Genomic DNA, 72,089 nt, shown 5'->3' with positions numbered 1-72,089 from the left:
GGAGAAGCAGGATCTAAAGGAATGCACAATATAATACCCGCAAAGAGCTATTTTTGAAAAGCACTTGTGCTTTATTTTTGAAAATCACTTTTACCTACAAAGAACTATTTCTGAAAAGCACTTGTGCTTGACAAAGAGCTATTTTTTAACAGCACTTGTGCTTTGTCAATAAAGGTTTGTAGAAAAGCAAGCTTTTTAATACATATAAATATGGATGAATGGTACAAGGGTCACACTCATTCAGGGGAGGTTCAACCCAATCTTGTCTCTCGAAAACTCAAAAGTACTTGTGCTTTATTTTTAGAGTTATTTTTTTGAAAAGCAAGCTTTTTAATACATATAAATATGGATGAGTGGTAAAGGGTCACACTCATTCAAGGAAGGTTCAACCCAATCTTGTCTCTTGAAAACTCAAAAGTACTTGTGCTTTATTTTTGGAGTTATCTTTTTGAAAAGCAAGCTTTTTAATATATATAAATATGGGTGAATGGTACAAGGGTCACACTCATTCAAGGGAGGTTCAACCCAATCTTGTCTTTACAGTGATCTCTTTCTTAAAACCATAAAAGTCTTCCAAAATATCTCATAGTAGTCCAACACATATTTCACTCGTAAAATTAACACATAATCTGCCACTCAATCATTGTCGCCTTCATCCAAAAAAATATTTAAAAAGCTCTCAAAAACTCTAAGCCTTGCTATTTCAAAGCTTTAGCTTTGTTATTTGCAAGCTATATTTTATAATGTTTCACGCTTTTAACTTTCAAGGCTCTTCTAATTCAAAGCTTTAAAAGCTTGTTATATACAAGCTCCACAAGCTATATTTTACACCTTCCAAGCTTTCAAAGCTCTATAAGCTTCAAAAATCTAAATTACATTAAAACTCTTTAAAGTATTAGAAGGCTTCCCAACTATCCAAATTACTAAAAGTAAATTAAGCATCAAGGGTTACAAGCAAGAGGAGAATTAAGGTTTGCTTTTTGTAGATTTCATCAAGGCTTAACTTTTCTACCAGTTAATCATTAGGATGACGAATTCTCTCTCAAGCAAGAGGGTAATTCTAAACATGAAGGTATTTATGCTAATCCACGTATGCCTAAACCTATTGAAAAAAAAGTTTCGCCTCTTATGGTTCTAAAAATGAAGGATAAAGAAGTAACCTATGGTAAAATTAGCTCCTGGATTTTATGGACCTTTCAACATTTTAGATGAAGAAGAAAATCTTGTGCCTAAGTCTATCATTGACCATGAGACCATCACTACACACACAAATAACACTTATGTTAAATATCTTATGACTTTCAAGGATCATCCTCTATTGAAAATATCAAATGGATGCCACAAATGTTTTTCCATTCTTACCAAAATCTCGTCCACTAATACCGTCCATGCAATTGAGGTCAATTGCAACCCAAGCAAGACTAGGGAATGTTAGTCATAATCTGTATATGCGGATGTCCATTATTTTATTTTAGGATATTTTATTTTGGACACCTTTTATTCATATCAGCTATTAGGATTAATTTGTTTAATCAATTATGTGCGTTGGTATGATGTCTACCACGTAACAACAGTTTGTCACGTTTATGATCCAAGGTAGTAATAATGACTTATTGGATAGAAATAATATCTTTTGAAAAAAAATAGTTTTTTGTTATTACCTCTTTTAACATATTGACTTTTAGTTGCACCCTACATCAGCTTCTAACTATTGCAACTTGTGAGATGAAGAGAAGTAAAAGACTTCCCAAGTATTATTTTGGGAGTGCATAAGTAATGTCATGGTGACACACGGATTTGAAAAGCCAGACTTCATGCTCTTCCATTGACTGCATGTATCTTTTCATACCAAAAGAAAGCCGTGGGATTTTGGTGAGCCAAAGCTGAAAAAGAATCCTTTGAAGCACTAAAGTTTTATGCTAACAAAGTACCATTATTGATTATTCCATATTTGTCAAAACCATTCATGGTAGAGTGTGATGCTTTAGGAGATTGCATTGGAGAAGTCTTGAACCAAGAGGGCCATGTTGTGGCCTATGAGAGTCGAAGACTTCAAGGAGCCGAAAAGACCGCACCCACATACGATAAAGAATTGATGGCTATCATTCATACCTTGAAGATTTGGAAGCACTAATGCTACCTCGCTTTACCACGTCCCTAGATAGCCACACCTCTCCCTCACCCACCTGAGCCTGGCCCCCCCATTTCTCCAACTTCCACTTGAGTATGGTTAGAGATGCCATTAACAAGATGCATAATGGGAGAGAATAGGATCATGATGGGCTTCTTTTGCTGAGCATTTCTCCCATGCCTGGGATGTGTTAGCTCCACTTTTGGTTCATATGTTTAACATGGTAGTATGTGAGGGTTTTTTCAATAGTTGGTTCTCAAATACCATTGTGCGCTTTCTGAAGGTGAGTGACCCCATGGACCGTGGAAACTATAGGACTATTATGATTGGTCACACATTGGCCCCAAGATTTATGGATCGATCTTGGAGCATGAGCTCAAGAGTTGGGCCAAGGAGCAGAGCACCAGCCATGAGTCCCCTTGACATCAGGGGTGCTTGGGCTTTCTTCAGACCTTGGCAGCATGGCTTTGACCTAGCAGCGGCCGAGCAGGGAGAGCGCCTTTTCCATGTTACAGTTTGCTTCCCTGGACTCCGCCGGGAATATCTTCCGCTCCTCTCTAGGCTAGGAGCATTGGTGGGTTCGGTACTAGAGATTGGCCCCACAGCAGCTTTAGTGGTGTGGCCAGAGCAGCTGGGCTACCTTCGATCAGAGTTTTGGTGTCTGACATCTCCTCCCTTCCGAAGGTCATTCAGCTACCTAGGATAGGGGGGGATGGATTGATCAGAGAGTGGAGTTCTCGGGGCTCCCGAACCAGTGCTTCATTTGCAGGCAGGTCGGGCAGGCCTGCCCTCGCAGGAGACCTCGATCCTCACCATAGCAGCAGGCCCCTGATGGCCCGCCCACAGATGCGGCTCGGCAGGCAGCCTCCGGGACACCTGCTCAGGCCACAGAGACCTCAGAGTGGCAGCCTGGATAGGGGCGCCGTCGAGGGAGACAGCCACAGCAGCACGCCCAGAGACCGCTGCAGAGCAGCAGCCACAGTCTCAGCATCACTGGGTTCCCGTGAGGAACAGCTTTGCTCCCCTCTAGGATGAGACCCCTGCGACGACTGAGGACCAGGAGATGCCAGCACCCCCTCCTTCACCCCCCACCCCCGTCCCCCCCACCGCCTCGCTTCCACCTTCGCCTCCTCCCGTCCCCGCTCCGGTTTTGGCAGCGGCTCCCTCTCCACCCCCCTCGCCCCCCCTCCTCCCCCCTCGCCCGCCTCACCTCCCCGGGAGGCCCTGGAAGTCCCTTGGCGTTCACATGCAGTCCGGGGGGCGCTGAGCACCGACCTTGCTCGAGCACCACAGAGGAGACTTACCATCGATTCGGGCTTCACGGATATCATCTATCCGCAGTCGGCTGAGTCGCCTCAGCACTAGACAGCGCTCGGAGGCTTTTGATTACGCCTTCACAAGGCTTTTTGGAGCAGAGGGCCCCCATGAGCCAGCACCCATCAGAGTTCATGTAGTAATTCCTCCGGCCTGCAGGGAGGAGGCACTTGATTCAACGGTGGCCTTCTCGTTCCCTCTATGTGGCCCATGCGACCGGGAGTGGTGGACTCTGGAGCTCGCTCTTAGCACTTTGAAGACTCAGGCAGTTGAGTTTTCTCATCATGTGAGCGATCTGGAGGTGACAGATGTGATAGGCCGACTATGGGAGTTGGCTCATTTTTTTCTTGGATCTTGGGAGTGTGGATGCCTCAGGGATTCGTCATTTGGTCGTTCGCATAGTGGCAGACTTAGCACGCGACCCTGGATATGTATGTATACATGAGGTTGCTCTGTCTGAGCGGGAGGCAGTCGCCATGGGACACAGCCACCGGCGCCTGATCCGTGATTCTTGCAGTACACCGGGTGGGTAGATTCGCAGCCGCTCGGATGGGGACTATTCTCCATCCAAACCGCTTACGAAGGCCCGACGTACGGCTGAGACAGCATCCACCTCAACAGGTCATCCATGAGGATCATCTCATGGAATGCACAGGGCCTTGGCGGAGCACATTATATACGCTATCCTGGTTGCTTGAGGCAGGAGCTTCAGAGATGCTTGGTTGGTGGCAGCATTGATATTTTGATGATGCAGGAGCACCACTTGGGTGAGAGCAGGATTCGGAGATATGGTTCGGTGATGCCTGGTAGATGGGACACCTTTTGGTCTGCAGGGTTTGGTCTTTTGGGTGGACAGGGAGGAGTATGCATGGTCATTGTAGATGTATGGCGGCAGACCATTGTGGATCGAGGGATCATTGTGCCTGGTAGAGCACAGTATGTCATTCTGAGGATGCATGATGAGCTAGTGGGCGTGCTCAACGTCTATGCGCCCAACCATGCTAGTGCCAGAGCAGAGTTTTGGACCCAGGTTACGAATGCATTGCCAAAGGCCGCACATTGGTGTGTCGGGGGTGACTTCAACATGCTTGAGGACCCGGCTGATAGGGTGGGAGGCAGTCATGTTACAGTGCACGGCACGGAGCTTGCTGCTTGGGAGCGATTTTGCATGTCACTGAGGATCACTGATCCATGGCAGCATGGGGCCTTCTCCCGCTCTCAGGACAGTCTTAGTTTCTCTCGGTCGGATCGCCGGCAGGGAGGGACTAATCTATCACGGATTGATCGCTTTTATGTGGGCGACTGGTTAGGGGAGCGAGGGGGCTCCGTTGGCATTCTTGCTGGCACCTCATTTTCAGATCATGTGCCAGTTATTTTGACACTTGAGGAGAGGACATGGGAGCCCAGCTTGCAGTTGAGGATCCCAGAGAGGGTACTTACAAATCCTAGTCTCGCCGAGGACATTGAGAGGATCTGGCATGATAGTCAGTGATCTGCCCAAGATGCAGCAGGCCAGTGTGCCAAGGGACTCATAGAGCTTAGCTCTTTTCTGCACGCTGCAGCTTTGACACGGCTAGGAGAGATTCGCGAGCGGGAGCAGCGGCGGCTGAGACGCAGCCTTGCTTCGCTTCAGCGCCTTTAGGAGAGCAGCAGCCTGCATGTGAGTGGGTGGCGTCCCAGCTGAGCCAGGCACGCTAGGAGGTTAGAGAGGCAGAGGAGCAGAGACATGAGTTTTACTATCGTCGCCAGGCCTCTCACTGGACGCAGCTTGGGGATAGAGTGACTGGGGGGTTTTTTGAGATTACTGGACCCCGCCATGCTCAAGCAGGAGTCCGTCAGCTTGGGAGGCCGGATGGGTCTGTAGCTACCGAGCCCGGGGAGATCAGAGCCATTGCCACTGGGTTCTATAGAGACCTGCTTTCACAGCGGAGCCAGCCCACTGAGGCTCGGGATGCTTGCAGACAAACGGTGTGGGCCCATGTGCAGAGGAGGGTCACAGATCGTATGCGTACAGTCCTTGGTGCGCCTCTTTCAGAGGTTGAGCTTGCTGAGGCCTTGAGGGTCCTGCCGCGCCATAGTTGCCCAGGGGAGGACAGGCTGACGCTTGCCTTTTTTATGCGCTATTGGGACCTTTTGGGGCCAGGCCTCCGTAGGGGCTTTCAGTATGTTTTGGACACTGGGGTGATGCCAAAGAGCTTTTCAGAGGGCTTGATCTTTCTTATCCCCAAGGGGGAGGGAGTATCAGATGATATTCGGCATTGGAGACCTATTACGATCCTCAATACTGTCTACAAGGTCTTAGCAAAGGCCTTGAGTTTGAGGACCTTCCTGGGGGAGTTGATTCATGCTACCCAAACAGGATTCGTCAAGGAGCATAGTATCCTTGACAACATTTTCACCTTCTGGGAGGCGACGGCCCGAGCTAGATTTCTTGGTGAGGACTTGGTCGTGATGCTTCTCGATTTTGAGAAGGCATACGATAGAGTCGATTGGGGTTTCTTAGAGGGCACTATGCTTCGCCTGGGCTTTGAGCTAGGTTGGATTAGAGGGGTGGCGGCTCTGTATTCCACAGCTCGCAGCCAGGTGTTGATTGCAGGAGGACGGGGGCTGAGTTTTGGGCTGACCAGATCAGTCCGTCAGGGGTGTCCCCTCGCCCCTTTTCTTTTTCTCTTCTTTGTGGAGGCTATGAGCATGTATTTGACGGCAGAGGAGGTTGGTTTGAGAGGACTCCAGCTCCCAGTTCGGGGGGAGGACCTGCTCGATGCTGAGTTTGCTGACGACACGGGCTTATTTTTGCATGGCCAGGAGGCCAATCTTCTTCGGGCAGAGCAGTCGCTCCAGGTTTTTAGTGCAGCTTCAGGAGCATTGATCAATTGGCACAATACAGTGGCCTTTTGGATCAGTAGCGCTCCCACTCCGGCATGGAGCCCGGACCCCAGTTTTAGATGGATTCCTCCTGGCACAACAATGCGGTATTTTGGATGCCAGATTGGACTAGATTTGTCACCTGAGTAGTAGATTGCCCCGCTTCTTCTGAGCATTCGGAAGAAGCTTTTGTATTGGAGTACAGCTCAACTATCCTTGGCCGGGAGGGTGGTGGTGAATCAGGTGCTGTTAGCGACCATGTGGTACATTACGTCTTGCTGGATCTTCTCGAGCTCTTGCATCAGCCAGGTACAGAGGCTGATCAGGAACTTTCTTTGGTCTGGGCGGGACGGTCAGCTAGCTCGGGCAAAGGTTGCATGGGCAGTTATTACACTTCCGCTGGCTCAGGGAGGCTTGGGCATTATAGATCCAGTCGATCAGAGTAGAGCCTTATTGGGGAAGCTTATTGTTCGGGGGCTCCTTCCAGGCGCTGAGCCTTGGAAAGAGCTTCTCTTGCAGCGGCTGCAGGCTTGGGCTCCCCCAGCACGGGGCACTTGGGCACCACAGATTCGATGGATCTTCATAGAGATGAGGAGGACAGGTCAGTAGAGGATGGGAGGACAGATTTGCCTTGAGCATCCTGAGAGCTTGGGAGCTGCTGAGACCGGGGCTCTCTCAGCGACCTTGTGTTGAGGAGCGGGCCAGACAGCCGCTCATCTGGAGCCCAGCGGCTCGCACAGAGCAGGGTCATATGCTGGGTTCTCGGCCTCGTCTAGCCTGGGGACCATTGGCGGCAGGCCCAGCACGTAGCTTTGGAGACTGGCAGGCCTTCTGCAGTCTACCAGGGGAGATCTAGGTGGAGAGGCTGAGTCACTTCAGAGGGGGGTTGATTATGAGGGATGACATTCAGGAGGCACTCACAAAGGAGTGGTTCACGCCTATCGAGCTAGTGGCCCCACGGTGGATGGGAGCCTTTACACAGTTGGAGATCCTGATTGCTGTCAGAGCTTGCACTGAGGATGGCAGATGCCTCTACTATGAGGTTCAGGATGAGGGCAGACTTCAGAGAGTGGAGGTGGAGTCGCCTTTGGTTGCAGAGTGCACCTTTCAGAGGATACGGGTAGCGGCCGCTGCTTCTCGAAAGTGGCATATTGACCCAGACCTTGCAGATGTGCTCCTGGATTGGCGCATATGGGCATATGCAGCGCGACCCTTGGCCCGACTACAGTGGGACCCTGGTGAGTACGAGTGGCATGATCATTATGCATCCCTTGAGGCCACAGAGATTACCTTTTTTCAGTATATTGTTCGGTTGGGACGGCATATTTTGACGGTGAGGAGGATGGTCTCTCCAGCTACAGTGGGGCACTGGTGGCTACAGGGACTCTCACAGGAGTTTCTGGAGGATTTTTGGGCCCGGCTCTGGGCTAGTCGATAGGCCCGCAGGATCTCGACTTTCCAGTGACTCTCACAGGAGTTTCTGGAGGATTTTTGGGCCCGGCTCTGGGCTAGTCGATAGGCCCGCAGGATCTCGACTTTCCAGTGGCTCGTCGCCCCACAGGGGCTCAGCAGTTGGCACCTGGCTTGTCTACAGTGGTCTTCCGGCGGCCTGCGTCCGATGCGGCCGCCCTATGGAGACACAGAGACATTGCCTTTGGGACTGCCCTCAGGCGCAGCAGATTTGGCTACGGATGCTGCGTATTCTGGCCCCCCTCTCTCCAGAGGGTACGTATACGTGGGGTGCCGCTGCTTGGTCGACTTCGTCAGGGCCTGCTATGGGCTATGAGACGGAGCAGGACAGCCAGGCCATCAGATTCATTAGGGGCCAGCCTCGCCTTGTTCCTTCACCGGATTTCTCGTCCGCCAGCTGGACACAGGAGAGGGATCTACGATGGGAGCTCCTCAGCACCATCACCATATGGTTCACCTGGAAGGCCCGGTGTTTCAGGTCCTTTGAGGGGAGACTGGAGCCACCAGTAGAGTTTGTTCGGGGGATTCGGCAGGAGTTGATCCACACCTTGCGGGGACAGTACGACCGCATTCGCGATGAGGCGATCTTGCGATGCCAGGCCTTTCACACCACCTGGCGCAACGGCCCCTTCTATACCCTTGACGCGGGGTCCCACCACTGGCACTACAGGCCACCTGTTTGGCTTTTCCCCCCTCCTATTGTATGATATAGCCATTCAGTTCTTTGAACTGATACTTGTACTTTTCAGCACCTAGGGAGAGTCTCCCTGGCTGCCCTGCTTTGTTCACTGCTCTGTTTTTTCTTGTGAGCAAGAGAGGATCTTTTGTAGCCCTTACGGGCATTTTTTATAACTAATGAAAGGATCTTTTCTCGGATCTTGTGTATATAGAGCAGAGTTACATGCCTCTCTCTCTCATTCTCTTGTGCTGTCTATTTTCTGCACTGTGTTTGCTCTTGTGTTTCCAGACTTTTTCATCATCTCCGCTGCGTATTCTGACATGGTATCATAGCCCTAGGCTCTTGATAGTTCTTGGGAGTTGTGTAAGCAAGAGGGGGACTGTTGGGTTGCTAATTGGTGGATTGTTCGAGACTATTCGGGAAGAGGAGAAGCAAGAGGACGGCAGGTTGATTTGCTGGATAGCCACTTGCAGGTTAAGTTCTTCTTTGTTCCCACCCATCCACCCTTTTTCAGTTACTTCCCCGCAATGGCAAATCTACTTGAGATGGCTTAGAGACATGTGAAGATCCCAACACTCCCCACGTTCCCGGTGGACCGTCAGTTGGACGGGAATAACTACTGCATATGGAAGGTTATGATGGAGTCTGTTCTCGAGTCATACGACCTTGCTGATTTCATCGTTGTTGGGATTCCACGGCCGAAGGTAGAGGAAGGGGAGTTACAATTAAGGACTAGGAGGCACAGGTACAGTTGTGGGATCGTGTCAACGCCGCCAGGGTCCACTCATTTATCTCCCTCAACTGCACACCGCAGGTAATCAATCATATAAAGCATATGACACTGGCCAGAGGTACATGGCAGCATTTGGCTTCTCTTTATAACAAGGCATCGCCCATGAAGAGGATTTCCTTGGAAGTACGAATGCGGTTTATGAACCCTGCAAAGTCATCGACAATGCAGGAGCATATTGACAAGTTGCAAGCTCTTCAGCAGAGCAGGAAGTTCTTCAGGCTGGGAAGGAGATATCATCAGAGGATATGGCCATAATGTTACTGTTGCATTTGCCCTCTCAGTACTCAGCATTTTACTCGTCTTTGATTACCAGTGGGGCAGGCTCAGCACCATCATGTGGGAGGAGCTTATGCCCATGGTCTTGGACCAAGGCGGAGGTTCAGAGGCCTTAACTGGCCAACGGTCGAAAGGCCGTAACAAGGGCAAAGGGAAGGCTTCATCGGAGAAGTCTTCTGAGAAGTGCGACGCTGAACGCGAGAAACTCAAGGCAAAGAGGACCTATAATAATTGTGGCGAGAAAGGCCACTATTGGAGGCGGTGTCCCAAGCGGAACACCGAGAAGGGTGAAGAATCCTCGGCAGCAATCGTGAAGACTCCAGCATTTGTGCACCTCGAGGTGATGGACACCGATGTTTCATTTTCTTCAAGCAAGGAGGAGGTTGGAGGACTCGCCACTACGGATACTCGGGAGTGAATTCTAGACAGTGGTGCTTCCAGGCACATGACTCCTTCCCATTTGGCTTTACAAGATCTCTGCAGGTATTCTGGTCACATTCTTACTGGGGATACATCCACTATCCCAGTTCACAGTGAGGGCAGGTTGGAGATAGTTCCCGATGGTAGAGGGGGAAGCATTCCTCCCAAGTGTTGTATGTTCTATCACTTGGTTTTCATCTATTGTCAGTGCATCAAGTTTGCAAGACTGGCGTACAGGTGGAGTTTGATAAGCATTTTGTTACTCTTCGGGACAAGGCAACAGGCCAGGTAGTTTGGGAAGGCGGAGTGGAGAATGGAGTTTACAAACTTTCAGCGCTCTCTCTCCCAAGTCCTCAGTTTTGTGATGAGTGGCAGTCTGGTAATGGCCACTTAAGTGTGGATACGCTGCAGGTGTGTGCAGGCTTTTCGGGACCAGATGGAGGATAGCTTGCTAGTTGATGGCAGCAGTTGGCAGGAACTTTCCAGTACATATGTTGGTAGTTCTTGTGTTTGTCAATCAGTGAAAACTTTATAGGTAACTTATGCTATGATGTCTCGTAGTATTCGGGACAAAGAAACTCCTGTAGATGAGAAAGTTCTTTCCACGGGGACCTATTGGAAGGCCAGGCAAGTGATTACTTGCAAAAGGAGGTGGATGTTGCACATTCTCCAGGCTTTGTGGTTCCGGTTTTAGAGGGGGTGGTTTATAGGTTTCCGAAGGCCTTGAGTGGTCTTCAGCAGGTTTCCAGGACTTGGCATCCCACCATAACAGGTGTTGATCCTTGTGAGCAGTATGGTACCTCTTTGACTCGGAAGCAGAATGGTTCATTGATTTGGTTGATGGATACCAAATTGGACAGGAGCTTCCTGATGAGGCTGTTGAGCTCATGGTTGCAGATGACTCTTTGGGAGGCAAGATTGCGTATCTTGTGGTTTTTGCAGCATGCGAAGGATCTTGGTCTCTTTTACACAGGAGGGGGATTGATGGATGGAGTCCAACTCCATGGTTGGAGTGACTAAGATTGGGGAGGAGATCTACTTCAGGCTCAAGAGCAGTTTTATGGAGCAGTAAGAGGCAGTCATCTTTTGCCTTGTCGTCGACAGAGGCAGAGTACTGGACTGCTTGTGGTGCTGCTTGTGAGATGGTGAGGTTGGAGAGGTTGCATGGCAGGATTGGGCTTCCATTGGAGGAACCCACGGTCATCCAGAGGCACTTTGTTCGTGAAAAGATCGTGTTGCTGATGACATCTTGCTAGAGTTCTATTCGACGGAGGACAGTACAGTAGACCTCTTCACGAAGTCGCTATCTCAAGCTTTGCTCAGGCGGCACTCCAGCTCACTGTGGTTGGTTTCACAGCCCCACAGGAGCTGAGAGGGGGAGTTAGAAGTCATCTCCTGTCTTTACTGATACACCAAGGCCTCTATTGTGGGTGTGCCCGCCCTTTGTAGGTGTTTTCTCATTTTTCCTCACTCCCCGTATTTTTCCTCCATTTTTCTTATTTTTTCTATGGCTTGGGTGGCAGTCCTGTGGTGGCAGGAAGACCCTTATCTTGGCCGACTACACCTGTGTGATTGCTGGTGCTGGCCGACTTTGTGTGACAGGTCGTGGACACCTTGATGCTTGCCGACTCAGCACACCTGGCCGACTGGGTGTTTATGCTGGTCGTGGAGATTAAGACTCCTCTCAGCTGTCCTAGAGCAGGCCGACTGCTGTTTGGGGACCATATAAAATGGCCCCACTTCCCCTTGCCACTTTGTATCTTGTATTTTTTGAGATCTTGTGTATATAGAGCAGAGTACGTAGCCCGCCTTTTTCTCAAGCATTGGTACTCCATTTGTGGCTTGCTTGGCACCATTACATCAGACAAGCATTCCAAGTTCACCTCGCATTTTTGGAGGGCATTATTCGAGAACTTTGGGACCAAGTTACAATTGTCTAGTGCATTTCATCCAGAGACAGACGGCCAAACAGAAATCTATAACTAGTTAGCCTTTGATGTTCTCGAGTCATTCTATCATGACTAGCAGTCTAAATGGGAACATTATCTTCCATAGGTCCAAGTCATCTTGAATGATACTCATTCATCCAGTGTTGGACGTACTCCGTATGAGATAGCCTTTGGTCGCCGTTTCTCTCCTCTTTTGACGAGAATGGTGTCTCCATCTCTTGAGGGTAACAAAACGACGGAAGCATTTTTCGATATCATTGAGTCAGTTAAAGACCGCTTGACCAAAGCCGAGGAAGCTTATAGCAGACAGGCAAATAAGTCTAGATGAGATGTCCACTTCAAGGAAGGGGATTAGATCTATCTGCGCATCATGAAACAAAGATTGAAACAAGTGGGCAAACATTGTCCCAAGCTTTCTTTCCGTAGCTTTGGACCCTTTCCTATAGTTAAAAAGATAAGAGATGTCTCCATGAAATTCAAGTTGCCTAACAGTTGGACGATGCATGATGTTTTCCATGTTTCTTGGCTAAAACCATATATTGGACCAAAAGTTTTTGATGTTTCAAATGAACAGCAGCTAGACGTGGTAGACGAATCAGAGATCAGTGAGCCTCCAACAGACCCTTCTTCATCGTTGGAAGCATGGTTCCAATCGAAGACTCTGTCAGTTCTATACGAAGTTCCGAGATCAAGGTACCCACGAAGCAATTTGGCTAGACGAAGAGTTCTTTCAAGAGTAACCCCAGTTATTGGTGGACTACTTGAAAGCTATGAACTTGTCGCCAAGCTAAGTAGGAGGAAATGCACTCTGCACTGTAGTGCATGGTGACAAGATAGCTCATCATCAGTGCAACACTGTACAACAGTAGAACCCTTTAGGATTTGATATTTGTCGTACGCCATGACTCCATTGTAATCCTCAATCCATGATATGTCAGGCACGAGCTACGTAGGTCATTCCTCAACCTTAGAGAGTCAGTCGGTCGGTCAAGTCCCTTAACCCACTTGGAGAGAATCATTCATGCATATATAGATTCAGTAGAAGCCTTAGGGTTTGCATCAGATCATGGTTGCATATTGCATATCATTCATCCCATATACACATAGACCACCTAGACCATTGCAGAAGCCTTGGAATATCATCCAATATTTTTACCATTTTTTACAGCATGTTTCCAACATTTATTACCATTATTCCACTATTTATCAAGTCGTGTAGCTTTATTTAGCCAGTCGGCCAGCTTCACAGTCGTGTAGCTTTATTTAGCCAGTCGGCCAGCTTCACAGCTAGCCGACCAGCAGCTAAAGTGCATATTGTTAGACATCATCCGCTTCTTGCTGGCTTCCTGTTTGGTGTCCTATTATAGCCTCTAGGGCTGACCATGTTAGTTAGAGGGGTTGGTCACCCATCACATATATTTTACCATATTATTCCCCATTTTATGGAGTCTTGGGTATTTTCCCCAATCGTGGAGGATTTTACCTCTAGTCGGCTGCCTACACATGGGCATATATATAGCTGGCTTGCGTCCCTCATTTCTCACTACTTGCTTAGCATTGTTTGCTATAGTCCCTCACATACGAGGTTTTCTCCCCTCTTACTCGGGACATGTATTCCTTTGGATGATGATATTGAGAGCAGGTTCTCAACTGTGTTTCCTCTCCATCTCTCTCTCACTCTCTCCTGTGTTTCCACTTTCCCTTCTTCTGCTCCACATTCTATCATGGCATCAGAGCGCCAGTGATCTTCAGTGTTGGATGCTCCCTCCTCTCCCTCTTGCGTTTTTGCGTTTTCAGCAAGGTGGACAGATCTGCGTTTTTCTCAGCATTGCTGCTGGTCGCCTGCCTCTTCCAGGCGTTTCCTCTCAGCAGCCCGTGGTCATCCATAGCCACTTTGACCTCCTGAGACTTCCTTCACACCTGTTTTATGCATTGTTTTCGGGGCAACAGCACCTAGTGTGTTGTGTTTTTCTACAGGTGGCTGTCTATAGCAGTTTGCAGCAGTTCTCAACATTCATACCCCCCCCTTAGTGCTGGTTGCTTGTTTTGTACAAGCCAGCAACAACAGCATATTTGCAGTGTTTTTTTCTTCTACAGGTTTAAGATGCTGATTTGCTGATCTGAGGCTTGGGTGTACCTATTTCTTCTTAAACAAATCTTGCTGGTAGCTCTACCTTCTTCTGGGCTTCATCTGTTGGACCCGAAGGTACCTTCTCTTAGCGTTTTTTCTCATAGGAGGTGTGGACACTGGTTGGCCTGAATTTTTAGGTTTGTAGCCCTTGTTTGGCTGTGTTTTCTTCTCCAGTGGCCACATATCACTTTGCAGAGGGGGTTTCTTGCTTGGATTGTGGCTTTGGAGGCAGTTTGGTACTTGAGGAGGATTCTGAATTTCTGATTTCTGTCAACGTTTTGATGATTTTGGAGTATCTATACCTGTGTTTTGTTCCTGGCCTACACGGTTTCCCGGTTTCTTCATGTTCCTTGCCTTCTATTGGCGGTGGAGTGCTGTTTTTTGCTAGATAGCAGTGTTTTGGCTGCGTTTTACTTCCCACAAGAGTTTTCTACACTCAGGGGGTCCCATCTCCAGCTACTTCACTTGAGGATCACTTTCAAGAGCTGTTTTGTTTCTATGGAGACTTTCTTCTGTGACAGGAGTTTACACACTTTGGAGGAGAGCAGTGATCTTTTCAGAGATCTTGAGCACAGTTTATTGTGTCCAAGCCTCTGTTCTTTGCAGTGTTTGCAGAACAAGAAGAGTGTTTTGCCCTTGAGGTGTGATCCTTTCACATGCATCATTTATTTGTTGCTGATTCTGAGAATCTGATTCTACTTATGGAACACTCTTCTGCTATCTGTGATGCTTGTGAGCACACAAGGTGAGAGACTGAAAATCTTCTTCTTCTTCACTCAACACTCAACACACCATATACAAAGATAAGAGTACACTCCATATGAAAGGTACTCAACCAAATACATACTAGGGTTCTCTATAGTGTGAACCCAACTAAATGAGCTGGTGCTATAAGTCCCTAGAATGGCTGTCACACAGCTTGTCATCCCACAGGCCGCATATCACCCATGATCTCACCAACCATGCCAGTTATCCCCCAAGCGGGTCATTAGTGTCCACCACCTCACTAGATGAGCTCGATATCTCAACACTTTTCCTCTTGCGTTTTTGCATTTTCAGCAAGGTGGACAGATCTGCCTCTTTCTCAGCATTGCTGCTGGTCGCCTACCTCTTCCAAGCATTTCTTCTCAGCAGCTCGTGGTCATCCATAGCCGGTTTGACCTCCTGAGACTTCCTTCACACCTCTTTTATGCATTGTTTTCAGGGCAGCAGCACTTAGTGTGTTGCGTTTTTCTATAGGTGGCTATCTACAGCAGTTCTCAGCATTCATACCCTCCCTGTAGTGCTGGTCGCCTATTTTGTACAAGCCAGCAACAGCATATTTGTTGCATTTTTTTCTTCTACAGGTTTCTGATGCTGATTTGCTGATCTGAGACTTGGGTGTATCTATTTCTTATGCGTTTCCAGATTCAGCCCTTTCTACTGCCCCGAATACCTCCGCATTTTTAGATTTGCAGCCATGGTTGTTGTGTTTTTCTGAACAAATCTTGCTAGTAGCTCTACCTTCTTCTGGGCTTCATCTACCCAAAGGTACCTTCTCTTCAACGTTTTTTCTCATAGGAGGTGTGGACACTGGTTGGCCTGAATTTTCAGGTTTGTAGCCCTTGTTTGGCTGTGTTTTCTTCTCCAGTGGACACAGATCACTTTGCAGAGGGGGTTTCTTGCTTGGATTGTGTCTTTGGAGGCAGTTTGGTACTTGAGGAGGATTTTGAATTTCTGATTTCAGTCAGTGTTTTGCTAATTTTGGAGCATCTATACCTGCGTTTTGTTCCTGGCCTACACGGTTTCCCGGTTTCTTCATGTTCCTTACCTTTTGTTGGCACGGTGGAGTGCTATTTTTTGCTAGATAGCAGTGTTTTGGCAACGTTTTGCTTCCCACGGGAGTTTTCTACACTCAGGGGGGGCCCATCTCCAGCTACTTCACTTGAGGATCAGTTTCAGGAGCTATTCTGTTTCTGTGGAGACTTTCTTTTGTGACAGGAGTTTACAGTTTTTGGTGGAGCAGTGATCTTTTCAGAGATCCTGAGCGGAGTTTATTGTGTCCGAGCCTGTGTTCTTTGCAGTGTTTGCAGAACAAGAAGGGTGTTTTGCCCTTGAGGTGTGATCCTTTCACATGGATCATTTATTTGTTGTTGCTGATTCTTGGGATCTGATTCTACTTATGGAACAGTCTTCTGCTATCTGTGATGCTTGTGAGGACTTTGTTATCACTGCAGTTTATATTCCTGCTTCCCTTCCTCATTGTGATGAGTCTACCTCTGCCTCTCTTTGTGATGCTTCTGAGGATGCCCCTCCCCCTGCTAGTTCTGCAGGTTTGTTGTTTTGGAGGATGGACTTTTGGACCCAATGGGATGCTTTGGATCTGTGGTTGCTAACCATGCCTGGGCCACAGTGGTACTTCCAGAGTTTTTTGGATTTGGATCAGAATTAGGTTGGGCTTGTACCAGTCCGACGATATCTTTTTTCATAGGGAAATGAGGAGTCCTTTCATCTTGTGATGACCACCTCAGTGGCGTGTACTTATGTACAGCATTGGGCAACTCATGGTACTGAGTTTGGGCAGATGGACCCCATCTTTTCTACAGTCTTTACATCTTGCGATGCCGACCTTTTCAAAGGATGCTTTTGTATAGCATTTGGCTACTCTTGATACAGAGTTGGAGCAGATTGACTCTATTTCTTTTGAGGGTTCCAGTGAGGAGCAGTTTGCTTCTCCCAGGATTGATTATATACAGGATCTGATCTTGGTTGGTTATGAGGTTTTTCATACCTTCTCCAGGCTAGATACACGACATTCGACTTCGGGGAGTGTTCTTACACTTGGATTTGGAACCATTATTTGGTGCAACATGTCGCAGCCTACATGGTTGTTTTGCTATTACTATGGGCTTTTTCACCACAACACATGATGGTGCCATGACTATGGGATTTGTCACCACATCACCGCGGCGAGTGAGAAAGCGATTAATCCTTTGAGCATCACCTTCTAGGATTTTACCAGTTTGCTATCTCTTGCTTGAGACTAGCACATGTGGTGCAGCACTCGTCGTCATACCAACCATTCTAGGACATGGTACCCATCCGAGACTTAGCATTGGAGCAAGGGATGTATGGAAAGCTAGCTAGCTATGGCTACAGAATGTATGGTGTCGGTGAGTTGGGAGGTGAGGGTGGCAAGGGGAATTGATGGGTCCATATCTGTCAAACCACGATCAATGTTGTTGGCATATATATGGTCAGATTTGTGTGTGAAGTGGAATTTGGTATAGTTGGAGGTGGGTGGCAGTGGCAATGGGCTAGATGGTGTACAAGCAATGGAGGAGAGGTAGGTGTGGTCAGCTCCAAGAGGGCATGTGGAGATGGTAAACTCGGAGACGAGTGAAGCAAGCTCAGGGGGGTCCCATAATATAATCAACCGCGCTCGATCCTCCACAATATGGAAAGCTTGTGAGTCCGCCGGATAGGGGCCACTGCACCATCCCATTATAAATATTGAGACCATGCCGAGAAACCAACTCCACGAGGTGCCTCCCATATCTAGTGATAGCTCCAAGGTCCTGAAAAGCCCGTTGCAATCCTGTGCCCTCTTGGTCAAATAGATGTAGTTTGATAGGGTCCTTAAAGTTATATAACTAAGACTACTCACTCTTGGTCCTAGCGTTGAAGTCCCCAATGAGGAGAACTTCACCTAGTCCCAACATGCTTAGCTCTCATCAGACAACGATGCATAAGGGGACTCCTTCCTCTCCTCTACTTTTGTGGTTAGGCTGTCCTAAATATCTTGTATAGCATATCGCGAAGTATCTAGTGCGAAGTTGCAACCGCCACGTGTGTATCTGGTGGGTGTTTGTTATAGCCTAACCATAGTTGCTATCATACATCGAACGACACAGTCGTACGGTACAGTACCATACCACACAATCCGAAACAACAAATTTTTTTCCCCCAGTTTTTTATCGTTGATTTTTTGACTCTTTCTTGTAATTTGTAAATTGTAGGTGAATGTGGATGCATTCAAGTTGACAGAGGACACTCTTGAGAGTGTCCATAAAGAGGAGGATGAGAGGATCTATGCAGAGATCTATAGAGAGCTTGAGGCGATTGATCGACGACTTACTCGCACTCGTCGTGGGCGTGCAACTAGTGCAAAGGAGTACTTTTGTTTGTAACTTGTTTTTAATGGAATTTTGGCCTGTAACAACCTTTGAGCTCTCTATCCTTTCAAATTCATAATCTATAAATTTATAAGTGTTTTTAAAAAAAACCATACTTTTCTGTATTGCATTCCAAAATTTCATACGGTACAATAAATTCCCATATGGTACCGTACCGTACCGTACGACCGTACGCCAACACCTATGAGCCTAGCCCACATGTATCTACATCCTCATCCCACCTGACTATGCTGATCATACCCTGAAGCTGCGACCTAAATAGGACTGCTACTCCTCCTAACCCCCGTACTCCTCCTGTCCTGCGGGTATGCCTGCAGTAAGCAAACTCCCACTGGTATCCGGCGACATGAGGCAATCCCCTCTCCGAGCTCTGGTGTGTGTCCCCATATAGAAGACGATATCTCTCCGAGCTCTGGTGTGTGTCCCCATATAGAAGACGATATCTCGTCCACATCTGACCCCCGAGTCCCATTACAAATCCAGACGGCCATCTTGATGCGCGTAGTCTCATAGACCCCACGCCCCTATTTAGGGCTGGGGCACCTCTCCGTAATAATGATTCTCCCATCTCAGTATACTGCCCATTTCCTAAACCTGTCGTATACTTATGTACAAGAAAAGATTACAACTGAATGTTTCCCACGTACACCTAAACGCTGCTGTTAGAACAAATAATCAGCCCAAACTTGCTGCACATTAACTCCAATCAACTTGTAGTTGTGTGTTTCTCTGACTGAGCTCCAGAATGCATGAGATATAAAAATAATCCCAACAACCCTATTCGAGGGGTCTGCGAAGCTGGTCTGCCTGCAGGGCTGGATGGCCAACTCCCACAAAACCTGAAAGAAAATTTCCACCATCATGTTCACACATAAAACAGCCAGGGGGCCAGCCCATACTTGGTTGGGCGCCAAAATCAGCTGTCCAGGCCCCCCAAAACACAGCCCCAAAATGCTGTACAATAGGTCACCTTTTTGGAAAGGTGTTGCCTCTACTTTCATCGTTTTGCAGAAGTGTCTACTCTCTCTACATTAATCCCTCCCTAAGGGAACTCAACCACCTTTATCTCATCGTTTTGACTCTTGCCAAACCACACTTTGCTCTTTTAAGGTCCCGCCTGCCTGCTGTACGGCCATCTGCACACCCTCCCGCTGGTCCTCTATGCTGCTGTTTGGTAGCTGTCATTGAGCTGTACAATCTGTTTGAAGCTGCCCACCAAGAGCTATGCATCATGATTTGCAGCTGTCTGTCTACTAGGACCCACTCCTCTTGGTTGTTTTGTCCTGCTGCTGCTGCCCAGGAGTGCCCAGAGGCTGTCCAAGGCCTGCAGGGGACAAAGTTGGCAGTGGTTTTAACCTTTGTTCAAGCACAAGAGACAAAAGAAAAGCCCACACAATCACTAGAAAGGCCTAATTTAATAGTGTAAAAGACAACCAGTTTGGATGCCTTCGGCTGCTAGGTGGGTCTTTTGGCTACCTTATGAGCCCTTGAGGTGAGATTTGGGAAAGAATCTTCATCCACAACCATTAATAGTTTGGAAACTGTCTTTTTGACTCTTTTCATTTGCTTATTGTATTTGGCAACATGGCGATTGAATCACCCACAAGCTTGTATTACAAAATCCTCCTTTCACAATTAAAAATTTTTCATAAAAAATTTAGGAGTTCCACACTCTTTAGGAGATTCAAGTCCCAAAAGACGGCAAAAATGGTCAACATGCACGGATACTGAAAAAGTGCAAAGAGGTGCTGACTCCACATGGTACATGTGTTGCATTGTTGAATGACAGTGCCCACATCCCACTAACAGGAATGCTGATGATGAGCACAAGTGAGACCAAGCCCACTCACACAATTCAAGCGAGTCGGGTAGCTTCCTACTAATATCATTGACATTATGAATTTGGGTATGAAGAACCTTTGTACTCAAATCTCCGTGCATAAACCTCTGCATCACTTCTTTTGGAGGCAAGAGCCGTAGCAAAGAAAAGCAAAGCACCTCAAAACAGTCCTTTAAACAACAGTAAACGAACATGAGACCACCATTTTACCTTCAAAAGGAGAGGGAGAGAAGAGAGAATGGGGGAGAGAAGCGAGAGAGAGAGAGAGTTCGAAAAGAAGGTAATCGGTTTTGCTGGCCAAGAGACTGAGGATTTCCAATATTGCAGTAAATTATCTATATTCAATTTTAAAAAGTAGGTTTATCACCAGCTTTGCTTTTCGCAAAAACTTGAAAATTCAAAAATAAGAGCAAGTCAATAAGCTTGTCCATTTGCCACCAAAACACGTAGAGGCATGACACATTCGCACACGCACGTGTGAACATATTAAAAAAAATGTTTTGGCAGCACAAATCCAACACCATACCTCATCAAATGGAAGAGAGGATGGATTTGTTTGAAGTGTATGTTGCAATCGCTCTGTTCTAAAGACATAAATGTGAATTAAGGGGCAAACTGCAGCCTTCATCTCATATTTTAGTTATATCTTTGGTATCTACAATCCGAAAAGTCTTCCACATACCCACGCTCCCAAGAAACACCATCCTCAAAGAAGAGTGTTTTCATTCTCTCTACATGGGGTTCATGATGACAAGTGAAGGACCCTCAATGTGGTTTTCTTTTTAATCTTAAAGACCATGTTGAATAAAGCTACATGTTCTGATGGTACATACAAAGGAACTTTGAAAAGAACCTCTGCATGTGCAACAATCTCTCCACGAACAGCATATTCACATGTGCAATAACCTGTAGAAAAAACCACCATGTCAGCTACAAGCTCATCCTCGTTTAAAAATATAAGCATCACACAATCCTGCTGGCTGGAGCCAGTGGGCATGATGTTGCCAGCCTATCAACTAATTAAATAAATTACACCCTCAATATTTTAATTTAAAAAAAAAGAATACATGACACAATCCGAAAAGTACATATTATAGAGCTATTCATTAAGAGCCACCTGCTTATAGCTCACTCCAGTATTATAGCTTCTTGAACCTAGGTCATGCACGTTATGTATATCCTAAAACCACTTCGTTTGCTCCACTAGCCCTAATTAGATAGCTTAAGCCTGCATCATTAGACCCACTTCTAATAAAGTATCTTAAAATTACATCATTAGACCCGCTAATCCAAGCAAACCGCCGGGGCCTGTGCATACCCAGCTCACATATACCGTTGTCTACAAACAAGCAAGCACTCTTTTTTTTAATGACTTCCAAGATATATTTTGCTCTGTTGTTGATATAATCAATTGCAAGCAACCCATTCCTAGATGCAGGGACTGGTTGAACCTAAAGAATTTAGCACCCACTGATTTCGAAAAAGAGTTCAAATCACTTCATTTGCTCCATTGAATGCACCCACTAGTTCAAGCAATACCGACTACCCAATACAAATTGCAAGGAGGTGACAGTGTTTGAACTCATGAATCATCTCTGGGGTGGTCCACAAACATGTCCACAAGATGCTCTTCTTCTAATAGTGCTCAAGGGTGGGGAAATGAGCTATCTCATACATGATTAGCCTCATTGATTTGAGACAAATAGCTTAAATCACTTCATTTCCTTAATCCTACATCATACGCCCCCAAGCAATTCAAACTACCCCATAGCTAAGGCTTGGTACTGATCTGAAATAAATAACTTAAACCACTTCATTTACCCCCTTAAACCAATATCATAAGCCCCCACTAGTTCAAGCAATGCAAGGCACATCATGGCATGTGTAGCTAGAGAGAAGACGATGAAAAGGGGTTCCTTGTTGTTGATGGTGTCGATGGTGATGGGGGGAGACCATGCAGGTGAAGAGGAGAGGGGTCTGCTGCTGATGAGCCCCTTTTGGGCATTTCCTGCTTGGGTGGTTGGAGCCATTGGTGGAGGAGGGCGGGAGGCTAAAGCCCTTGTGTTGGCGAGGGCACGCTTAAGAGTATGGGCTGATCGCCTCATTGGATCCGAATGTGTGCACTTCCTCGATATATATAAATGAAGGGAGGGGAGAACTCTCTCTCTCTCTCTCTCTCTCTCTCTCTCTCTCTCCTCTGCTCCTGTAATCAACCCACTTCCTGATTGTAGAAGTAAACCCCAATCTAAGCGCAACCCACTTCTTCAAAATGCAGATTAACACAATCTGAGCAAAAATCTATCTCTTTCGCACTCTAGCTCTGCATGTGGGTTGGCGGGGCGGGGGGTCTCCTCTCTCTATCTAACTGATCTAAGCCAAATCCAATTGGGCATATTCTCTCTCTCTCTCTCTCTCTCTCTCTCTCTCACACGGAAAAACCTAATTCGCAGGACGAGCGGACGCTGGAAACCGACCCTGTTCTGAAGAGTAGGAGCGGCTCGAGATGACGAGTGAGCTACAGCCTCTGATGCTCTGCTTAAAATACGGTCTATATCTTTCGCTCTCTAGCTGTGCATGTGGGTTGGCGGGGCGGGGGGTCTCCTCTCTCTATCTAACTGATCTAAGCCAAATCCAATTGGGCATATTCTCTCTCTCCCTCTCTCTCACACACACACACGCGCCTCTTTCTCGCCTCTGAGTCGTACGAGACACAGACTTACACGGAAAAAGCTAATTCACAGGACGAGCGAACGCTGGAAACCGACCCTGTTTTGAAGAGTAGGAGCGCGACTCCGCTCGAGATGACGAGTGAGCTACAGCCTCTGATGCTCTGCTGAAAATACGTATATATATTAATAGCGTAATAAAACTAAAATCATTTTTATTTTTATATGTTTATTTTTTAACCAAAAAATGCACATAAAATCACCGTGAATATCTGTGCTTATTTTGCAAAAATATAATTTTAATGCCTAGCTGAGTGTTAGCGCCCCACACCACTATAATACCCTAGTGGCATGTCTCTAAGTAATTGTAAGTGAAGGTTGTGGGTTCTTTTTTTGGGGGGAGGGTTGCACTACAAGAGCTTGAGGGCATACCGACGCTAAAATACCGACGCAAATGTCGAACGTCGGTATGCCCGTCGTAATGTTGGAGGAGACAAGTCGGGCGGGGTATTTTCAAATTTTCGTTTACCGATGCGTATACCGACGCTTATTCCGTAGCATATACCGACGCATATTCCGTATCATATTCCGACGCATATTCCGTAGCATATACCGACGCTCGTAAGTTTTTTACAGCCGAGAGCGTATTTTCTGATTTTTTCGCAGGCAGCGTTGCAGAGAAGGTCTCTTTCTCTCCCTCTCCTCTTTTTTCCTCTCTCCTCTTTTCTCCTTCTTTCTTCTTTTCTCCTCTTCTCCTTCTCCTAATATGTTCTTGCTTTTACTTTTTAATTTAAGAATTAGGACGTTTAGGGTTTTGTGTTTAGTTCTTATTCTTGTGTTAAATTTACTAATTATTTTGTTTAATATTTTGTTTTGCAGCTCTTTCACCTCACCACTCTTTCACCAATCCTCTCCTTCAGCTTCGCAAAAAAGAGGTAGATCCTCTTTCGATTTTTCTTGTTTATGCTTTTTTCTATGTATTATTGCATCCCTGTTTTATGGTTTAGGGTTAGTTTAGGGTTCTTGTAAGCTTATACATAGGATTAATTTAATATCTATGCATAAAACCTATCATAAGCTTGCAATCTCTATGCATAGCCTTCTTGCAAGCTTTATGCATAAGCTCTATTCATAGAGCTTGCGAGCTTGTGAAATCTCCATGCATAAGCTCTATGCATAGGCTTTATGCATAGAGTTTGCAAGCTTATAAAATCTCTATGCATAGGTTTCTTGAAAGCTTGCATGGACATTGTACATAGAGCTTGCATAGCCTTCTTGTTGAAAGCTCTATGCATAGCCTTCTTGTAAAAGCTCAATGCATATACTCTATGTATAGGCTTTATACATAGAGGTTGTAAGATTATGAAAGCTCTATACATAGGGCTTGTAAGCTTATGCAAGCTCTATACATAGAGTTTATGCATAGAGCTATATGAATCTAGCTGAATGCATGAATTAAGATCTATGTATAAAGCTTAATACATAATGTTTTATGTATAAATCTTATGGATGAGCTTTATGCATAAGGCTTCACATGCATTATGTTTTTTTGCATAAACCTTTTTTTGATGTAGAGTGCCTTGCATGGATGGAAAGCATAAGCTTTTTGAATGTTTATACTCTCTTATACATATAATATATAAGTCTTATGCTCTGTTTTTCTATGCATAAGGTATTCTCTTTATTCATAGAGTTTATATATGTTATTAAGGCTTATGCATAGAGCTTATGCATATGGCTTATGCATAGAGCGTATGCATAAGACTTATGCATAGAGCTTATGCATAAGACTTATGCATATGGCTTATGCATAGAGCCATATGCATAAGCTCTATGCATAAGGCTTATGCATAGAGCTTATGCATATGGCTTATACATAGAGCTTATGCATAAGGCCTATGCATAAGACTTATGCAGTTGGCTTATGCATAGAGCTTATGCATAAGCCTTATGCATAAGGCTTATGCATAGAGCTTATGCATAAGTCTTGCAGGCTTATTATGCAAGCTTATACTTATGGCTTACAAGCCTTACTATGCATACGATTGCATAAACCTTATTCATAACGCTTGCATAAGACTTACGTATAGAGCTCAATGTGTAGGCTCTATTTACAGAATCTATGCATTTAGATTTTTGCATAAGGCCTTTATAAATAGCTATTTATGAATAGAGATAGCTTCTCTCTCCATCCTTGTTCAAATTCATCTTAATTTTGTATGGAGAGAAGATAAGCTAATGTATAAGTTATTTTTAAAATCTCCCTCAACGGCTGGGAAAAAGAAGCCCGTTTGACGCTTTTTTAAATATTTTTAAAGTCTCTCTCAATGGCTGGGGAAAAGAAGCCCGTTTGACGCTTTAAATGTTATTTTTTTAAAATCTCCCTCACAGTTGGGGAAAAGAAGCCCTGTTTTATGGTTTACATAGTGCTTTGTGTAATGCATAATGATTTGTGTTTAATGAGCTGCATATACATGTTATCCTGCTAGATGGAGCCTCTCAATCTTGAAGAGAGAATAGCGTGTCCATGCATGCGATGTAAGTACCAAATCTTTCGAAAACGAAGGATTTGCAACCAGCATGTTCATGACGCTGGCATATTTCCAATGGAGCGCTTGCAAAATTTACGGTTTGAATCGTACAACCAAGCAAGTGTGCAGCCGCATCTTGATAACATTGCGCCTGTGAATTCTCGTCCCTAACAAAGGATGAGGATATCGCAGGAGGGAGTGACAGATGGAGCTCAATTAACAGCACCCGAGGGAATGGAAGAAGGTCAAGAAATGGAAGAAGGTCCAATGGAAGAAATGTTGGATGCCTTCATCGAGCAACAAGAAGCTCTCTTCGAGGAGCATGAACATGAAGATCATCAACCACGACATTCTCAACGGTCAAATTATGAACCAGAGGAAGAGGCCATGCGTAAACTTGCACGCCTTCCATTATACAATGGTGCCAACATATCTGTATTGCGTGCATCTCTTACGATGCTAAATTTGCAGTCAATTTTTGGATGGTCTAATACAAGTGTCACTGAACTATTCAAGTAAGGACTTTCTTTGGAGATTACACCTACTGTTGAAATGATAAATTATCAACTTGTATTTGAGAAAATCTTAATAGTAACGATCAGATATTGCCATACTTGCAGGCTTTTGAAAGACCAGATATTGCCCCCTGGCAACGAGATGCCTCCATCTCGTGCAGATGCGAAGAAGTTATTGAAATCCATAGGCATGGATTACAATAATATTCATGCTTGTCGCAATGATTGTTGCCTCTTCCGCCATGAATATGAGCATTTGCAAGAATGCCCCCATTGTGGCTCTAACAGATATAGAGAAGATGTTCAGGGGGAAGCTGTCCCGGTAAAGGTTCTCAGGCACTTTCCAATCATCCCAAGAATAAAAAGCATGTTCAGGTGCAAATCTATAGCAAGCTTGATGACATGGCATGCCATAACTCGATCCATAGATGAAGTGATGCGTGTGCCTGCTGACTCACCCGCATGGAGACACATTGAAGAGAAATGGCCGGCTTTTAAGGAAGAACCTCGAAACCTCCGTCTTGGCCTAGCAATGGATGGTGTAAACCCTTTTGGTTTAAGGAGCTCTTCATGGAGCACATGGCCTGTTTGCCTTGTGAATTATAATCTTCTGCCATGGTTAGCAATAAAGAAAGGTCATTTGTTGCTCTCATTAATAGTTCCAAGAAAGTACAAGGTGAAGAACATGGATGTATATTTGGCACCACTTATTGATGAGTTACGCACCTTGTGGAACGGAATTGAAGTGAAGGACATGTCAAAGCAGCAGAGTGGCCAAAGACTTACAATTGTGCAAGGTATTCTCATGTGGACAATGCATGATTGGCCTGGCTATGGAGAATGCTCAGGTTTGTCTATATCGGGTTACAATGCATGTCCTGTATGTGGTCCTCGACTTGATTCAAGATACTCAAAAGCATTACGAAAGAATGTCTACCAAGGACTTGTTAGGTATCTTCCAGAAAATCATGAATTGCGGGATGGTAATCTAGGAAGACCTCCTCCAAGTGCATTGAAGGCAAGCGATTGGAAGATCAAATGGGAGGAATGTGGCAACTTGGCATGTCCTGGGATGAAGAGGCTCTCTATCTTTCACCAACTCCCCTATTGGGGTGATCTCCTTATAAACCATTTGCTTGACCCGATGCATATTTTCAAGAATGTAGCTGACATTCTGTGGAAGACTATGACAGGAAAAAAGGAGACTAAAGGCCAAAGAGATGACTTGGAAGAGATTGGTTGCATGCAAGAGTTGTGGGCTCGCACTAGACCCAATGGAAAGGTGCTACTTCCAAGATCCCCATGGGTTTTTAGCAAGATGGAGGAACAACAAGTCAAGAGGACAATTTCAGAGTTTCGGACTCCTACAGGTTGTATGCATTGCTTGAAAAGTGCATTTACAAACGATGATGATCTTAGTGGCCTCAAGAGTCATGATTGGCACAAGTTTCTACAATTTGTGCTACCCATAGCAATAAAAGATTGCCGCACTGAAGACATTAGAGCTACTATCTATAAGATTGGCACATTGGTGCGCTGGATTTCTTCAAAAGAGATAAAGAGAGACACTTTGGAGATAGCACGTTTAAACTCCATAGAGGCAGTCTGCATGGTAGAGAAGTTTTTCCCTACAAGTTTATTAACAATCCAGATGCATCTGCTAGTTCATGTTGTAGATGAGGTTGCAGTTGCTGGAACAGTCCATTCAAGATGGATGTTCTTTTTGGAGAGGTTTATGAAGACATTAAAGGGATTTGTTTGCCAAATGGCTCGCCCAGAGGGTAGTATGTCTGAAGGGTGGCTGATACAAGAGTCCCTTGTTTACATCACTGAATATTTAAGTTCCTCAGATCCAGAGATACCTCGACTATGGTCTTAAGAGTCTAACAGGCGAGTCATTGGTGTGAGGAACCTCAAGGCCAAGGCATTAAGAGAAAGATGGATAACAATTTGAGGGAAAAAATCAACAAATTTTGCATCTTGAACTCTCATGTAATGGAGAAGTGGATTGAGACATATGAAGCTCTCAAGCGACAGCGAGTACAAGATCGTTTAAGTTTCAGAAGGAATCGCACTACAAGAAATCTCCCATATCCAGAAGGTATGCAAGCTCTTCCGGACTTTCCCACAGGTAGATGGCTAGAAGCTACAATTTTAGAAGCCAAACGTGCTGGTTTAACTATAACAGAGGAGGAGGAGGAGCTTACAAAAGGATGCGATTGGCATGTAAGTGTTTAAGTTCTACATGTCTCTCTTTTTTTTCTCTACATGTCTCAGTGTTTGATTCTCCATCAACAATCTTTTTGTGCTATTTGTAGTATCAGAAAAATTTGGGGCGTTTTGGTCACATGGACGTCATTTTCGAGTAGAACGAATAGACCAAAGAAGAGCAACCTTTGATTGTGGTGTCACAGCACAGTTTGTTCAAGAAAGTCGTGCAAGTGTAAGTGATGATAACACAATTACTGGAATGCTTGATTACTTTGGAACCATTCAAGATATATTAAAGGTTGGCTTTAGAAGTTTTGAGTTGTTTATCTTTGATGTGAAGTGGTTCAAGGTAATCATGAATGGGCCACATGCAACTGTACGTAGAGACAAGAGTGGCCTCATCCAAGTGGACTCCACAAAGGTATGGACCGATCAGCAAGATACTTTTGTGCGCCCAGAGCATTGTGAGCAGGTTGTCTTTAAAGCGGATCCAAAAGATCCACGCTGGCTGTTTGTGGTTCAAGTCGCCCCCCGCAGAGTAAGCAAATTTTTGAAGAATTTGAGCTACAACAAGGTGATGTGGATGCACAGGGTAATGGAGAGCAGCAAGAACAAGCCGATATCAATAATGAAGAGGAGCAAGCAATTGAAGAGGAGCAACTAGAGCAAGATCCAAATGAAGAGGTGCAAACCAAGGAAGCTGAAAAACATGTTGAGGAAGAAGACATAGATGATGAAGACATCCTTCATCAAGGGACTTTTAACGATGAGGATGCTGAAATGTACATAGACATAGATCTCTTTGGGGCTACTGATCTTAATGAGGATGATAGAATAGATAATGATTTTTAAAATGATGTATCTTAATGATTATGCAAATAGTTATGACATATTTGTAATGGTTTTATGACATTGAAGGTCCTTTCATTGTTTACCATTGTTAATGTTTACCATCATAATCACTACTGTAGGAGCAAGTTGATATAGTTTTACCAATGTTGTTTATCATTGTTAATGTTTGTCATATGGTTCTTTCATTGTTTACCGTGTAATTTTCATTTCGCACAAGTTTGTCATATGGTTTTTTGTCCAAGAGGCCATGGGTGACTCACCGCCCTACGACTATAGTCCAGATTTCTCATTTAATCCTACACCGCAGGGCATGAGTCCCCAGCAGTTATATGGTTTTCTTTCGTCCATGACTCCAGAGCAGAGAGCCATGGCTCAGAGTTATTGGGGTTCTGGAGCAGGGACATCTGCCTCACCATTTGGCTTCCCGACGCCAGTTCCCACACCCGTGGGTACGACAGCAGCTCCCACACCTCATACCACACAGCCTTCCACTCCTCTTACAGCTCGATCTACCACCTCTTCACATAGACGACGCTCACGTAGTAGGTCTTCAGGGGGAGGTTGTTGTGGTGGTAGTGCCAGATGCTGTGATACCACCACCATGTGAGCGTCGTCCTTCGCTCTCATCTGTTGATAGCACACCCATAGGGTCACCTTCCACTCCCTGGGGTGCACATGACCATGACAACAGCAAGATTTACACAATTAGGGATGGGGCACCAATAATGGATAGTGCAGGGAAGGCAATGAAGACACGCATTCGACAATTGTGCACTATACAGTTTTACGACTCTGTCATGACTAAATGGGATCAGCAAGATAAGGGGAAGAAAAATTATATAAATACAAAGATAAAGCAAGAGTTTCAGCCATCTGACCCTATGAATGTCGTCTCTAATGAGTGGATACAGTATACAGCTCGCATTTTGATGGGGCATCGTAGGTCAGAGGCGAGGGACGCATTTAGAGAGGGGAAAGAGAAACCTGTTTGGCTAGATGACAGGGAGTGGGCAGCCATTGCTCAGGAGCTCACCGAGACACCAGAGAGGTTTCAACAACAAAGAGAGGCGGCAAGGGCAAGACTCCAAACAATAGGGGCTTCTCATCTTGGGAGTGGTGGTTACGAAACCATGCGCCATGAATTCGTAAGTATTTGTAGCAATTTTATTTATGTAAATGTATGTATGTGGGCTAAATGTTGATTTCTAAAAGTTATAATTGTTAATCGTTTGTGCAGGAGTTGGCCATGAATCGCCCAAGTAGGCGAGAGGAGAAGTACGCTCACAAACATGGCCTTGTGGCCTTGTTTGAGATGCTTGAAGAAGAAGGAGAGACCGTCGATTGGGAGGCATTACCATGATGTAAGATGACCTTCAAACTAATGAAATATGATCAAAACATTCTTGAGTATTAATGTTTAATTTAATTTCTTGTTTGTCGATCAGGAAAATAAAAAAACGAGCACGGTTGTTTTTGTGCTCTATTTTAGACAGAATGGTGCTGTCTGTTTGCTGTTGTTGATCCTGTTCATTGCAGGCAGCCAGGCAACAGCCAGGCAGCACTATTCTGCCCAAAAAAAATTTCTGGTACAGCATTGGTATATTCCCCGGTACTGGCGTCGGTATATTCATTGGTATATCTGTCGGTATAAAACCCGGTATACACCACGGTATACACCCCGGTATAGACGCTGGTTTAGGCATCGCTATTATCCCCGGTGAGCGTCGGTATAGACAACAGTATAGGCGTCGGTATTGTTACCCGACGCTTATACCGACGCTGTGGTTCCGGCGCTTATACCGATGACGGGGCTTTTTTAGACCCCGTTAAATGACGTCGGAATAAGCGCCGGTATTAGGCTAACATGTAGTAGTGTTGGGGGGGGGACCAATAGTAAATGTATATATTAACTAGAAAAAGCCAGAGATACACCACTAAGTCGTTTACATCGGAGAATTACTCAACCCATTCCTCCTTTCCCCTCTTTACTTCGTTTGAAAGATTACAAAAAGTAAAGCCCATCTCTCATCTTCCAGCAAAAAACTAGACTGGCCCCATGAAATTTGATATCCCAGTAATATGCAAGCTTCCATCATGGCCTCCGTAGTACACCCCCATGGGGTCTGTCTTTCTAAAATGTCCCCTTTCTTAGACCATATTTTTACTGTGGGCCTGGTCCCACAACTCCATTCTCTATGAATGTTACAAAAGTGTAATCAATTTGTTTCTCCTTGTGATACCACCTTCTCGTCCTAGGACCAAACCTAGGCAGTCTGATTTTGCCTCCTTTCGTGTCATGCACCTGCAAAAATGAATCATGGGTTAGGAAAACCCCAGTATGTTTGAGATTTCCCCAGAATCAGGCATGAGTAGTGGGGTGTATTTCAATACCAACTCTAGCAACACTATATTTATTATTTTAATAAATATTAATTATATATTTACTAACTTATAAACCTATGGCACTTTGAAAGTGGATGCTAAGCCAAGTGAAAGTACTGTAAAAAGTCTCTAGTTACGTATACACATTAATATCCACCCAATGTGAAAGTCATGGGGAGAGGTTAGAATGATTAAGAAGGACCGATTTGTTTTCATAACTTAGAAGTAATTATCGCCACACAAACTCTAGGAGACTTAGGAGAGAGTTCGATTTTTGCATTCTAAGTCCCTCCCTAATAATTGATAGCTTAGATATTAAAGAAATACTCCCCACATCAACATAGAAGTTGAATACGTAGTTCTACACAATAGTTTAAAAGCTAGAGAGACGCCCCACACCAATTTGGGGGCCTTAGGAGAGTTACTTTTTTCATTCAAGTCCCTCCCTAATAAATGCCCCACGTCAATTTGGGGGCCTTAAGAGAGTTACTTTTTGTATTCAAGTCCCTTTCTACTAATAAATGCCTATAAGTGCCAAAGGTCCAAGCCAAATACTTAGTCTTGCAAGAAACCCCTAAGTCACCTCCTTTTTTTTGCCCGAGAGAGAGAGAGAAGCTAAAGAATGGGGAGGAAGGGGGAGGGGGTGGGGGTGGTGCTCTTTTGCCAAGACAAAGGAAGATGAGTCTCTTAATATTGAGCCATCAAATTGTTCCATACACAAAAAAGATGAAATGGAAGCGAAAAAAGGTTGTGTTGACGTCTCCAAAGGGAAAGGGGACCAAATTGGCCCATAAGTCCAAGAATAATACACAAGAATACTAAAATAATGAATGCATGATGCATCTCTCCAAAATCATACTAGAAAACATCAAAAAAGAAAAAGAAACCCTAGAATCACTATACTAAAAGTTACATAGTCTTCTAGAGACCCAATGAGATCATACATGGTCCTTTGGAGCACCGAGTGTGTTTGATTTGGATCAAGATGAGTGGCAGTGGGGTATCTCATGAGACCTCCTATGCCAATTCTTAGGTCTCCAAAGTGTAACGTAATCAAATATAGGCACCTAAAGGCTGCAAGAAATCTCCATATTGAAATGAGGGTGCTTTATGGATGTGATTGTTCTATGTGTCATGTAGTTGAGTGGCTTTATCGTATATCCTAGTCCTCCTTGTGTGCCAGAAGGAAGATACACAAAAGAGTTCATTTATATTATTTGTTATTTTTTCTTTTTACTAAGCAAAAATATGTTACGTCATCATAAATGATTAATATTTATCTACGTCCATTTGTTTACTAAGAAAGGGACCTCAAGTCATGATGACTTGATCCCAATTCCCCTCCATGTTCCACATGGACAAGCAAGTCCAAACCCAGGCTCCCCAACCCAGCTTTTATTTTAACACACGTAGACCGCAAAGAAGGAATGAAAACTATGCCCCTCCATGTACAAGCAATGGAAGCAAATTAGATATATACAAAGAAGGAATGAAAACACGTAGACCGCAAAGAAGGAATGAAAACTATGCCCCTCCATGTACAAGCAATGGAAGCAAATTAGATATATACACGTAGACCGTAAAGAAGGAATGAAAACTATGCCCCTCCATGTACAAGCAATGGAAGAAAATTAGATATATACAAAGAAGCATTCTCTCTCTCTAACTCTCTCTCTCTCTCTCTCTCTCTCTCTCTCTCTCTCTCCATAATAGAAGTTATATATTACCAAAAATTACATTACATGGCGGCCATGTGATGTACTAGCTTTCCCTCACTAATTACTTCGAACCACAGGTGTAGCTCGAAGTACCCTCATCCAATATATAGTTGTGTCATTCTCCACCAAATGAACTGACCACAAGGAAGAGACTTGCCACAATAGTAGCCCTTTTATATGCCATATGTGTGCTGTAATACCCACTTTTGCATCAAATATGAAGGCATTCCTAGTTAACCAGATATGCCACAAACCTTTCCACTCGAAAGAATGAAAGGAAACTAAATGTTTTGGGTTATTTGGCCCATTCGGAATCTTGCCAAAAATCCAGTCTTTAACCTTTACAGGCCTATCTGTCAACACGAAATCCATACGCGAGAAAGGAAATCCCACACCTTCTTTTCCACCGAACATGAAATGAAAAGATGCGGGCATGTTTCCAAGCATGTAGTACAAAACACACAATTACCAAAAGTAATCTGTCACTTTCGCAGTTGGTCCCCCAATGGTAGGCCTCTAACTAGCATGCGTCATGGGAACACCTTCCCTTGATGTGGAATCTTAGACCACCAGCCATGTAAGATTATTTTCACCAGCCCTACTTTTCTTGATGTTCCATACTCTATTAGCCTTCTCAGTGATCTAGTGCTTATCTTCCACCATCATGTGTGATTTGTTGTACGTTGGACAATGTCCCGAGGCTTTCTAAATGTCCAATCTAACCAAGGTTGTTGATCCTCCAACTGAGGAATATCACCAAATGGTGTAAGGCCTGCCCTCTCCATCTCCCATAATTGTACATATCCACGTGGAACCCAAAAATATTGATGGATTTCTGAAAAGACAATAAGCGGCCTCTACATGGCAACAAAGCATCCATAATTCTCACTGTACTAATCGATCCATTCTATTAAATTTTGGCCGCTCAACAAGTTTGTCAGGCCACTCCAGAAGTCATGAAGTAGCCAACACCTCACTTGCCATAGAATTCAATTGCAACCGCCGCTGATCTGAAGGCTTCCATTTAGTGTGTGCCAACACCTCCTTCCATGAGATCATCAAATGATAAAGGAGAGGTGAAGCCACCACTCGAACCTATTGGGAACCATTCACTACATCCCACCATGTACCATCAATCCTAGTATTACCATGCACAAGTGCGACCTCCTCTATGAGGACCGTAGCCATTACCACCCATGGCTCTTGAGATACACACATATCTTGCAATAAAGGTCATCTCCTAGCGACAATTTCTAATCTGACATCTAATAGGGCTTCCCCTCCACTCCTCTTCGGAGTAGTAACATGTTCCCAAGAAATCCACATCTACCTTGGCTTATTTCCTGCTCTTTTCCATAGCATAAATCTAATTGGTTGTTGTATCTAATGCCCATCCATTGCAATAAAGGCAAGAAAAAAGATATCATGCTAGTCACAATGGATTGTGCTACTTTGAGCCAAACATGCATAGGCCAACCCTAAGATTTCCAATACACAAACTTGTCATTTATCCTTGCAAAGTCCATGATGCCAACAAAGGCAGTGAATCAACATCAACTCCAATCGGATAACCCAAGTGGCGTGTGATGCATACCCTTTGTATGACCTACCTATTCCATCCCAAACCAAGTAAATCTCTCTCGGTATAGCTTATCAAAGCAGATTTCTGCATATTAATGTATAACTCTAAAGCAAGACCAAAAGTATCCCAAATAGCCATAGCCTTTTGCACATTATCTCTTTGATCCTTAAGGAACATAAAAGAATCATCTGCCAATGCTTGGCCAACCATCTGCTCTCCGCTTGGAAGAGTAAGCACTACAACTTCACCTTCCTCCACTAACTTATCCAGAAATGAAAACCAACAACGATTCTAGGTTCACAACTTCTCCCTAAAATATGATGCATTATGAATCCCATACTATTGGCGAGCAAGCTTTTGAATATTGAACATACAACACTCCCAAGCTGACACCCCAACATAGATTACATGGCCTCAAAAGTTTTGTAACACCTGTAACATAAACTGATGGAAAACAGTATGCTCCAAGAAAGTCTGGTTAACCTTAAGAGGAGCCTTTCCCAATAATGGCCTATAAGCATCCACAGAATGGCTATACATCTCCAATACTAAAGGTAAACGATCTGACAAAATATGATTTATTCCACCTGCATGGACAATATCTCTGGGAGAAACATATCATGCCAGTAAATATACATTTAGTCCAAATGAACTCTTGTACCCATTTACTGTTGAGAGGCATATGTAAATTCTCTCTCGTATGCGGATGTAGCCATGACCACATATCTTGTTTCAAAACTTGAATGGCAAACACATTCCAGCTGAGCCTCTCCGGTCCATCCATAATAGAGTGAGGTGTAGAAGCATGCTCCGGCAATTCACATACATTAAAATCGCCCAGCACAAAGCCAGGCTTAGCGTTGCACAAACACAGTAAATCATCCCATAATTGACGACGATGTGCAACACCATTAGGTGCATACAACCCCACAAGCAATAATGTTTCATCCATAAACTCCACTTCCACAATAATGAACCACCCCCGGACATCCTGCATAACCAATGATGGCTTAAATTTAGATTTCATTGCAATTATGACCCTTTGATTGTGTAGTGGGGTGCCCACTATAAAACACATGAAATTCCTTGTAATCATACACTTGTTCAGCCATGAAATGTTGTTTATGCTCCACAACACAAAACATATCCCATTGACATTGAAACACAATATGCCACATGTGATAATTCTTGGATGGTGACCACACACCTTTTACATTCCAAAGAGAAATCTTCATAATTCTTGGATGCTGACCACACACCTTTTACATTCCAAAGAGAAATCTTCACAATCCATCAAAACAAAAAACCAATCAATGAGAGGTACCACCATCGCCCTCTCTTTCTTTAAAATATTGCATAGGCTCCTCAATTCCTTCTCTCTCCATTTGTTCGCATACTCTTCATAGTAAAACATCCACCTGTTCATTCTCCAGTGCTCACCTAAAGTACGATTATTATCAGGTGATGTATCATGTCTCCACTTGACATTTGAATACTTCTTGCCCCAAGTTGAGACCATAGCCCCTTTTTTATCATATAGAAGAGGAAAATTTACCAGATTTTGTTTCGTAACTCAAGGTCTCAGATTATACCAAGAGTGTGATACCATGCCTTGGTTATCTTTCTCTGATACACCCAAGCTTACAAAAGCAAGATGCCGAAAATGCAACAAAGCCTTAGCTAAGGTAGAGCATGAGGCCAAGAAGATCATGGTAAAAGCCAAAAAGGACAAACCCGACCATTTTAATAACTATACAGTAGATGATCGGAGAGTGGTCCGGCTAACAGCCCACTAGGGTAAAAGAGGAAGGGCTGTCAGCATCATACGATGGTCTGGCAGAAGTCAAGGAGGTTGATATTGCGGGACCAGGGGAAGAAGCATGGCCTATCTATATTGCTAAGGATTTGACTTTTGTAGAGGAAGAAGAACTCATTGCTCTCGTCAAGGAATATAAGGATTGTTTTGCCTGGAATTACAAGGAAATGAAAGGGGTACCGCCGGAGGTGGTACAACATACGATTCCAATCATGGAAGGCTCAAGATCAACCAGGCACAGAAACCATACCAGATGAATCCAAAGTATGCAACAATTGTAAAGGAGGAAATTGATAAGCTCATTGCTGCTTTGCACACTTTATCTATGAGATCGAACATATGGATTGGTTGACACCTATTGTGATAGGGCCTAAAAAAAATGGGAAACTGAGAGTATGTGTCGATCTTAAAAAAGTAAAGCCACTCGAAAGGACCATTACCCACCATTACCTTATACAGAACATGTCTTGGAAAGAGTGGCTGCCTGCTGCTGGGAGGGAAGCGTACAACTTCTTGGATGGGTTTTTTTGATAGACCTCAAAAGGAGTTGATCCAAGCATATGTCAGCATACAATTCCATTGCGAGAGGATGCAAAGCCTTCCAAGCAACGTCCTTATACTTACAATGAGAATTTTGCACGAAAGATAAAAGAAGAACCAGACAAGCTCTTAGAGGCAAAATTTATCTATGAGATTGAACACACTGAATGGGTCTCCCCTATTGTAGTGGTGCCCAAGAAAAATGGAAAACTTCGAGTATGTGTAAACCTCAAGAAGGTAAATGCAGCTACTGTACGTGATCATTACCCACTTCCAATCACGGATCATGTTTTGGAACGTGTTGCAGGGAAAAAGGCATATAGTTTCTTGGATGGCTTTTGGATAAGCACCACATCAGGAAGATTTGGATGAGGAGGGGAAAGATGCAAGGATTGAGGACTTCTTTCAACATGAGGCTAGGATTCACTTATGCTCACCATATATGATGTGTCTTCGTAATTATCTCATGAGGCTCTTGAAGAATTAGCAAACTAAATGGTGGGGCATGCCATGCAATGCCCATTTGTGGCATCATCTAGGCATGAGCTTGATGTCCATTATCCCTTATGTGTCACTTTAGTTGAGCATGGGGGAATTTTTTTGGTGAGGATATGGCTTCTTCTTTTCAACCCTTCCCATGACCCTCAAGTAAACAAGTATAAGTGCTTATAGGCTAGGTAAGGCTTCTTCTATTCAACCCTTCCAATGAAATATGGGCAAGAGCATGAGTAGTGGTGTTATCATAAAACCTCGCATTCCCTTTATTATCTTTGTAGTTACCCTTGCACTTAACCTCTAAGGCTCTTTTGATCCTCTTTGATGCCTCGTTTGAAATGCTTGTGTGCTGACCATCTCATGACATTTTGTCATTCACTGCAGTAGTCTCCTCTCCTTGCATGCCATCTTGATTTACTAACTTTGGACTTTACATTTCTTTCCATACACCTTGTCTCTAGGTTGAAACCTAGCTTGAAACAAATCATTTACCTCATAATCTAGAAGATTGGACCCCTCAACAAGTGGCCATAGTGTAGGAACATTGTGGTGGCAGGGGAGATGGCTGGTCAGTGCTTTTATTACTTGGGTGGCCTTTTGTGCAGTGTGTTGAGAAGAACAAAGGTGCAAAAACTCCTTTTGCATAACAACAATCATGCAACTGCACTTCCATGTGCCCCTAAGTACATCCGTGCACTTAACTCTATAGTTTTATGGAGTCCATTGAGTCATCCAAATGTTTTTTATATGGGTGAATCAACAACTACCTCTCCTTGGGGATTCATGTCCCTTAGCATCATAATTATCCAACTATATCTCCCTTGGTCGCCCTATGGCTTTTATGTCTCGCATATGCGCGTTATATTTTGGCACGCGGCTAGTGTTGTCTTCCACATCAATCACTATTGTTTCTTGTATTTTGTGCCTTGTAGACTCTCAATCACCTGTTAAAGTGGTGGGGGCCTTGTACATAGGTGTACCTACAGAGCTATGTTTCACTAGCCTAGTAACCTGTGTGCAAGAGATAGGGAATGCAAATTTGCCTGTTTTATGAGTTTCTCTTCACTAGCCTAGGAACTTGTGTAGGAGATAGAGAATGCACATTTGCCCTTTTTATGAGTTTATCCAACTTGGAGTCTGCCCCAAAGTGTTTTCCCATGTTGTATGAACTTTGTTTTTCACTTTGTAAACGGGCATTTGCCATGTCTGACACACAAGCATCATATATGGTTATTTTATAATTCAATCCCTCTCCAACTAACCAACTTCCATGCTTGGACTTTAATAAGCTGGGAATGAGATGTGCATGCCATGTCACCACTTTTTTCCATGTACATAATTTAGAGACACTCATCATGTTCAAAACTTTGTTATGGAATTATGCAAATGCTATTGGTTCTACTTTTTTTTCCAAAACTCTGTTAAGACTTAACGAGGTGTGCATGCCAGGTCACCACTTTTTTCCACCTACATAATTCAGAGACACTCATCATGTTCAAAACTTTGTTATGGAATTATGCAAATGATATTAGTTCCAAGACTTCATGAAATCATCACATTACCCCATTGGACAATGTGTACTTTCGACCAGCTTAAGCCATCAATCCATTGCCGGAAGAATGCTTGAATCTCTTATATTGCCATTACGCCATCATTGCCTAATATAGCTTGTGCCTTGATTTGATGCCACTCTTTTGGTTCATTTGAGATCTTCTGAGCTCTTCATCAAGCTAAAGTGGGACCAAAAAGGTAGTTAACCTACAACGATATATTAAAAAGGGGGGTGTTTGAAAGTAATGCTCCACCCTTGCCATGATTATTTGAGGATTATTTGCACGGGTATCTTTTAGCTCTGCATTGTAAGGGCCCCTTTATGAGGTGTTCAAGTCAAGAGCTTCCCTTAGCCTTGTGCCAAATCATGTGTCATTGGGTCTTACCTTCGAGCTACTAATGTAACTCCCCGATGTGGGGGCTAGCTCGTGCATCGCACCCTCTTTCTGTTGTCACACTAGAATGCTCTTTTAGGAGCCTAGATGGAAATATTAGAGAAGAGAAAAGCTCGCAAGTATTTCTATTGCAAGAAAACGATTGTGTATTGCATAGTGTTAAAATTGACAAGTGACTAGTTTTCAGGCTAGCCAAACTAAAAGATGGTCCACCAACTATTACTAGTCTTTAGCAAGTTTGTACACAAAGTCCTTAGACTTTCCCCATTTGACATTAAGCTCATGGTAAGGCCACTTTATATGTTCCAATGTAGTCTCACAAAAGATAGGTGCTCGTTGGAGTAGGTAAGATGAAAAGTGCCTTATGTGACTAGTTTTCACACGAGGCCAGCCAAACTTAAAATTGGTATGGTAACTATTAGTAGTCTTAAGCAAAAATGTACACAAAGTCCTTGGACTTTCTGCATTGACATTAAACTCATCGTAAGGTCGCTTTATATATTTAAATGCCATCTTACAAAAAATAGGTGCTTGTTTGAGTGGGTAAGATGAAAAAGCACATTACGTTATGTCAGGTGGATGAAACCATGTTAAGCTTTTGTCAAGACAACATGAAAGTTATATGCAATGTAGAAGTTCTTCATGCAAGGCCTCCTTTTGTGGCTTGGGCCCTTCAAATTTAGGTGGTTGGTAGAAGCGGCCCACCCTTTTGATTGGCAGAATTAGATCTAGGACCACCATGGAACGATTGCATGGGTAGATGGTAGTTCAAACCTTCTTCTTCTTAGCAAGACATGATGTTATGCCCAACCCTCATAGCTTGAAGGTGAGAGATTGGGCATCCTCGTGTTGAATATGTCAGCCAAGGAGAGGTGTGGTTGTGTTAAATTGAAGTCGAGGTAGAGGTTACATGCATTGAAGCTCTTTAGAGATCACTAGTTATCCTAATGATGGGTAATAACATGGGCCAAGAGTGCCCCCACCATGGTCCCCCCATCCAAAGATATACCTAGAGGGCTGGCTTTAACGAGGTTAGTTACAGATGTATGTGTCCATGTGTAGTAGCTCTTTTGAATGCGTCAACACCGAAATTGTGATTTATGGCTGGAAAGAGGGTTGGGACTTATTAAAAACAAGACTCAATGAAAAAAGATTAAATAAGGCAACCGAGTCGACACGGGAAGCATGCGAAGTGTTGGCATGGGGCAGTGATGCAGCTTCTTTCACGAATGGGATCCGATGTCTGAGTGTCTAGATCAAGGTGTGGTTTGTTGAGACTATTAGGTGTGATCATCGGCGGCGGCAGAAGGCATGGGTTCTTAAACCACATGGTTAGACAGATTGCCCAAATCTAACTGCTAGTGGTGAAATGATGTGTGTGAAGAGGCTTGAACCACAAACTTACAAGGGTCTATTGGTAAATGGAAATCGATTTGGCACTTAGTGGAATTTTCTTTTAGACTTTTTGGGTATCTAGCATTTGGACTATCCGAGCGATGTATTTGCACCCACCGTGTGGGGAGCACTCTACCCACTCAGTGGGGAGCCCAAATAATGAGAACATTCCTTTTCGCCTCTCTCTCTCTCTCTCTCTCTCTCTCTCTCTCTCTCTCTCTCTCTCTCTCTCTCTGTGCTTGCACTGTTGATGCTAACGGATGGTCATTCCCTAACGCGGCTCACTAGCTTCCGCTAGTCGAGAACTATGGTCGAGGTGGGCGGCGACGTCTACAAGGTGGCAGATCGGCGAGGCATGTACTCACGCAGGTGGATCGGGGTGGCGTGCAGTGGTGGATTGGCATGGCGGGTGCTCGTGATGGTGGATCGGGGTGGCGTGCAGTGGTGGATTGGCATGGCGGGTGCTCGTGATGGTGGATCAAGGTGCTCGGAGAATCAAGGCGGGAGCTTGTGCATATGGACATGGGAGCAGCTGTCGGGCAAGGTCGCAGGTAGTGCATGGGTGTCCCAACTAGCCCCTTGATTGGGAGACTCGGCCACGTAGCCCTATTTTTTAAATATAAATATTTTTTATTTAATTGATTCTTTTTTAAATTATCATTTTTATCTTTTTTTTCTTAGAAAATAAGAAACAAGGGGTCTTTTTAATGTAATTATAGAACAATAAAAAATAGAGGGGTTTTTTCACAAGAGAGAAGCTATTAAAAAAAAGGAGGGGCTATTCACATGCATGCGTGTACGCGAGAGTTTTGACTTTTTCAGGAGTGTGCACATGCATTGTGCACATATATGCATGCGTGCAAGTGTGGGTGCATGTGCAAGTGTCTATGCTTGTGTGTGGGCCTGTGTTATGTGTGTGCACGTGTGTTTGTTTTGGTTTTTTTAGTTTTGTATTGGGCTTTAGGTTTTTTAATAATATCCCACAATTGCCTTGTCGGGCACATAGGCAGAGTACAGAGGAGTTGTGATGGTAGCATATGTTTTGAGGTAGCTTGGTTACGCAAGCTACTTGTTGATTTAGGGTTGCATGTGGAGAGAAAGGTTGTCATATATTGTGACAATATTAGCAGTATACAGTTGGTTTTATGGCTCCCACTCCTCTCGTTCTCATAGGCCCGTGAATGGCTTCTAGCAGATCTCCCTTCGGAGCTCATTCTGTACTTCTAGGATACTCGTTTGATTGTCGAGGCTTCTTCCAAGTAGACTTTCATTCTCTAGAAGCTACTTCTCAGGTTTTGGCTGGCAGCTCCTTCCCTCTTGGCCCTAGGAAGATTTTCTTTTTTCATGGTCTTCTCCGAATCGTCTATTTGTCTTCCATACGTTGAGCTCTTATCCTCTTGACGCTGCAAGCATGGCCTCTAGTTCTTCCATGGGTTCTTCTTCAAGTGTGTCAGTGGATTTTTTGCTACTACTACTAGTGGTGGTTATGATGGTACCAGTGGTACTAGTGGAATCGCAGCTACCTACTGCTGTTACAGTGGAGGGGCATCTCTCAAAAGTGGTTGAGGGGGTCAATGAACTGGATACATACCTCCTTGAGGTCTTCTTGGATATGAGCAATTATATATCCCATGTCTTGGCTCATTACAATTGTAGAAAATGAGATCTTGTGCTTATCTTCTTGGTCCTCTTGTAGCCTGTAGTGGTGCTTGTGGCCTAGGATTTTGCATCAAGTTGAGGTTCATGCTTTCCAAGTGTGATAAAAGTATATCATAGAGAGTAGAGGCCAAGCTTTGAGAGGCCTGTGAAAAATCATAAGATCTCCAAATATCAAGCATACGACATAACTCTGCATCTGAACAAAATGATTAGGGATGCGTACATGGGGTGTTGATCCATGGTGACTCGGGTCTCTAATGCATAAAACCATTCATAAGGGAAAAGTTGGACTAACTTTTGGGCCTTTTAAGCTCTTTGTGATTCTAGGGAATATTCCATAAGGACCAATGAGGGTGAGGCTTCCGTTTACCGAACTTTTGAGGTCATAACTTGAGCATAAAAACTCAAAATTTGTCGGAGGTTGGTGCGTTAGAATCCTCTCATCTCAAGATCTTTCCAATGATATGTTACATGATATAGTTTGAGGTACTATGGATAGAGTTATCCCACGATCCCCCTTTTCCTAATAGAATGATGACTTGGCATTTCTTAGAGGGCCCAAAAACGAGTCCATATTTTCCCTAATGGGGCAATGATCTGATCTAGATGTGCCTGCAGCAATAGAAGTATGCCCCCTCAATCGAGCATCCAATCATCCACATAAAATCTATCTAATCGTGCATAAATACAACTTGCAATCCTTCTCCTGTTAGACCATGAGTAAAGAAGAGTGGATTGTCTCCCAAAATGTCATCCTCATGCCAACAATCTCTACCATGAATGGAGAGTATAAACCTCTCCCAAGATGCTCTTTCAAGAGGATGCACCAAGCCTTATGTCCACCTCTTTTATCCATTGGCATCTCAACCATGTTAAAATCCCCACCAATAATCCAATGGTTGGCAAGAGGCATCAACGTAGTGATAGATTTCCAAAAGACAATCCTCTCACCTCTATGGCTAGGAGCATAGAGGTTGAGAATACCAATGTGTATAGTACCCTACATAAGAAGGATCCACTGTGCTCTCATAGGAAAAATTACACTACGTCCAATGATGCAAGGCAAGACCAAAGCTGAAACAGAGATATAGACACCTCTCGTAAATAGCTGGTGACCAAAAGATGTGTCACGAGAGAAGCTTGCCTAATTGCCCACATTGACTAGCATCCACGTTATGCTCTTGCAAGAACAATACATCCATAGGTCCACCTATGAGTGCATAATGAAGCTAAGTTTTGACAATTTGTTTCTGCCATGAGGAAAAAAGCCCCCAAGACCCTGAATTTTCCATGAGACAATCCTCATAAGGACTGAGAGTAGAAATAACCAGATCTCGTGGTTGACAAAGGATCCCCTTTAGAGACGGAGGTACATTTTGCATAGGTAAGGGGGGAGGGAAAATATGACAATGAAAACCTTACCTTTCATTCCCAATCCGGGGAAAAGTCAGGGCTGGTCCTCAAATCTGGAGAGGTATCATGATAGTGCGACTGTGCAACATCATCCTCGAGGGTGAAATCATCCTATAACTGTAATGCAACATCCTCCTATGAGGGATCCAAATCCTGTACCTACAGAGCCTCATCCTCCAAAGAAGGATCAACATCCTATGAGGCAAGAGCTACATAAGGGTTGGGGTGCTCCAGTAGGGATGTGGGTGAAGGGGTAAGTATGGGGGTCTGAGGGTGCCTGCCATCTCCAATCATAACCCAACGTTGTGTTGTCTCTGTTGTGGCATAGGGGAAAATGGAGTCTAGGCAACTGCAAAAGGCATCTGATGGGTAGGACCATGCCACCTCCTAGCATGGCCCCTTGATCTGGGACAATCTCTAGCAATGTGGCCCTGTCACAAGACGATAAATTTGACACTGGTCAAGTCTGCCTGCAATCTCCATCCTCTGGCAGAAATGAGAGCTGTCAAGTCTCTAAAGTAAAATATGTAATTGATGGATCAAGAACAAGCACAAGACCCAAAGTAAACCATTAGAAGTGGTGGTAACATCCGTAGAAGCTGAGGCAGGAGAGCCCGGAGGGGCCAGTATCTCTAGAACCTGCCCCTATGGCAGCTAAAAGCTTCCTATAAGACTAAGGAAGAGTAGGAAACTACAGTGAGACCAGGGTAAGGCACTGATCCTCACCACACTAGATCAAAGCCCACCTAGACTAAGCGATATGGAAGACTTTTATTTGGGTAAGGATCTCAAATCTTATAATCTTTTTGTTGATTTAAGCTCACAAAAGCTTAATATTACTTATCCACAACTCTTGGAGTTATCACCCCATTTGAGGAAGCAATGGGCAAAACTATCTAGCACTAGGATCTTTCTGTTGATTTAAGCTCACAAAAGCCTAATATTACTTATCCACAACTCTTGGAGTTATCAACCCTTTTGAGGAAGCAATGGGCAAAATTATCTAGCACTAGGATCCCTAAGAAAAAGCATGGTATGCTTATCAATTTAATTATTTCCAATCTCCACAAAGATGTTGTCCCAATTTTAGATTCTTGGTTTAAGGGTCACAAGATATCCAGGGTGTATGTAATGGAGGGGCCGAGATGTGTGTAATGTCAAAGAGGATTATCCACACATTAGGTCTAGAGGTCAATTCTCCAAAGGTAACTTTGGCTAACAACTCCAACATTTGCATCATGTTAACATTTTTTAGGCATTGATTCATGCAGGAATCTGAAGAAACGATGCATGGATATAAAATATTTAAGAAAAAACAACATGGATATAACGTTCTCCCCCTCTCTCTCTCTTCTCTCTCTCTAATTGCACACACCTAAAATCGCTTATTAATGAAGCGGAATTAACACCCAAAGGTTGGCAACGAGCATGGACAACCAACGTGGAAATAAAAGCAAGCTTATGGATAGGAGATTTTTAAAGAAACACCACCTACTTTGGGCCAACTTCCTCGATCTCGTCATAGAGCATAATGAGCACACGACGGGGTTGATGAGCACATGAGGTGTCTATGAGCGGCGTGCACTTGGGGTGGATGACCATACATGGAGAGAAAAGATATCTACTTTTTCACTACGATGAGACAAACTGAACTCTTTCAGTATACGATGAGACGAAGTGAACTCTTTCGCTACGATGAGCAACAAACTCTTGATGAGATAAACTGAACTCTTTCGCTACAATAAGACGAAGGGAAAATGCAAAGCTCACGAAAAACATCCAGTTTGCGTTGAAGGCCTTCACTTATAGCACGACAAAGGCATCTGACGTGGCTGCGAAGTGCCACATCATATTGCTGATTTTTCGACAATATGACATGGCACTTCGTGCGGCCACATCATTTGTTGTTCCATAGTCGAGCATGTAAGCCAGCACCTATCCACAGATGTTGCCATTCCATAGTCAAGCACGTAAGCTAGCGCCTATTCACTGTGAATAAGCTAGCGCCTATTCACTGTTGTTGTTCCATGGGGCAAAATACGTGATGTAGATACACAATCAGAGAGTTCACCTCCAAAGGTCACATAAAGCCAACATCTTAGAATTAAACTCAATCAAGATGTAGGTGTTGCCAATTAAAAATGGTGGCATAGAGTTACTAGGAAGGATAGTTCAAGACTGCTTGAATTCACCAGTAGGGAAATCTCGTGACATGATTTCTTGTTTAGATTTTATCCATGTGGAATGAGTGTGTTGAGTTCTGGCTTTGGAACTCTGAGACAATTCAAACACGTGTGATTACGAATGTTTGTACATGGTCAATCAAAATAGATGGGAGATCTATGTTGTGTACTTAAAAAGAGCTCGTCAGAATTGTCCAGTCACGGCAGACTAGTGTTGTGCATGATTTTAAGGTCACGTGTTTGACGATGTGAATTGATTGCTATGCATGAACGTTGCAGCGGATTTTCCTGTCTTATATCTTTGGAAGCCATGGATTCCTCCCACTCTACCAATCATGAGATGAATGGAAGTTTTGCTTTGATACCACTTGTTATTATGATTTGGTTGCCACCCATAGCCACTTTGGGACCACATCATATTGTCGATGCTCGATAGTATGACGTGGCAGTGTGCGGCCACGTCACATGCTCGGCCATGCATGTGGTTCCTTTGTGCATAACCATCTCAATCTCATGAAACTTAATTTATTTCGGGTTGTCAGAGTATGGTCTTGATGTCTATTGGGATCCCATTGATAACAATGGTGGGTACAATGATTGTTTTAAAACTAGCTTTAATATTTAGAACCCATTTTAGATAATTCCAATATATGACCTTCGGTACAAAAAGCTCTTTGATGAGAAGAAGAAGAAGAAGAAGCTAAATATAAATTCACTTTACAATGTTTACTATGACCAACTTTTCTTCCTTTACAAGGCTCGCATGAAGGCCTTATGATATCAACCTAGTTTGAGCATCATGAATCAGGCCCAAGAGCCAAGGCTTTAAGCAGCGAAGATCAAGTATCTTTGCAAGAATCTTGTAAGTAGTGCCCAAAATTTTAATTGGTCATTATTGAGAAATCAAGGTCTTGTTTACCCCTTTGGGAATGGGTTAAATTAAAAGAAATAGCAAAAAGCATGGAACACTTTTTGTCAACAGATGAAGCCAAAATGGACAACAAGAAAGCATGATGCCCACATGCCTCAACATCACCTCGCATACATCATTAAAATATCTCACCTTTTTCACCCACATATATTCACCATAACTTTTGACAAAAGATTTTTTGCTCAACACCACCTTTTTTGTCAACACCACACAATTTCTAATCTACAACCACACCATTTTTGGCATCTAAGCCAAGCTCCACTATCCACTAAAGCAATTTAAATAGATCAAGCTTCTATTTCCCATATCCACAATTAATTTTACATTTTCTCCAATGGAGTAGAAATAGCCTTATAACCTATCATACTATATTTTGAGACCATATCCATGAGAGACTATCTAAAGCATGCTATTACTTTATCCCAAGAACTTATATGACATATTCCAAATCTTGTCGATTCAACTTGTACTTATCTCCCATGAGCATGTTACTACTTGACTAGTGTTTAAGATAAGATAATCAACACAAATAATTATCTTAACAATATCACTCCCAATGTTCAAGACCTAATGGAAAAGCTTGAATTGCAAGTCTTAAACCCCTTCTTTACCATGTCATACCAATGCTCCAGAAAAAGTTTAAGTTGCATGTTTTAAACCCATTCTTTATCGTGCCACCATACCAATGCTCTTGAAGCCTACCTCAACCCATATAAGGTTGAGGCAAGTACCAATGCTCTTGGAAAAGTTTGAGTTGCATGAGTTTGAGTTAATTGAGGTTTGTGTGTGTGTGTGATATTGAGAGAGAGAGAGAGAGAGAGAGAGAGAGAAGGAGAGGGAGAGGTGCAATGTGTGTGTGTGTGTGTGTTTGAGAGTTGGATAGAGAGGAGGAATGACAAGATCATAAATTGATTAATCACAAGAACATTGCAAAGAGAAAATGAAAGAATAAAAAACATTTTTTGGTAAAAAAAATAAATTTTAAAATTTTTTACTTTTTTTAACACTGAAGTTAAAATGGTTAACACTAACCCTAACCCTAACCCTAATCCTAATACAAATGGTAATGTAAATGATAATCAATAATTATTTATATAGGACCTCCTAACTAATGATTCTCTCTCTCTCTCTCTTTCTCTCTCACACACTTGCACACATCCCTCTCTATCTCTCTCTCACATACACATCTCTCTCTATCTCTATTATGGAGTCTTTGCTTATTTTCCCCATCAATGATACATGTGAGATAAGGGTGCCTTTGAGTAATGACAAAGGCTTTGTGAACAAAGGATTTCTTATTGGAAAATGTTTACCATTACAGTTCAAGGGTTTAGAGGTGATCACAATCACAACAGATAAAGAGACGTGATATCTCTTACATATGAGGTATGTGTTAAGCTCAAAATCCAATACATCAATTGGTACCTCTAATAATGTGAATATTGAAAGTTCAACAAATTCTAATAATAGTGTGCTAAAGAAGACATCTGTATTAGATACCTCTATACACCCAGTTACCCAACCATGAAGACATTTGTATTAGATACCTCTATACACCCAGTTATCCAACCATGAAGTACTTTCACCCTTGAAATCGAAAAGCACTATAGATTTCTTATTGAACATGAGGAGGAATAATAGTGTGCTAAAGAAGACATCTGTATTAGATACCTCTATACACCCAGTTACCCGGTGACGTGCCCAAAACGCGTTTTCGGCCCAAAAAAATTTGTCCGATAGTCCGATAGGACAATATAGTTGCCCTATAGCTTTACTCCCGCGAAGAAAGCTCCTCAATCAGAGATCGTTTGTCGGTGCCTCCCATAGAGCTCCCGACAAGGGTGTAGTCACCAACACAAATAGGGAAGAGTAGTTGAAGCTCTTACCCTCGTACCGCTTCCTGTGCTTCTCTTGCTTGCAGCTCTCAGTCTTTAGCATGAACCAGGCTCTGATACCATGAAAAGATGCAAGGGAGAAGAGAGCTTGAGCTCTTGCAAGCACACACACACTCACAAAACCCTAAAAGAGAGCACACAAGGTGAGAGGCTGAAAATCTTCTTCTTCTTCACTCAACACTCAACACACCATTTACAAAGATAAGAGTACACTCCATCTGAAAGGTACTCAACCAAATACATAATAGGGTTCTCTATAGTGTGAACCCAACTAAATGAGCTGGCGCTATAACTATGCCAGTCTCTAGAATGGCTCACACAGCCTGTCATCCCACTGGTTGCATATCACCCATGATCTCACCAACCATGCCAGTGGTGTAAGTGTGGGGCCTATCCCCCAAGCGGGGCATCAGTGTCCACCGCCTCACTAGATGAGCTCAATATCTCAACACTTTCCCTCTTGCATTTTTGTGTTTTCATCAAGGTGGACAGATCTGCCTTTTTCTCAGCATTGCTCTGCTGGTTGCCTACCTCTTCCAGGCGTTTCTTTTCAACAGCTTGTGGTCATCCATAGCCAGTTTGACCTCCTGAGACTTCCTTCACACCTATTTTATGCATTGTTTTCAGGGCAGCAGCACTTAGTGTGTTGCGTTTTTCTATAGATGGCTGTCTACAGCAGTTTGCAGCAGTTCTCAGCATTCATACCCCCCTGTAGTGCTAGTCGCCTATTTTGTACAAGCCAACAACAGCATATTTGCTGCGTTTTTTTCTTCTACAGGTTTCTGATGCTGATTTGCTGATCTGAGGCTTGGGTGTACCTATTTCTTCTGCGTTTCCAGATTCAGCCCTTTCTACTACCTCGAATACCTCCGCGTTTTTAGATTTGCAGCCATGGTTGCTATGTTTTTCTGAACAAATCTTGCTATTAGCTCTACCTTCTTCTAGGCTTCATCTGTTGGACCCAAAGGTACCTTCTCTTCAGCGTTTTTTCTCATAGGACGTGTGGACACTGGTTGGCCTGAATTTCCAGGTTTGTAGCCCTTGTTTGGCTACGTTTTCTTCTCCAGTGGACATAGATCACTTTGCAGAGGGGGTTTCTTGCTTGGATTGTGTCTTTGGAGGTAGTTTGGTACTTGAGAAGGATTCTGAATTTTTGATTTCAGTCAGTGTTTTGCTAATTTTGGAGCATCTATACCTGTGTTTTGTTCCTAGCCTACACGGTTTCCCAGTTTCTTCAACCTTTTGTTGGCAGTGGAGTGCTGTTTTGGCTACGTTTTGCTTCCCACAGGAGTTTTCTACACTCAGGGGGGGCCATCTCCAGCTACTTCACTTGAGGATCAGTTTCAGGAGCTATTTTGTTTCTGTGGAGACTGTCTTCTGTGACAGGAGTTTACAGATTTTGGAGGAGAGCAGTGATCTTTTTAGAGATCCTGAGCAGAGTTTATTGTGTCCGAGCCTATGTTCTTTGCAGTGTTTGCAGAACAAGAAGGGTGTTTTGCCCTTGAGGTGTGATCCTTCACATGGATCATTTATTTGTTTGCTGATTCTTGGGATCTGATTCTACTTATGGAACAGTCTTGTGCTATCTGTGATGCTTGTTGTGAGGACTTTGTTACCACTGCAGTTTATATTCCTACTTCCCTTCCTCATTGTGAGGAGTCTACCTCTGCCTCTCTTTGTGATGCTTCTGAGGATGCCCCTCCCCCTGCCAGTTCTGCAGGTTTGTTGTTTTGGAGGATGGATTTTTGGACCCAATGGGATGCTTTGGATCTGTGGTTACTAACCATGCCACAGTGGTACTTCTAGAGTTTTTTAAATTTGGATCAGAATCAGGTTGGGCTTGTACCAGTCTGACAACATCTTTTTTCATAGGGGAATGAGGAGTTCTTTCATCTTGTGATGCCCAACTCAGTGGCGTGTACTTATGTACAACATTGGGCAACTCATGGTACTGAGTTTGAGCAGATGGACCCCATCTTTTCTATAGTGTCTTTACATCTTGCAATGTCGACCTTTTCAAAGGATGCTTTTGTACAGCATTTGGCTACTCTTGATACAGAGTTGGAGCAGACTGACTCTATTTCTTTTGAGGGTTCCAGTCAGGAGCAGTTTGCTTCTCCCAGGATTGATTATATACAGGATCTGACCTTGGTTGGTAATGAGGTTTTTCATACCTTCTCCAGGGTGGATACACGACATTCGACTTCGGGGAGTGTTCTTACACTTGGGTATGTAACCATTATTTGGTGCAACATGTCGCTGCCTACATGGTTGTTTTCTTCCAGAGGAGCGGTGTACCTGGCAGCTTGTTCTGTTACTTTTGTAGGTGAGTTGCTGAGGAGATTGCTTGTGGAGCTTTCTTGGTACCTATTTCTGCAATCTTTCATCTTTGATCGAGAATGGCATCTCTGGCTTCTGGGAATTCACTCAGCATCCGGTGCTGAGAGGGGGTGTTAGACATCATCCCCTTCTTGTTGGCTTCCTGTTTGGTGTCCTATTATAGCCTCTAGGACTGACCATGCTAGTTAGAGGGACTGGTCACTTCTCACATATATTTTCCCATATTATTTCCCATTTTGTGGAGTCTTGGGTATTTTCCTCAGTCATGGAGGATTTTATCTCTAGTCGGCTGCCTACACATGGGCATATATATAGCTGGCTTGCCTCCCTCATTTCTCACTGCTTGCTTAGCATTGTTTGTTGCAATCCCTCACATACGAGGTTTTCTCCCCTCTTGCTCGGGACACATATTCTTTTGGATGATGATATTGAGAGCAGGTTCACCTGTGTTTCCTCTCCATCTCTCTCTCTCTCATTCTCTCTCCTGTGTTTCCACTTTCCCTTTTTCCGCTGCACATTCTATCACATATAAATAGCATTGCTTCACATCATTCCATAATCATCTCATAAGTGTTTTAGTCTTTAGTGTCTTGGAGCCTCATTGCTTGAGCATATAGAGCATACATCAACAAACGCATCAACCAGCATTCATCCAAGGAAGAAGGAAGCGCTTCAGTACCTGTGTTTTCAGCCTTCATGCAGAATTCAGCATCCATACATCTCATCATTTTGCTACAACCTCTTTGGTGAAAGTAAAACGTAGCATTTTCATTCATTTATAGTGCATAACACAGCCTAGAAGTAGTCCCAATCAGTCCCTTCTCTCAGTCTCAGATTTGCAACCTTCCTACATTCCATTGAAAGAGTGCATAGGCTTAAGATCGTCGGTCATCACTAGTGCTTCTACAGCCGTGTACAGTTCAACCCAACTCTTGGTCTTTCAAAGGTCTTGCATTTGGCTTATCTATAGTCCAAAGTCAGTCCTTCTGTCCTCACCATTTGGTCCATCTCTATTTCTGGAGCCAGTTCTATATGGGACTGTCACTCCATAGAGCGGCCAAATTTGTACCATGTTCACATGTGGCCAAGCCAGTGCCCCATGTGAAAGGGTCGGTCATCTAGTGTCACATGGACGGGAACCAGTTTTGTGCCACCCGTGTGATCAATATTGTGCCATATGGACAGGAGTCTGTTTGCTGCTACCCGTGTATGACCAGGATTGCGTCTTATCCATGCGATTATCACTCCATGGTAGGACTGATATTTGTGCTCACCTCGTCTATGGGATTGTCACTCCATAGGAAGGCTTGTGCAAGGAGTTGTGTTTTGCCTATGGGACTGTCACTCCATAGGAAAACCAGGACTTCACATTTCTATCGTGCCAGTTTTGTGCCCGACAAGAAATCCTTGTACAAGTTTCATGAAAGGGAGATCTCATCCATTACATGTGCACATGCATTTATGTTTGGATGCATAAACTTGTTTTTGCATGACTTGCTTTCGTGTGTTTGCCTGCTATGTCGTGCCAGTACACTGGATGGGGATGCCCCCAGTGTACGGTGGGTGTGCTATCTGCTGACGAGTTGGTGTGGCGTGTGAACAGGTGGTAAGTGTTACCCTTTTTGGTCTTTTGAAATGTAAAATCAATTAAGTAATGTAAACCTTAATGTTTATAAGGTTGGGTGTTCACACACATTTAAAACATTGACTGGATACTTGATTTAATGTGGGTGCCCAACTTTATTAAGATTTAATAATAATATTTACCATATGTATTGCATGGGAAACAATTTTCCCCTAGACACGTGGGTGGTTGATGGAAAGTAGGCAGCCTTGTACCCGCCTGGATTACTGAACCCGGACGGCTGCCCTGAACCCATCTCCTCCAACCCGCCTGGCTGCCACCTTTGGAAACTGGCCCGTGTGAAATCCTATGTACCCGACTGTATCTAAAACCCTGTACCCGACTGTACCTACAGCCTTGTACCCAATTGTACCTACAACTGTACCCGCCTACTGTCCAATAGCTGTACCTGATGTTGTACCCACCTGTTGCTGTTGTACGTGCTGCTACTGGTGTGCCCGACTATACTTGCAGTTGTACCCGCCTGCTGCCTAGCATCTGCTTCAGCTTTTGTACCCGCCTACAGTATTGGAGAATATTAAACAGGGGAATGAACTTCTCTCCTGAGATTTGAATTTGAATCCTTGTCAAGTACTTATTTTTATAATTTCAGATTCAGTTATTATAAAAATTAAATGTTTTTTTTATAAGTCTTATCAGGCAAAACATCACACCTCGTTGCCTTCACCAAGTAAGGTCACCGGGATGGTGATTTTTCCCATGATTACCCTGACTGAGCCCTCACATTTAGAGGAGCCAGTGAAGGTCATTTGGATATGAGAAAAATTGGGAGCAAAGCTGACCCGAGAGCACCAAGTATTACTCCCGCCGTAGTGCTTCACCTCACCAGGCGTTAGCACATGTGTGCTTGTTGGTGCACGGTCTCGAAAGACCAGTGAGGGCAAGTGTTCACCTAGTGAAGGTGGGAGACTACCTGTGACTTGGTCTATTCCGACAACTGATTCTTCATCGACAAAATCTTATTGTTTTCAAATTTTACTCACTCCTTGTTATGGAGAAATCTGGCCTTGGACCCGTGAACACTTGTACATATAAATACTCCAAGAAATACAACTATATTGAGGGAGGGAGCGGCCCTTTGCGGCCCCAGTGATGGTGTCAAGTGTTCTTTGTCATTTTCAGTTTTGATGTTGCAAGTATTGTCCATTGTTTGTATTAGTTAAGTGATCTAAAAAGGTGTATTTTATCTTCCAATTTTGTAGGCCTCTTGTAGGGAGCGGTTACACCTTCATTCATTCTCTTCAAAGATAATAAAGAAAATACTCCTAGCAATAAGAGGGAGCCCTTTAGCGGGTAATTTGGGACCCAATAAGGTGTGCAGATCTCTCTCTCTCTCTCTCTCTCTCTCTCTCATCTCTTAAAGTTTGAAGTGATAAAAGTGGATTGCTAAGACTTACAAACCTCAGGATAAAGAAGGCGGTGTGAGACTTTGTGTGACAGGATCCTTCATTACGCATAATTCCGCTGCATGTTACATGTACGTCTGCTACCTCCGCCAAGCTGCCCATAGAGGTGATATCTACATGTTTCATCAAGGAAGTACACAAGACATGACCTTGCTCTTCCCAAGGTTAACTGACAAGCCCCTCTGTAGATAGAAGTCCTACAACGCATCCATGTGCTTCTATAGTCCGTCATGTGAGTCTGTAATAAGTGCTATATCATCAGCATATAAGAGAAAAAAAACAAGTATGTCTGCTAGGGATGCCCCTCCACCTTTCGCTCTGTCGATAAAGTTTGATATCTCGTTAATGTATAACCCAAAGAGGGTGGGCGATAGCACGCAGCCCTGTTTCACCCCAATAGTACTAGATATCTCGTCTAAGAGTACTCCAAGGCATCTCACCCTCCCAACCATCGACTCATATAAAGCAATAATGCCCCAAATCGTGTATAATGGAAACCCAAGCCTGTATAGGCATGTGGCACCGTATCAAAGGCTTTGTGGAAATCCACAAAGCAATAGCAAAGGCATCGGCCATCAGCCTTGCCAGGCCCCCTAGAGTTACCGCTAAAAAGATTTGCTATATCTCCCAGTATTGCTCACATATGCTTGTTTTTTGCGGCGAGTGAGAAAGTGATTAATCCTTTGAGAATCACCTTCCAAGATTTGACCAGTTTGCTATCTCTTGCTTGAGACGAGCATGTGTGGTGCAGCACTCGTCGTCATACCAACCATTCTAGGACATGGTACCCATCTGAGACTTAGCATTGGAGCAGGGGATGTATGGAAAGCTAGCTCGCTATGGCTACAGAACGTATGGTGTCGGTGAGTTGGGAGGTGAGGGTGGCAAGGGGAATTGAGGGGTCCATATCTGTCAAACCACGATCAATGTTGTTGGCATATATATGGTCACATTCGTGTGTGAAGTGGAATTTGGTATAGTTGGAGGTGGGTGGCAGTGGCAGTGGGCTAGATGGTGTACATGCAATGGAGAAGGAGAGGTAGGTCTCCAAGAGGGCATGTGGAGATGAGTGAAGCAAGCTCAGGGGGGTCCCATAATATAATCCACCGCGCGTTGATCCTCCTCAATATGGAAAGCTTGTGAGTCTGCCGGATAGGGGCAACTGCACCATCCCGTTATAAATAATGAGACCATGTCGAGAAACCAACTCCACGAGGTGCCTCCCATATCTAGTGATAGCTCCAAGGTCCTGAAAAGCCCATTGCAATCCTATGCCCTCTTGGTCAAGTAGATGTAGTTTGATAGGGTCCTTAAAGTTATATAACTAAGACTACTCACTCTTGGGCCTAGCGTTGAAGTCCCCAATGAGGAGAACTTCACCCAATCCCAACATGCTTAGCTCTCATCAGACAACGATGCATAAGGGGACTCCTTCCTCTCCTCTACCTTTGTGGTTAGGCTGTCCTAAATATCTTGTATAGCATATCGCGAAGTATCTAGTGCGAAGTTGCAACCGCCACGTGTATGTATCTGGTGGGTGTTTGTTATAGCCTAACCACAGTTGCTATCATACGTCGAACGACAGAGTCGTACGGTACAGTACCATACCACACAATCCGAAACAATAAAATTTTCCCCCCAATTCTTTATCGTTGTTGTTTTGACCCTTTTTTTGTAATTTGTAAATTGTGGGTGAATGTGGATGCATTCGAGTTGACAGAGGAAACTCTTGAGAGTGTCCATAAAGAGGAGGATGAGAGGATCTATGGAGAGATCTATAGAGAGCTTGAGGCGATTGATCAACGACTTACTCGCACTCGTCGTGGGCGTGCAACTAGTGCAAAGGAGTGCGAGTAGGCACCCGTGGATGCACCATTCGTCTCACAGTTCGAGAGGGACGGTCCAGACCTACATGCGAGGCGGTTCCGGTAGCTCTTCAGCTGCTCTTGAAGATAAGGATGCTCTCCTTGGCTTCTCACATGACATCAGAGAGCCCAAGTTTGACGAGGACAGCAACCTTCTTAACAATAGCAACTTCGGTGACTCGGTGCCCTCTTCAAAATAGTCCTTTAAACAACAGTAAACGAACATGAGACCACCATTTTACCTTAAAAAGAAGAGGGAGAGAAGAGAGAATGGGGGAGAGGAGAGAGAGAGAGAGAGAGAGAGAGAGTTCCACAACATACCTCTCGAAAGAAGGTAACATGGGCATATATATAGCTGGCTTGCCTCCCTCATTTCTCATTGCTTGCTTAACATTGTTTGTTGCAGTCCCTCACATACGAGGTTTTCTCCCCTCTTGCTCGGGACATGTATTCTTTTGGATGATGATATTGAGAGCAGGTTCTCACCTGTGTTTCCTCTCCATCTCTCTCTCTCACTCTCTCTCCTGTGTTTCCACTTTCCCTTCTTTCGCTGCACATTCTATCACATATAAATAGCATTGCTTCACATCATTCCATAATCATCTCATAAGCGTTTCAGTCTTCAGCCTCATCCCTTGAGCATATAGAGCATACATCAACAAATGCATCAGCCAGCATTCATCCAAGGAAGGAAGCGCTTCAGTACCTGTGTTTTCAGCCTTCATGCAGAATTCAACATCTATACATCTCATCGTTTTGCTACAGCCTCTTTGGTGAAGGTAAAACGCAGCATTCTCATTCATTTATAGTGCATAACACAGCCTAGAAACAGTCCCAATCAGCCCCTTCTCTCAGCCTCAGATTTGCAACCTTCCTACATTCCATTGGAAGAGTGCATAGGCTTAAGATCGGTCATCCGATGGTGCTTCTACAGCCATGTACAGTTCAACCCAACTCTTGGTCTTTCAAAGGTCTTGCATTTGGCTTATCTATAGTCCAAAGACAGTCCTTCTGTCACCATTTGGTCCATCTCTATTTTTGGAGCCAGTTCTATATGGGACTGTCACTCCATAGAGTAGCCAAATTTGTACCATGTTCACGTGGCCAAGCCAGTGCCCCATGTGAAAGGGTCAGTCATCTAGTGTTACATGGACGGGAACCAATTTTGTGCCACCTGTGTGATCAATATTGTGCCATATGGACAGGAGCCTGTTTGCTGCTACCCATGTATGACCAGGATTGTGTCTTATCCATGGGACTGTCACTCCATGGTAGGATTGATATTTGTGCTGACCTTGTCTATGGGATTGTCACTCCATAGGAAGGCTTGTGCCAGGAGTTGTGTTTTGTCTATGGGACTGTCACTTCATAGGAAAACCAGGACTTCACGTTTCTATCGCGCCAGTTTTGTGCCCGATAGGAAATCCTTGTATAAGTTTCATAAAAGGGAGATTTCATAAACTTGATTTCGCATGACTTGCTTTCGTGTGTTTGCCTACTATGTAGTGCCAGTACACAGGACGGGGACGCCCCCAGTGTACCGTGGGTGTGCTATCTGCTGACGAGTTGGTGTGGCGTGTGAACAGGTGGTAAGTGTTGCCTTTTTTGGTCTTTTCAAATGTAAAATTCATTAAGTAATGTAAACCTTAATGTTTATAAGGTTGGGTGTTCACACACATTTAAAACATTGACTGGACACTTGATTTGATGTGGGTGCCCAACTTTATTAAGATTTAATAATAATATTTACCATATGTATTGCATGGTTCCCCCTACACACGTGGGTGGTTGATGGAAAGTAGGTAGCCTTATACCCGCCTGGATTGCTGAACCCGGCGGGGTTGCCCTGAACCCATCTCCTCCAACCTGCCTGGCTGCCACCTCTGGAAACTGGCGCGTGTGAAATCCTCTGTACCCGACTATACCTGCAGCCTTGTACCAGACTGTACCTACAGCCCTGTACCCAACTGTACCTACAACTGTACCTGCCTACTGCCCAATAGCTGTACCTCCTATTGTACCCACCTGCTACTATTGTACCTGCTACTGTTGGTGTACCCGACTATACTTGCAGTTGTACACGCCTGCTGCCTAGCATCTGCTTCAGCTTTTATACTCGCCTATAGTATTGCAGAATATTAAAAAGGGGAATGAACTTCTCTCCTGAGATCTGAATTTGAATCCTTGTTAAGTACTTATTTCTATAATTTCAGATTCAGGTATTATTAAAATTAAATGTTGATTTTACAAGTCTTGTCAGGCAAAACATCACACCTCGTTGCCTTCACCAAGTAAGGTCACCGGGATGGTGGTCTTTTCCATGATTACCCTGACTGCGCCCTCACATTTAGAGGAGCCAGTGAAGGTCATTTAGGTATGAGGAAAATTGGGGGCAAAGCTGACCCGAGAGCACCAAGTATTACTCCTGCCGCCGCAATGCTTCACCTCGCCAGGCGGCGTTAGTTTAGGTGTGCTTGTTGGTGCACGGTCCCGAAAGACCAGTGCGGGTAAGTGTTCACCCAGTGAAGGTGGGAGACGACCTGTGACTTGGTCTACTCCGACAACCGATTCTTCATCGACAAAATCTTATTGTTTTCCAATTCACTCACTCCTTGTTATATGGAGAAATCTGGCCTTGGGCCCGTGAACACTTGTACATAGAAATACTCCAAGAAATACAACTATATTGAGGGGAGGTGGCTCTTTCCGGCCCCAGTGATGGTGTCAAGTGTTCTTTGTCATTTTTCAGTTTTGATGTTGCAAGGATTGTCCATTGTTTGTATTAGTTAAGTGATCTAAAAAGGTGTATTTTATCTTCCAATTTTGTAGGCCTCATCTAGCGAGCGGTTACACCTTCATTCATTCTCTTCGAAGATAATAAATAAAATACTCCTAGCAATAGGAGGGGGCCCTTTAGCGGGTAATTTGGGACCCAATAAGGTGTGCAGATCTCTCTCTCTCTCTCTCTCTCTCTCTCTCTCTCTCATCTCTTAAAGTTTGAAGTGATAAAAGTGGATTGCTAAAGACTCGCAAACCTCAGGATAAAGAAGGCGGTGCGAGACTTTGTGTGACAGGATCCTTCATTATGCATAATTCTGCTGCATGTTACATGTAAGTCTGCTACCTCCACCGAGTTGCCCATGTAGGTGATATCTGCATGTTTCATCAAGGAAGTACACAAGACATGACCTTGCTCTTCCCAAGGTTAACTGACAAGCCCCTTTGTAGATAGAAGTCCTACAAGGCATCCATGTGCTTCTATAGTCCGTCATGTGAGTCTGTAATAAGTGCTATATCATCAGTATATAAGAGAAAAAAAACAAGTATGTCTGCTAGGGATGCCCCTCCACCTCTCGCTCTGTCAATAAAGTTTGATATCTCGTTAATGTATAACCCAAAGAGGGTGGGCGATAGCACGCAGCCTTGTTTCACCCCAATAGTACTAGATATCTCATCTAAGAGTCCTCCAAGGCATCTCACCCTCCCAACCACCGACTCATATAAAAGCAATATGCCCCAAATCGTGTATAATGGAAACCCAAGGATCTATAGGCACGTGGCACCGTATCAAAGGCTTTGTGGAAATCCACAAAGCAATAGCAGAGGCATCGGCCATCAGCCTTGCCAAGCCCCCTAGAGTTACTACTAAAAAGAGTTGCTATATCTCCCAGTATTGCTCACATATGCTTGTTTTTTGCGGCAAGCGAGAAAGTGATTAATCCATTGAGCACACCTTCTAAGATTTGACCAGTTTGCTACCTCTTGTTGAGACGAGCACGTGTGGTGCAGCACTCGTCGTCATACCAACCATTCTAGGACATGGTACCCATCTGAGACTTAGCATTGGAGCAAGGGAGGTATGGAAAGCTAGCTGGCTATGGCTAGAGAATGTATGGTGTCGGTGAGTTGGGAGGTGAGGGTGGCAAGGGGAATTGATGGGTCCATATCTGTCAAACCACGATCAATGTTGTTGGCATATATATGGTCACATTCATGTGTGAAGTGGAATTTGGTATAGTTGGAGGTGGTGGGTGGCAGTGGCAATGGGCTAGATGGTGTACATGCAATGGAGAAGGAGAGGTAGGTCTCCAAGAGGGCATGTGGAGATGGTAAACTTGGAGATGAGTGAAGCAAGCTCAGGGGGGTCCCATAATATAATCAACCACGCTCGATCCACCACAATATGGAAAACTTGTGAGTCTGCCGGATAGGGGCCACTGCACCATCCCGTTATAAATAATGAGACCATGTCGAGAAACCAACTCCACGAGGTGCCTCCCATATCTAGTGATAGCTCCAAGGTCCTGAAAAGCCCGTTGCAATCCTATGCCCTCTTGGTCAAGTAGATGTAGTTTGATAGGGTCCTTAAAGTTATATAACTAAGACTACTCACTCTTGGGCCTAGCGTTGAGGAGAACTTCACCCAGTCCCAACATGCTTACCTCTCATCAGACAACGATGCATAAGGGGACTCCTTCCTCTCCTCTACCTTTGTGGTTAGGCTGTCCTAAATATCTTGTATAGCATATCGCGAAGTATCTAGTGCAAAGTTGCAACCGCCACGTGTATGTATCTGGTGGGTGTTTGTTATAGCCTAACCATAGTTGCTATCATACGTCGAACGACACAGTCGTACGGTACAGTACCGTACCACACAATCCAAAACAATAATTTTTTTTCCCCCAATTCTTTATCGTTGTTGTTTTGACCCTTTTTTTGTAATTTGTAAATTGTGGGTGAATGTGGATGCATTCGAGTTGACAGAGGAAACTCTTGAGAGTGTCCATAAAGAGGAGGATGAGAGGATCTATGGAGAGATCTACAGAGAGCTTGAGGCTATTGATCAACGACTTACTCGCACTCGTCGTGGGCATGCAACTAGTGCAAAGGAGTGCGAGTAGGCACCCGTGGATGCACCATTCGTCTCACAGTTCGAGAGGGACGGTCCAGACCTACATGCGGGGCGGTTCCGGTAGCTCTTCAGCTGCTCTTGAAGATGAGGATGCTCTCCTTGGCTTCTCACATGACATCAAGGAGCCCAAGTTTGACGAGGACGGCAACCTCCTTAACAATAGCAACTTCGGTGAGGTGCCCTCTTCTCCTACAAATTATCTCAATGAGAGCTCCAATAGTGATGCCTTCTCTATCTAGGTCCTAGGATTTAGATTCTAGCCTCCGCCCTCTTATCCATTTTTTTGTACTCACTTTTTTGTACTTGCACCTAGCGCGCATTGCACCAATCTTCCGGTCTCCCTTAGTACCATGATTTGTACTTTTGTTTGTAACTTGTTTTTGATGGAATTTTGGCTTGTAACAACAACCTTCGAGCTCTCTATCCTTTCAAATTCATAATCTATAAATTTATAAGTGTTTTTTTTTTAAACAATACTTTTCTTGTATATCGCATTCCAAAATTTCATACGGTACGATAAATTCCCATATGGTACAGTACTGTACCGTACGACCGTAATGAGCCTAGCCGATGACATGTATCTACATCCTCATCCCACCTGACTATGTTGATCATACCCTGAAGCTGCGATGACTGCTACTGCTCCTAACCCCCATACTCATCCTATTCTACGGGTATGCCTGCGGGTAAGCAAACTCCCGCCGGCGACATGCAGCAATCCCAACAACCCTATTAGAGGGGTCTGGGAAACTGGTCTGCATGTAGGTGATATCTGCATGTTTCATTAAGGAAGTACACAAGACATGACCTTGCTCTTCCCAAGGTTAACTGACAAGCCCCTCTGTAGATAGAAGTCCTACAAGGCATCCATGTGCTTCTATAGTCCGTCATGCGAGTCTGTAATAAGTGCTATATCATCAGCATATAAGAGAAAAAAAACAAGTATGTCTGCTAGGGATGCCCCTCCACCTCTCGCTCAGTCAATAAAGTTTGATATCTCGTTAATGTATAACCCAAAGAGGGTGGGCGATAGCACGCAGCCCTGTTTCACCCCAATAGTACTAGATATCTCGTCTAAGAGTCCTCCAAGGCATCTCACCCTCCCAACCACCCCGACTCATATAAAGCAATAATGCCCCAAATCGTGTATAATGGAAACCCAAGGATCTATAGGCATGTGGCACCGTATCAAAGGCTTTGTGGAAATCCACAAAGCAATAGCAGAGGCATCGGCCATCAGCCTTGCCAAGCCCCCTAGAGTTACCGCTAAAAAGAGTTGCTATATCTGCCAGTATTGCTCACATATGCTTGTTTTTTGCGGTGAGTGAGAAAGTGATTAATCTTTTGAGCATCACCTTCCAAGATTTGACCAGTTTGCTATCTCTTGCTCGAGACGAGCACATGTGGTGCAGCACTCGTCGTCATACCAACCATTCTAGGACATGGTACCCATCTGAGACTTAGCATTGGAGCAGGGGATGTATGGAAAGCTAGCTGGCTATGGCTACAGAATGTATGGTGTCGGTGAGTTGGGAGGTGAGGGTGGCAAGGGGAATTGAGGGGCCCATATCTGTCAAACCACCATAATATAATCAACCGTGCTCGATCCTCCACAATATGGAAAGCTTGTGAGTCTGCCGGATAGGGCCCACTGCACCATCCCGTTATAAATAATGAGACCATGTCGAGAAACCAACTCCACGAGGTGCCTCCCATATCTAGTGATAGCAACAAGGTCCTGAAAAGCCCGTTGCAATCCTGTACCCTCTTGGTCAAGTAGATGTAGTTTGATAGGGTCCTTAAAGTTATATAACTAAGACTACTCACTCTTGGTGCTAGCGTTGAAGTCCCCAATGAGGAGAACTTCACCCAGTCCCAACATGCTTAGCTCTCATCAGACAACGATGCATAAGGGGACTCCTTCCTCTCCTCTACCTTGGTGGTTAGGCTGTCCTAAATATCTTGTATAGCATATCGCGAAGTATCTAGTGCGAAGTTGCAACCACCACGTGTATGTATCTGGTGGGTGTTTGTTATAGCCTAACCATAGTTGCTATCATACGTCGAACGGCACAGTCGTACGGTACAGTACCGTACCACACAATCCGAAACAACAAATTTTTTTCCCCAGTTCTTTATCGTTGTTGTTTTGACCCCTTTTTTTTGTAATTTGTAAATTGTAGGTGAATGTGGATGCATTCAAGTTGACAGAGGACACTCTTGAGAGTGTCCATAAAGAGGAGGATGAGAGGATCTATGGAGAGATCTATAGAGAGCTTGAGATGATTGATCAACGACTTACTCGCACTCGTCGTGGGCGTGCAACTAGTGCAAAGGAGTGCGAGTAGGCACGCGTGGTTGCATCATTCGTCTCACAGTTCGAGAGGGACGGTCCAAACCTACATGCGGCGCGGTTCCGGTAGCTCTTCAGCTGCTCTTGAAGATGAGGATGCTCTCCTTGGCTTCTCACATGACATCAGAGAGCCCGAGTTTGACGAGACGGCAACCTGCTTATAGCGATAGCAACTTCAGTGATGAGGAGCCCTCTTCTCCTACAAATTATCTCAGCGAGAGCTCCAATAGTGATGCCTTCTCCATCTAGGTCCTAGGATTTAGATTCTAGCCTCCGCCCTCTTATCCATTTTTTTGTACTTGCGTCGCCTAGCGCGCATTGCACCAATCTTCCGGTCTCCCTTAGTACCATGATTTGTACTTTTGTTTGTAACTTGTTTTTAATGGAATTTTGGCTTGTAATAACAACCTTAGAGCTCTCTATCCTTTCAAATTCATAATCTATAAATTTATAAGTGTTTTTTTTTAAACATACTTTTCTTGTATATCGCATTCCAAAATTTCGTACGGTACAATAAATTCCCATATGGTACCGTACCGTACGACCGTACGCCCACACCTATGAGCTGCCTAGCCGCCGACATGTATCTACCTGACTATGTTGATCATACCCTGAAGCTGCGACCTAAATAGGACTGCTACTCCTCCTAACCCCCGTGTACTCCTCCTGTCCTGCGCGGTAAGCAAACTCCCACCGCCGGCGACATGCAGCAATCCCCTCTCCGAGAGCTCTGGTGTGAGTGTCCCCATATAGAAGACGATGATATATCTCGTCCTATAAATGTCTCTCAGAAGCCTCCCCCACATCTGACCCCCGAGTCCCAGCCTAGTAGTCTCATATTTAGGGGTGCGGCACCTCTCCGTAATTATGAATGATTTCTCCCATCTCTCCTATCATATACGTATGTACAAGAAAAGATTACAACTGAATGTTTCCCACGTACAATTCATTCAGCCCTAAACGCTGCTGTTAGGAACGCTGCTGTTTCTCTAACTGAGCTCCAGAATGCATGAGATATAAAAATAATCCCAACAACCCTATTCGAGGGGTCTGCGAAGCTGGTCTGCCTGCAGGGCTGGATGGCCAACTCCCACAAAACCTGAAAGAAAATTTCCACCATCATGTTCACACATAAAACAGCCAGGGGGCCAGCCCATACTTGGTTGGGCGCCAAAATCAGCTGTCCAGGCCCCGCCCAAAACACAGCCCCAAAATGCTGTACAATAGGTCACCTTTTTGGAAAGGTGTTGCCTCTACTTTCATCGTTTTGCAGAAGTGTCTACTCTCTCTACATTACTCCCTCCCTAAGGGAACTCAACCACCTTTATCTCATCGTTTTGACTCTTGCCAAACCACACTTTGCTCTTTTAAGGTCCCGCCTGCCTGCTGTACGGCCATCTGCACACCCTCCCGCTGGTCCTCTATGCTGCTGTTTGGTAGCTGTCATTGAGCTGTACAATCTGTTTGAAGCTGCCCACCAAGAGCTATGCATCATGATTTGAAGCTGTCTGTCTACTAGGACCCACTCCTCTTGGTTGTTTTGTCCTGCTGCTGCTGCCCAGGAGTGCCCAGAGGCTGTCCAAGGCCTGGGGACAAAGTTGGGAGTGGTTTTAACCTTTGTTCAAGCACAAGAGACAAAAGAAAAGCCCACACAATCACTAGAAAGGCCTAAATAGTGTAAAAGACAACCAGTTTGGATGCCTTCGGCTGCTAGGTGGGTCTTTTTGGCTACCTTATGAGCCCTTGAGGTGAGATTTGGGAAAGAATCTTCATCCACAACCATTAATAGTTTGGAAACTGTCTTTTTGATTCTTTTCATTTGCTTATTGTATTTGGCAACATGGCGATTGAATCACCCACAAGCTTGTATTACAAAATCCTCCTTTCACAATTAAAAATTTTTCATAAAAAATTTAGGAGTTCCACACTCTTTAGGAGATTCAAGTCCCAAAAGACGGCAAAGAATGGTCAACATGCACGGATACTGAAAAAGTGCAAAGAGGTGCTGACTCCACATGGTACATGTGTTGCATTGTTGAATGACAGTGCCCACATCCCACTAACAGGAATGCTGATGATGAGCACAAGTGAGACCAAGCCCACTCACACAATTCAAGCGAGTCGGGTAGCTTCCTACTAATATCATTGACATTATGAATTTGGGTATGAAGAACCTTTGTACTCAAATCTCCGTGCATAAACCTCTGCATCACTTCTTTTGGAGGCAACAGCCGTAGCAAAGAAAAGCAAAGCACCTCAAAACAGTCCTTTAAACAACAGTAAACGAACATGAGACCACCGTTTTACCTTCAAAAGGAGAGGGAGAGAAGAGAGAATGGGGGAGAGAAGCGAGAGAGAGAGAGAGTTCGAAAAGAAGGTAATCGGTTTTGCTGGCCAAGACACTGAGGATTTCCAATATTGCAGTAAATTATCTATATTCAATTTTAAAAAGTAGGTTTATCACCAGCTTTGCTTTTCGCAAAAACTTGAAAATTCAAAAATAAGAGCAAGTCAATAAGCTTGTCCATTTGCCACCAAAACACGTAGAGGCATGACACATTCGCACACGCACGTGTGAACATATTAAAAAAAATGTTTTGGCAGCACAAATCCAACACCATACCTCATCAAATGGAAGAGAGGATGGATTTGTTTGAAGTGTATGTTGCAATCGCTCTCTTCTAAAGACATAAATGTGAATTAAGGGGCAAACTGCAGCCTTCATCTCATATTTTAGTTATATCTTTGGTATCTACAATCCGAAAAGTCTTCCACATACCCACCAGTGTTCGAAAAAAACCCGGGTATAGTGTAATTTGCACCTGCAGATTTTTAAAACTACCTTCAAATTTGAAACTTAAGGGTATAAAAACCTGCAGATTTTGAGGGGTTGTAGAACAAAAACCTTCAAAATTTGATATTTTCTTTATAAATATTTTCACAATTTTTAGATGAAGGTTTTTTACTTTTTGGAAAAATAGTTTTTTTCGAACACTGATACCCACGCTCCCAAGAAACACCATCCTCAAAGAAGAGTGTTTTCATTCTCTCTACATGGGGTTCATGATGACAAGTGAAGGACCCTCAATGTGGTTTTCTTTTTAATCTTAAAGACCATGTTGAATAAAGCTACATGTTCTGATGGTATATACAAAGGAACTTTGAAAAGAACCTCTGTATGTGCAACAATCTCTCCACGAACAGCATATTCACATGTGCTATAACCTGTAGAAAAAACCACCATGTCAGCTACTACAAGCTCATCCTCGTTTAAAAATATAAGCATCACACAATCCTGCTGGCTGGAGCCAGTGGGCATGATGTTGCCAGCCTATCAACTAATTAAATAAATTACACCCTCAATATTTTAATTAAAAAAAAAGAATACATGACACAATCCGAAAAGTACATATTATAGAGCTATTCATTAAGAGCCACCTGCTTATAGCTCACTCCAGTATTATAGCTTCTTGAACCTAGGTCATGCACGTTATGTATATCCTAAAACCACTTCGTTTGCTCCACTAGCCCTAATTAGATAGCTTAAGCCTACATCATTAGACCCACTTCTAATAAAGTATCTTAAAATTACATCATTAGACCCGCTAATCCAAGCAAACCGCCGGGGCCTGTGCATACCCAGCTCACATATACCGTTGTCTACAAACAAGCAAGCACTCTTTTTTTTAATGACTTCCAAGATATATTTTGCTCTGTTGTTGCAGATATAATCAATTGCAAGCAACCCATTCCTAGATGCAGGGACTGGTTGAACCTAAAGAATTTAGCACCCACTGATTTCGAAAAAGAGTTCAAATCACTTCATTTGCTCCATTGAATGCACCCACTAGTTCAAGCAATACAGACTACCCAATACAAATTGCAAGGAGGTGACAGTGTTTGAACTCACGATCTCTGGGGTGGTCCACAAACATGTCCACAAGATGCTCTTCTTCTAATAGTGCTCAAGGGTGGGGAAATGAGCTACCTCATTGATTTGAGACAAATAGCCTCATTGATTAGCCTCATTGATTTGAGACAAATAGCTTAAATCACTTCATTTCCTTAATCCTACATCATACGCCCCCAAGCAATTCAAACTACCCCATAGCTAAGGCTTGGTACTGATCTGAAATAAATAACTTAAACCACTTCATTTACCCCCTGAAAGCAATATCATAAGCCCCCACTAGTTCAAGCAATGCAGGCACATCATGGCATGTGTAGCTAGAGAGAAGACGATGAAAAGGGGTACCTTGTTGTTGATGGTGTCGATGGTGATGGGGGGAGACCATGCAGGTGAAGAGGAGAGGGGTCTGCTGCTGATGGGGCATTTCCTGCTTGGGTGGTTGGAGCCATTGGTGGAGGGGGGCGGGAGGCTTAAGCCCTTGTGTTGGCGAGGGCACGCTTAAGAGTATGGGCTGATCGTCTCATTGGATCCGAATGTGTGCACTTCCTCGATATATATAAATGAAGGGAGGGGAGAACTCTCTCTCTCTCTCTCTCTCTCTCTCTCTCTCTCTCTCCTCTGCTCCTGTAATCAACCCACTTCCTGATTGTAGAAGTAAACCCCAATCTAAGCGCAACCCACTTCTTCAAAATGCAGATTAACACAATCTGAGCAAAAATCTATCTCTTTCGCACTCTAGCTCTGCATGTGGGTTGGCGGGGCGGGGGGTCTCCTCTCTCTATCTAACTGATCTAAGCCAAATCCAATTGGGCATATTCTCTCTCTCTCTCTCTCTCTCTCTCTCTCTCTCTCACACACACACACACACACACCTCTTTCTCGCCTTCTGAGTCGTACGAGACACAGACTTACACGGAAAAACCTAATTCGCAGAACGAGCGGACGCTGGAAACCGACCCTGTTTTGAAGAGTAGGAGCGCGACTCCGCTCGAGATGACGAGTGAGCTACAGCCTCTGATGCTCTGCTTAAAATACGTATATATATTAATAGCGTAATAAAACTAAAATCATTTTTATTTTTATATGTTTATTGTTTAACCAAAAAATGCACATAAAATCACCGTGAATATCTGTGCTTATTACCTAGGCAGTCTGATTTTGCCTCCTTCCGTGTCATACACCTGCAAAAATGAATCATGGGTTAGGAAAACCCCAGTATGTTTGAGATTTCCCCAGAATAAGGCATGAGTAGTGGGGTGTATTTCAATACCAACTCTAGCAATACTATATTTATTATTTTAATAAATATTAATTATATATTTACTAACTTATAAACTTATGGCACTTTGAAAGTGGATGCTAAGCTAAGTGAGTATTGTAAAAAGTCTCTAGTTACGTATACACATTAATATCCACCCAATGTGAAAGTCATGGGGAGAGGTTAGAATGATTAAGGAGGACCGATTTGTTTTCATAACTTAGAAGTAATTATCGCCACACAAACTCTAGGAGACTTAGGAGAGAGTTCGGTTTTTGCATTCTAAGTCCCTCCCTAATAATTGATAGCTTAGATATTAAAGAAATATTCCCCACATCAACGTAGAAGTTGAATACGTAGTTCTACACAATAGTTTAAAAGCTAGAGAGATGCCCCACACCAATTTGGGGGCCTTAGGAGAGTTACTTTTTTCATTCAAGTCCCTCCCTAATAAATGCCCCACGTCAATTTGGGGGCCTTAAGAGAGTTACTTTTTGTGTTCAAGTCCCTTTCTACTAATAAATGCCTATAAGTGCTAAAGGTCCAAGCCAAGTACTTAGTCTTGCAAGAAACCCCTAAGTCACCTCCTTTTTTTGCCCTCACTTACATTGCTTAGGTGATTTATGGCCCCTCATTTAAAGGTTGTGAGCAAGCCTCATAAGTCCACATGGGACATTTGAGAGAGAGAGAGAGAGAGAGAGAGAGAGAGAGAGAAACTAAAGAATGGGGAGGAAGGGGGGGTGGGGGTGGTGCTCTTTTGCCAAGACAAAGGAAGATGAGTCTCTTAATGTTGAGCCATCAAATTGTTCCACAAAAAAGACGAAATGGAAGAGAAAAAAGGTTGTGTTGACGTCTCCCAAAGGGAAAGGGGACCAAATAAGTTGGCCCATAAGTCCAAGAATAATACACAAGAATACTAAAATAATGAATGCATGATGCCTCTCTCCAAAATCATACTAGAAAACATCAAAAAAGAAAAGGAAACCCTAGAACCACTATACTAAAAGTTACATAGTCTTCTAGAGACCCAATGAGATCATACATGGTCCTTTGGAGCACCGAGTGTGTTTGATTTGGATCAAGATGAGTGGCAGTGGGGTATCTCATGAGACCTCCTATGCCAATTCTTAGGTCTCCAAAGTGTAATGTAATCAAATACAGGCACCTAAAGGCTGCAAGAAATCTCCATATTAAAATGAGGGTGCTTTATGGATGTGATTGTTCTATGTGTCATAGTCCTCCTTGTGTGCCAGAAGGAAGATATACAAAAGAGTTCATCTATATTATTTGTTACTTTTTCTTTTTACTAAGCAAAAATGTGTTATGTCATCATAAATGATTAATATTTATCTATGTCCATTTGTTTACTAAGAAAAGGACCTCAAGTCATGATGACTTGATCCCAATTCCCCTCCATGTTCCACATGGACAAGCAAGTCCAAACCCAGGCTCCCCAACCCACCTTTTATTTTATTTTAACACACGTAGACCGCAAAGAAGGAATGAGAACTATGCCTCTCCATGTACAAGCAATGGAAGCAAATTAGATATATACAAAGAAGCATTCTCTCTCTCTCTCTCTCCATGTACAAGCAATGGAAGCAAATTAGATATATACAAAGAAGCATTCTCTCTCTCTCTCTCTCTCTCTCTCTCTCTCTCTCTCTCTCTCTCTCTCTCTCTTTGTAATAGAAGTTATATATTACCAAAAATTACATTACATGGCTGCCATGTGATGTATTAGCTTTCCCTCACTAATTACTTTGAACCACAGGTGTAGCTCAGAGTACCCTCATCCAATATATAGCTGTGTCATTCTCCACCAAATGAGCTGACCACAAGGAAGAGACTTGCCACAATAGTACCCCTTTTATATGCCCTATGTGTGCTGTAATACCCACTTTTGCATCAAATATGAAGGCATTCCTAGTTAACCAGATATGCCACAAACTTGTCAACTTGAAAGAATGAAAGAAAACTGAATGTTTTGGGTTATTTGGCAAATTCAGAATCTTGCCAAAAATCCAGTCTTTAACCTTTACGAGCCTATCTGTCAACATCTCTCTCTCTCTCTCTCTCTCTTTCTCTCTTTCTCTTTCTCTCTCTCTCTCTCTTTCTCTCTCTCTCTCTCTCTCTCTCTCTCTCTCTCTCTCTCTACACTTGGTAGGAGGACTTCCAAAGTGAGTAGACAAACGGACCTCTTGCTCTAGTGACATTTGAATTTTTGTAAGAATTTGAATAAGCACCACATCAGGAAGATTTGGATGAGGAGGGAAAAGATGCTTGGATTGAGGACTTCTTTCAACATGAGGCTAGGATTCACTTATGCTCACCATATATGATGTGTCTTCATAATTATCTCATGAGGCTCTTGAATTAGCAAACTAAATGGTGGGGCATGCCTTTTGTGGCATCATCTAGGCATGAGCTTGATGTCCATTATCCCTTATGTGTCACTTTAGTTGAGGATGGGGGAATTTTTTTGGTGAGGATAAGGTTTCTTCTTTTCAACCCTTCCCATGACCCTCAAGTAAACAAGTATAAGTGCTTACAGGCTAGGTAAGGCTTCTTCTATTCAACCCTTCCAATGAAATATGGGCAAGAGCATGAGTAGTGGTGTTATCATAAAACCTCGCATTCCCTTTATTTAATCACCATCTTTGTAGTTACCCTTGCACTTAGCCTCTAAGGCTCTTTTGACCCTCTTTGATGCCTCATTTGAAATGCTTGTGTGCTGACCATCTCATGACATTTTGTCGTTCACTGCAGTAGTCTCCTCTCCTTGCATGTCATCTTGATTTACTAACTTTGGACTTTACATTTCTTTCAATACACCTTGTCTCTAGGTTGAAACCTAGCTTGAAACAAATCATTTACCTCATAATCTAGAAGATTGGACCCCTCAACAAGTGGCCATAGTGTAGGAACATTGTGGTGGCAAGGGAGATGGGTGGTCAATGCTTTTATTACTTGGGAAGTTGGGTGGCCTTTTGCGCAGTGTGTTGAGAAGAACAAAGGTGCAAGCACTCCTTTTGCATAACAACAATCATGCAACTGCACTTCCATGTGCCCCTAAGTTCATCCATGCACTTAACTCTATAGTTTTGTGGAGTCCATTAAATCACCCAAATGTTTTTTAAATGGGTGAATCGACAACTACCTCTCCTTGGGGATTCATGTCCCTTAGCATCGTAATTATCCAACTATATCTTCCTTGGTCGCCCTATGGCTTTTATGTCTCGCATATGCGCATTATATTTTGGCACGTGGCTAGTGTTGTCTTCCACATCAATCACTATTGTTTCTCGTATTTTGTGCCTTGTAGACTCTCAATCACCTGTTGAAGGGGTGGGGACCTTGTACATAGGTGTACCTACAGAGCTATGTTTCACTAGCCTAGTAAGCTGTGTGCAAGAGATAGGGAATGCAAATTTGCCTGTTTTATGAGTTTCTCTTCACTAGCCTAGGAACTTGTGTAGGAGATAGAGAATGCACATTTGCCCTTTTTATGAGTTTATCCAACCTGGAGTCTGCCCCAAAGTGTTTTCCCATGTTGTATGAACTTTGTTTTTCACTTTGTAAACGAGCATTTGCCATGTCTAACACACAAGCATCATATATGGTTAT

The 72,089-nt window shown here is 43.8% G+C and overlaps 1 protein-coding gene and 2 long non-coding RNA genes across 4 annotated transcripts in view; all 3 read right to left on the bottom strand.

The window, feature by feature from the left end:
- The window catches only part of LOC147617702 (3,9-dihydroxypterocarpan 6A-monooxygenase-like), a 2,406-nt gene extending 2,397 nt beyond the window's left edge, over positions 1–9 (bottom strand). The window contains exon 1 of the mRNA XM_086775946.1: positions 1–9. This exon is cut by the window's left edge and continues 1,260 nt beyond it. The gene's annotated coding sequence lies outside the window, so the exon portion shown is untranslated.
- A 20,307-nt stretch (positions 10–20,316) lies between these two features.
- LOC147617700 (uncharacterized) lies at positions 20,317–67,622 on the bottom strand. 2 transcript variants are annotated; one of them, XR_015262205.1, is made up of 4 exons: positions 67,550–67,622; positions 20,745–20,949; positions 20,570–20,714; positions 20,317–20,378 (listed from the first exon to the last, which is right to left on the bottom strand). It is a non-coding gene; the product is annotated as an uncharacterized LOC147617700 (long non-coding RNA). The 2 variants fall into 2 exon arrangements; XR_015262206.1 differs by having other exon boundaries at positions 20,570–20,622; positions 20,897–20,949; positions 67,550–67,605.
- LOC147617701 (uncharacterized) lies at positions 65,665–66,486 on the bottom strand. The gene is made up of 3 exons (XR_015262204.1): positions 66,315–66,486; positions 65,918–66,062; positions 65,665–65,726 (listed from the first exon to the last, which is right to left on the bottom strand). It is a non-coding gene; the product is annotated as an uncharacterized LOC147617701 (long non-coding RNA).
- Positions 67,623–72,089: the final 4,467 nt, after the last annotated feature.

The sequence above is a fragment of the Cibotium barometz genome, chromosome 36 (genome assembly GCF_041138505.1).
Source record: "Cibotium barometz isolate CiBa-2024 chromosome 36, ASM4113850v1, whole genome shotgun sequence".
Taxonomy (NCBI): domain Eukaryota; kingdom Viridiplantae; phylum Streptophyta; class Polypodiopsida; order Cyatheales; family Cibotiaceae; genus Cibotium; species Cibotium barometz.
Note: the sequence above shows the minus strand (reverse complement) of the source record. Positions and strands in the feature narration are given on the sequence as shown.